A 69115-nucleotide genomic window follows, 5' to 3' on the forward strand; every position below is an offset into this window, starting at 1 on the left:
ACTTAAAAAATAAGAACTTTAGCAGAACGGAAATAAGTATTTGTTTTTTAAATAAGTATGTACTTATTTTTTGAATTAAAGGTGATGTATTATAAGAGAATGACTTCTTGTCTCATAAAGCAAAAAAAAGTACTTAAAAATAAGAACATTAGTGGAACGGGAAAAAAAATATGTCTCTCTTTATCATTGGATGGAGAGAAAATCATCTTTCGGTTGATGAATCTTGACTGAACTCGTAGTTGGGACTTGAAAAAGGAGTCATCATCTAATCAAAGCAAATAGACTACATAATTAAAAAACCTAATCATGCGGACTAGATCGTAATCACTTTCTTAATAATTGATTAGTGTTAAGCCAATAATATTATGCTTTTCCTTTTGGCTGAAACTGGCTTTTTTGGGATAGAGAAATCCCCCCTTGGATACATTGCATCACGCCCAAAAGGCCAAAACTAGTTGAGAAATTCTCAACCAGTATTAACTAAACAAGGAGTGGTTGTTATCAAAATCTTTCTTTTTTTTGGGCCAGCATGCAACTCCATATATGCTTCTAATTATCACAGTCACCATCTCTATCTTTTCCCATTGAAAACTCAATAGCTTAATCTGCGCACTTGTGTGGGTGTTCGAGCTAGTTGTCGCACACCCTATTATTCTAGAAATTCTAAGATTAACGACCAGACAAATTTTCAATAGATAAAAAGATTTGTTAACACACACAGAGAGAACTGAATGACGCAATATCATTTTTGTAATTTAGTTTCGTGACATCAATCCTTTGCTCGCTTACTCTGTACATCACTCCATATATTCAAATCACAAAACGTTAAGAGAGGAAGAGAGAGCGGCAAATAGAGGATACGTTATTTGCTGCCCTTCTAGCATTGCTCAACACCATTCACCGTATGTAATGTGTCATTCTTTACCCAAAATCACCAACACAAAGGAAATGAGTACCACAAAATTAAGCAACCGCGTAACATTCAGAGCACCACCACGTGGCACTACTTCTAGACCGCTAAATAATGTTCCCAAACAGTGGGTAGCTAGAATATTGGATGGTTGGACCTACCATAAACTCAAAGCAAAAGTAAAAGACATAGATATAGTGGGTGTTATGGTGTTGTTGCTGTTGTTGGATGAATTAGAAGTATGATCTTTGAAAAACGTGGAAAACAATTTCTAACACAATGGGCAGCAGCCCTCTAAACACTACACTGATCGGTAGTCGGTAAAGCCAGCCAGCCTCTAATTCGTCCAACCACTTTTGAGGGATGCCCGAAAAGGACATCTTACGGATAGAGGAAAGAAATGAAAGAGAGATTGGGACCTTTTTGATGTGGAGAGCACAATGCACAAGCACTAATAAGATACATGCACAAGGCTAAAGGGCTTGCCAATGGAGAAAGGCCTTGGTTGGTGTTATTTTAGTTGGTGCGAAGCAGTGCTGGCTCTTGCTGATCATGTGTTTCCACATCGATGCTGCTTGCATGCGATTGAAGTCGGTAAACGAGATGAACAAGCCGCTGTGAAGAGAAGAAGTGCGAGTAGCCAATGGCCAACGGGTCCTAATATCCACAATCTTTGAACAATTTTTTAGAGAAGTTTATATATGTTTTTATAATATTTATCCTTTAACTAAAAGTTAGTCTCTAAAATTCTAAATAAAGTAAATTTTGATCCTCAAAATAATTCAGTTAAATTCATTTAAAATTTCTCATAACACAATACCGATCGAACTGATCGATCATGCCAAGTGGAGAATGTTTTACTTTAACCAATCACGAGCCAAATTTAAGTTGCGCGAATTTCTAAGCCATTATAAACAAATGATCAAGCTGACTAATTGCTTATTCAAGTTTTGGTATAACTCTTACCTAGCTAGTTTTGAGCTGCCGATAAAAAAATAAAAAATAGCTAGTTTTGAGTTCATTACGTAACAAAGCGATCTTGAATCCATTTTTGAGTATACCAACTCTAGCTATCTCAAACTCAAATAATCAGTCAAATAGTAACTTGTTTCCTTTAATCAGTCATATGTGCATCTCCAAAACAAAACAAAACAAAAAAAATCATACGAGCGACTAGGATAACTGCACCATAAGGTGCACTTTAACAGGATTAGATTTGCACCTTTTGTTGGGGCTGGTACTAGTGCATGCGGCTTGACTGACTTTCCATAACCACATTGTCATTCCTCGTGAGCCGAACTTAAGGAGCATGACTTTCTTAGCCATTATAAGTTTATCGAGCTGCGTAGTTACTTATTCAAGTTTGGTATATATAAACTCTTAACTAGCTAGTTCTCAGTTTCTCACATAACAAATTGATCTTGAATCCGTTTTTTTTTTTTTTTTTAATTCAAACAGTACTGTCTCAAGCTCAAATAATTTGATTCGTTTAACAAGTCGCATGTTGCGGCATCTAGGATTAGTGCACTAAGATGCACTTTAGTAGGATTAGATTGGCAACTTTTGTTGGGGGACTAGTGCAGTGCGGCTTGACTGACTTCCATAATTCCATTACTATGCCTGTCCTCGTCGCGACAACAACGCATATCATTACACAAACGACTCTAATTAATGTCTAAACCCATATTCCACCAAACTCAAATAAAAGTTCCACGATTTGTTTCTCGGCTGGAGCACTCGTGGCAGCAGGTTGTTTGACACCATTGGAGCTGTTAGGGCTGCAAAAGAGTCGAGCCGAGTTTTGTAGTGTTCGAGCTCGAATCGTTTACTAAACGAGCCAAAAACTTGAGCTCGGTTCAGCTGTAAACGAGCCGAGCCCGATTCATTTACTAAACAAGCCTCTATGAAAGAGTCAAGCTTATTTTTTCTAACCGATCAAGCAATTTCGAATCGAACCGAGCTTTGGAGTATTAAGCCTGAGCCTACTTTTTCAAGCTGAGCTTTTGAGCATTAAGCTTGGCTTGTTTAGTAAAGTCCAAAGCTCGAGCGACTAAACAAGTCAAGTCTCGAGCTGCTTGCAAGTAGCTCAGTTCGTTTGCAGCCTTGTGCATAACACAAAAAGTGAACAAGCATATTTGATTCCTTAATTAGTCCCATCAATTCTTATTTTTGTTGCAATAAAATCTGACCAACTATTGGAAGTAGATGACTGCTTATTAATACGTATTTTGAGTAATACTAAAATACTATCGGAAGAAACACGAGTATTGGAAGTTGCCCATCTAGACTGCAGAGAGTTTGAAATTAGGAAAAATATCTAGACTGTCTTCAGTGTCATTTCTTCTACTCTTTTAACGAATTTGCTCGTCAAAAAAAATAATTATTACTTCTTACTATATTTTTGTTGAAGTAAACCATTTCGATATATATCGATGTCTGAAAAAGATAATTTTTGAGAACTTGTTGAGAAGAGCATTTATGATCAGACACTGATATATAGGTATCAAAACGCAAAAATTATTTTACAACTATAAACCATTTCGATATCTATCGATGTCTAATGAAGATAATTTTTTAAAGAAGCGCTCTTCTCTCAACAAGCCTTACGATAATTTTTTTAATCAGCGATCTTCTCAACAATCCTTACAATACATGTAGTTCAGATCAAGGAGACTTCAAATACATCATTGTATAACTTTTCTTCAAAATTTATTCATTACTTAGGATCTTAAATTATGAATTAAAAATTAAATGATTGGATCGATCAACCACATACAATTGTCTGATTGAGCTGATTTTTTACCAAACCACTCAAAAAATCATTTTTAAATTATCGAACGACTCTGATTATTTGTGTGAGACTCCAAAATAGGCCTCACACAATATCTATAATTAAAGAGAAAACGAGAGGATAAAACTGCAAATGGGACTGCCTTACTTGCCGACAAAACGTGGCCGTTTTCTGGCACTGCAAATTACAGCGATTTCGCTCGCTACAGGGACTCCAGGTCCATATACAGCGTGGATAGAGAGACTATTCAGTCCCGCAGCACTTTCCTCGTCTTCGTTACACGTTTGCTTTGGTCCACACACACTATACGGTAGTCTACAGTCCTTAAATAATGGTGTAGAGCATATAATTCCGACATGGGTTGCCGTTTTGCAGTATCCAACCAGACCCAGCTGACCATAGATCATCCCTCACATGTTCAAAATGAAAAGGACTCTTTACCTGACCTTTACTCGCCAAGTTTTCCTTAATAAGCGGGTGGGTGTTCGGGTCTGCTTTCATGTATTTTAAGTCTTTAACTAATTTTGGAGCTTCGAAGTTATCGAATGGACAAATCCTCCATTGGACTTAATGTTTGGTCTTTATGTAATTGGAACATGCAACCTAAAAGACAATTAAAACATTTTATGTTTTCCTGTCACTTGGTCAAACCCCTCGTAGTTTCTTTACTCGCTGACTTACATTTACGAATGAAGATTTAGTGCCTCAGCCAAATGAAACCATATTTATACAAAAAATTATGATATCGTACCGCCCGCTTGCCTCTTGCTCGCCATATCCGCAATGGAATAACAAGAACCACATGTCATACTAACACAGTAATGCTCGCTTCATTCTCCCTAACCAGTCTGCATTCTCACTCGATTGGCACGATTAGGTGTAACTTCTCCTTATCTCACAAATAGGATTCGAACCAATCAAGCTACTTACCCTTTAGTAGTTCGTGACTCTGATTTTGCACGCGCTGAGTTATTTAGGTGGTGTTCCGATTTCTTAAAAAAAGAACTTTTAGAAAAAGAAAGTAATTTCAAGCTCAAAAATTATATATTTACGTAAATAATTTTCCTACCAATATGGATCTTATTTGATAGATCTCATTGAGATCTTTTAAACGGTGTAAAAAAAATTAAAAAAATATTTTTTATTTTCATTATATTTGAGTTTGAAATTACCTCCGTTTGAAAAAAAAGTACTTTTTCTAAAAGCGGAACACCACCTTACTACCCCTGCAAGTATTGGATTTATTACGTCAAAAAATATGTGTTTCTAAATTATAATCATGCATAAAAAAAACCCATAGAGAAATATTCAATCTCTGCATTCGACAATGATTGATGGACTCTCTGACTTCTCCTGCAATGAAATTGTATAATAGTGGCCAATTTAGCTAACGTACCCCTCAGATCTTTGACTTTCCGTGGAGCTGAGGTGTTGCAAATTAGGAATGTTTTCTCTTTCTTAAAAGAAATGCAAATTAGGATAATGATTACTGTTTAGAATAAGTTTTGAGAGCACTTTTTCTACGATCAACTTTGTGAGGTGGTAAAATATTCCAATTTCCACCCAGTATGGTCCTTTTTTATACCCAATTTCACCCAAATGTTTTTTCGTAGCATTTTTGTTTTTTTATCAGATTGGCCATTTTTTAAAATACCTTGCATGGATAACAAAAATTACAAAAACATGAACAAAATATCAAAAAAAAATTATGGTAAATCATTTTAAGTTTAGAGAGGTTCCAACATCCACTGTATATGAAGGCTATACATTCGTTTAGCCTCTTTTCTATATCAAGCTTATTTACCCAAAAAAAACATCCACTATACATGCCTGATCTATCAAAGTCAAAAAAGACTCTATTTACCCAAGAGAAACACGAAAATTAGTTGGTAGCAATGCAATCAGGTGACATGGGCAACAGTTGTTTTCTCCTTTCTTATAATTCGATGTCCGGGTAAGCTTGCTTGAATCCTGGACTCATGTCGCGGCTCTGAGGTTTAGAAAGGTTGGCTTTCGTGGAATTGGAACATTCGAATTCAGAGGGGACAAGTACATATTGCTTTCTCATGCCTACTTAACCAAATATCTGGAGGCTGACATGCATCGACAAAAGCTTCGATGACTTTGTAACGCATTGTCGACATGTTGAGTAACACACCACCAACGTATTGAATTATCAAACCGGTGAATTGTCCGATTGGAAACTACTCCCTATAGAATAGGAGTACGAGAAAATCTGTCACCTAGGAATATAACAGATGAAAGAATTTTGGCACTCCAGAAAATTTACAGACAAACATATGTCCCTCTCAGTCAAGCATTAATTGTATTTGTATGTGGAGAGACAAACTAATTTTCTTTGATTAAGCTAACGTGTTTCGATTTAAATCTCCTCATTAATAGTTGGAGTGTTTGTCATCCTTTTGTGGCAAATCAGAGTCATATATTTCCTCGTTTGGATTGGACTTGTGTACACGTGAGTCGTGCATTTTTATAATTTGACTTTTTTGGAGTTAAATATATCACCTACCAAATAGCCATTTTTTTCTAAGCAAAAAAAAAAATTTTAATCTTTATAGAAGGGACTTCGGGTTGATGTTATGCAGCGTGCTGCCCACCTCTAAGCCGTCGAATCGTGCATCTGACGGCTCGGATCTCATCTCGGCAACCAACGATCGAGAGCTGTTTATTGCTGAAATGAGATCTGAGCCGTTGGATGTACGATCCGACGGCTTGAAAGTGCTCACCATGGTACTGCGCACACCACTGCACAACACTATCCCCCAATTCTTATAAAGGATTACAAAAATTAAAAAGATCAATGGTACACCAACAAAAAACCACCCGAGACTTAAAAGAAAGCAAGATACCAACTGAAACACCAAAAAAATCCATAGAAAGTCAACATAAAATAGCCAAACCCAAACTAACCTCACACCCAATCAGACAAAAAGCAAAGTCATCCAGACCACCGCAAAAGATTACACCTCTATTTCCTACCACATAGCCATTTTGCAACTGGAATCCAATCAAGACCCATGGGAGTCAAGAATTTGGGTGCAATTAATGGAGTTAGATTATGAAAGGCGAAAATATATGTAGACAAATACTTTACTCCATTAATTTGAGTGAGCTATGTGGTCAACTGATCTCATTGCAATTTTTTTTTTTCTAATGTAAGGTGTCCCTAGTCAGCTTGCGCGTACATTCGACCTCGGACTAATCCCTACAACTCCTCTCACAACCGTTTGTGAGGGTGAAATGGCCTTAAAAATTGTTGGTAAAGAAAATCGAGCCTGAGACCGAGGGTGCATGGGTGTTTTTAGTGATAGCTAGAGTGTCCCAAACATTATCCTGATTAATTCCCCGGATAAGTACAATTTTGGTTAGTGCTCCCACTTGAGATGACACCATGTTGCCCCTTTCGATTGTGACCCATGGATAATTTTAAACGGTTCATATTTTAAAGCTCTACAAGTATATTAGTTTCTAGAAAAAAAAATTGTGTTGATCGGGCACTAGTATATTTTTAATTGGACACCTCTGTTCGGTCTGAATTTTGAGAGATATTTTAAAATGTAATGAGTAAAGAAAATTAAAAAGAAAAAAACTACTATTAAAGAGCGTGCGCCGAGACCGAGAATTTTATTCTCTTAAAAGAACAAACCCTTTCGAAAAAACAAGAGAGAGTTATCTTGGATGTCCCATGGACTCGGACAGCCCCGGAAACTATTACTCCTGATTAAAATTGCATATTGCATTAAGCTGTTGGGAGTAGCAATAAAAAGAGTTATGAAAGGATCCGGGGATGATGGCGTTGTGTATCATCCGAGCCGTTCGTTCGGCAATTCAACGGTCCAAATGAAATCTAAAGCATCCGAATAGTTCAATTCCGAGATGAAATCCTGACCATCGGATTGCCGAACGAATGGCTCAGATGATGCATAGTGTTGTGCAACCCAACACCATCATCCCCCTATCCGTTACGAAGAGGGTACCCTCTTAGCTGTTGGATCAGAGTTCACTTTTTAACATGTTTGATCTAACGAATACAGTGTGATAGGTCCTGATTAAAATGCATGTGCTGCGCCCCATAGTATCAATTCCTACCAAAAAAAAAATTGAAGGGATGTGTGTGGGACGACAGAACAGACAAGATGATGGGGATAGGATCCTATCCTGCATGTGTTTATTGCAGTATCCCTGCAAATATGGATCCATCCAAATCCTCTCCCTGTTTTATCTCTCTAAACTACTCCAATAAATGGTCGTGGTAGCTAGTGTCATAAAGATGCAAATATTCTTTCTTTCTTTTTTGATAAATACACTACATTTTTCGTTTTTAGTGTAAAATTATACATAAAATTTTTATTAAAGGACAAAAAATAAATTGCGTTCATCGAAAAAAAGAATGTGAAAATTACTACATTTAAAATAATACTAACAAATTTGGTAATGATTTTGGCACTCTCCTTTTTATTTTTCGCACTTTTGTTTTTGCTTTTATTCACATGAGATTGTCATTTTACTCTTTCATGAATTTGTTTTCTCACATATAGAGAGGTAATATAATTAATTCACATGAATAAAAACAAAAAAAAAAATACATTGCAAATGGTAAAAACAGAGGATGCACAAATCATTTCCCAACAAATACCACATATCATTATAATGTAATATAGATGTCATGTGCATATGTTACAACCCAACCCGACCCACCCCCCCTCTACTTGTGCCTGCTAGTAGCCAGTACCAGTAGGGTATACAAGGAATGTCGAAAATACTTATAAATTCTCTCTCTCTCTCTCTCTCTCTCTCTCTCTCTCTCCAGTAGGGTATACAAGGAATGTCGAAAATACTTGCAGTATAAATTCTCTCTCTCTCTCTCTCTTGAATTTAATAATTTCTCCTTTAAGATTGCTTTATTTTTTTTATTTTTTATTTTTGGGTACGTAAGTGATTGCTTTATTTTTGTTTGTCTGAAAGATTGAAAATACTATTTGCTTTTGAGTCACGACATTTCTTCTCAATTCTATTCATTTTCATTGTCTTAGAATTTCTCCCATGGAGACATTACTAAACACTATTTTATTTTGAACCGAGAAAAAGGTAAGGAAAAGATAAAGGGGAAAGCTATGCTTGCTTTAGGAAAATGCTTCGAACGGAGATATTCGAATACTAATATGTACTACTCCGTTGTTATGTGCATGTGAATTTTACTTTATGAGCATTGTGCGATGTGCATAGAATAATTCCAATCATATTTATGAAACTCATGTATTATTACTAATATCCATGTTCGTAGAATTGTATTCTTTTAACATCCAAACATAGAGAATTCACGTGAGATTACGACTTATCAGAATTTATTTTATTTCGAATAGAAAAGGGTGATGGAAAAAATTGAAAAAGTTGTGCTTGTATAAAAAAAAATGTTTTGAACAGATATATTTAAACACACGTGTCTGCAATTTGTCTTGTGTGAGTGAATTTTACGAGCATCGTGTGGAGTTCATGTGCACATGGCGATTCTATAATTATTTATTTAGTATTGAGATTAAATTCTTTCCATCGACAACAGAAAATAGCGGATTTTCCACCACCGCTAGTTGTGGGCCCTACCATACGTATGATGTTACTAACCAAACTATTCATCTTATAAAACACACTTAGTAGTGTATTCACATAAAATATGAAAGTTTGATCGAATATTAATAGGACCCACAACGACAATGGTGGAAAACCCACTGTTTCGGTCGCGCCATAAAATATGAGAGTTTAATCTCATGAGCACTACTCATTTATATTGACATTTAGCTCAGCATATGCAGCATATCCAGTGTAGGTAGAATTGATTTATTTATTTATTTACTATAATAAACCTATAATCCACGTGAAAATAGGACTTCCAAGTTTACAAGCCACCCCCTCCCCCGCTCCCTCTCTCTCTCTCTCTCTCTGGACTCTGACTTTCTCTCTCTCTTAAACAAGACTCGATAAAAGAGGAAGGCATGTCTGGTGCTTGGTGCAGGGTGCTACAAATAAAAGTCTAACCAGAGAGAGGGAGAGAGAAAAGGTAGCACGGTTTGCTTCCTGAACAGAACAAAGGGCGCCTGGTTGCGTGTGTTAGGCTCTAATTTCGTTCCTTTTTTGGGGACACATCTCAGCAAAAGCGAATCTCCTCTGCTCCTCTTTTCTGCACCCTCTTTTTTCCCAATTCCATCTACTCCTATTAATAATCCTCCGTACTCCACCATTATTCATTCACTCACCCCCTCTCTGTTCCCATTCCAAAAGGTCCCATAGCCTGTAGCAGTACTAGTAGATAGGAAAGCAGGCGATCCCACACTCATCACTCTCAGTCGGCGTGCCAAACAAGAGAGAGAAAGAGAGAGAACTAAAAGAAGGGGAAAAGCGGCTAGATTGTAATCTCACACACAAATATATTTATTAGTCCATAGCTTTTGGGGGGTATTTCACTTGATGGGTTGAGCTCTGAAAGTGATTCCTAAAACTATTTTGCTATCAGGGTGGTTTGATCTTTTTTCCAAAATCAGCTGAGTTTTGATGATTTGTGGTGGTGGATGTTCACATATTGAAATCTCAGGTATGTGGTCTTCACCACCCTTGTGGTTCCTTTTTTTTATTTTCTTGTGTAGTATTTGGTTCTTTGTGGTGGAGCATAAATTAAAACTGATTTTTGTTTTCCTTTTATTTTCTTTGGTGAATATTGATTTCCCTTCTGGGTTTCTTCTGTTTTTTGGTAAAGAAATGGAGGGATGTTGCAAAAAGAGCGAGGACTGTCCACAGCTGCTGGATTTGATACCTAAAGACAGGGAATGGCTTCTGAAAAGGGATAAACAGAGGAGCCATGGATCATCATCAACGGAGGAGATCAAGAATCTTGAGCTAAAGCTTGGCCCACCAGGTGACGAAAACTCTAGAGAGAGAGACGACTCTACTCTCTCTCTTGGGTATTTCTCCAACATGACCCATTTTTCTTCTGGTGCAAAGAGAGGGTTTACAGGGGAGAAGGGTTGGGCTATGAACCTGAATGAAAACCAACAGCAGAGAAATGGTTCATATCTTCAGATGCAACCAAACCCACAAGTCTTGCCTGGCATGGGAAAGGAATCGTCACAGCCCTGTAGCACTAGAGTGGTGGAGTTATTACAGGGTGGTAGTGCAGAAAAGAAGAAGGGATTTTCAGCAGCTGCTGCAAATACAGCTGTGCCCAACTGCTCCCAGAAGAGGTACAGTTCTAACCCCCCAGCTTTTTCTTTTTTCCCTTTCTATTGTCTATCTTTTGGACAGAGGATATTCAATCTTCAGTCATATTTATTTCACTTGTAGATGTGGGGGTCCATGGTTTTTCTCATTTTGATGTTTACTTTCTGTTTTTGATATGTTTCTTTATTCCTGGATTTACATGCATCTTTGTGAAAGTAAGACCTCTTTTTAGAAAATTTGTTTGTGAAAATTTTGCATGACCTTATCCTCACTTCTTTTGAGTAACTCAATCTACTACTCCCTCCGTCCCAATTTAATTATCTCAGTTCTATTTTAACTGGATAAAAAAATTAGTTTTATCTTTAAATTGGTAATGAATTTTATATCTAATATGAATCTTATTTGATAGATCTCGATTTGTTCTATAATACAATATTTTTAAAATCACTTAAAACATTATAAATTTCAAGATATTGTCGTGGTATCCTTGGGGATTGTTTGGATCTTAGAGAAAAGGAAGGAAAATAAAATTCCCTCACCTTGTTCGCTTTGGAGAGAAAGTGAAAGGAAAATAAGAAAACATAAGTTTTGAGCACAGTGTATATTCCTCCACATTTTCCTCCCACTTTCTTTCTTAACCATTTTTCTTTGCTTTCCATAAGTTCCAAACGGAGCCTTAAGCTTTACTGTATTTGGTAAAGTTTGGAGCTCAGATACTTTATATTTGTTAATGTTTAGAGCTCAGATATTTTAGTGGTTAAATATTGTTGAAAAGCAGTTATTAGAGATATGGCTAATTTATTGGTTAGGCAACTGTAGTTTGGTGCGAAATTCCAATATTGAAATTTCATCACACACAAGTAGTGACAGCCCACGTGGTGGCGGCCGCTTAATCTCATGAATTAGGACACGGTTCGATTCCGAACTCCCCATCCCCATTCCCCTACAACATGAACTCCTAAGTCACTAATTGATTTCCAAGATTTTAAAAAAAAAAAAAAATTGGTAAGTTTACTACACAGATTTGTTACCTAGCTAAAGTTATAAATTGATTGCTACTGTATAACTAACTCATCAAAAGACTTGAGCTGTTTAGGCATATGGGTTTCTCCATCTTTCGGGAAGATCACATAAGAACAGAACCGTTGTTGAAAATTCCCCTACTGATTGATTTGGACTTTCTGTAGCAAACAAGTGGAAGTAGAGGCAAGAGACTAGAGCTGCCACCGAGCTGAGCCAAGTCGAGCTAGACTAGTGGGTCATTCGAACTTGGTTTGAAAACTCAACGAGTTTTAATCTTATTCAAGCTTGACTTACTTATTATTATACAAGTCAGTCTCAAAAGAGATTTAAGTGAGTCGATCCGGAGTTGAGCTCAAGTAGCTGTTTTGGTAACATGCTGAGTTTGAAAATGTGTTTTACCTTGGCTTGTTTGTCATTGGACTCTATTTCATACGAGGTTTTAACAATTGGAACACAAGTTGAGCTCGAGTAGCTAGGTAGTTGTACGAATTATGTGGTGTTGTTTTTTCCTTTTCATTTCAGTCAGTCCACTATTTGTTGCTTTCCAAATCCTTTGCTACCCACTTACTTCTTTCATGTTCTACCTTCGGATTTGTTTGCTCAAGTCAGAGAGTACTTAAACTTGATTTACGTCTTTAAATTAGTTCTTTAGCTTTTCAGCATAACTCTTGGTTAATTACCTCTTTGTGACTAGTTTGTGTTCCTTAACTCATTCTTCTTGATGGTTGCTTGAAAATTTTGTAAACAAAAGAACTGCTCCAGCTCCAGTGGTGGGATGGCCTCCTGTTCGTTCATTTAGAAAGAATCTCACCGGTAGCAGTTCATCCAAACAAACCACCGAGTCCCAAATTGCTGTACAAAGCGAAGTTCCAAGTGAGAAACCTCCGGTTGCAAGTTGCAGAAAAGGTTTCTTTGTGAAGATCAATATGGAAGGAGTTCCCATAGGAAGGAAAGTTGATCTCGAAGCCTACGACAGTTATGAAAAGCTTGCCTCTTCTGTTGATGAACTTTTTCGGGGCCTTCTTGCAGGTTATTTACGCAACTTCGCTTATAGTTTTTTACTGTTAGGTTGGTTTTTTCTGTCTACAGGAAAAATTACCTAAAAGTAGGTCTTGTTTGGATATTTTAGATTTTCTGTAGAATATCAATGTCAGTAAATTGATGACTTTATACTTGTTAATTACTACATACTTGTAAATTTGGTTGTCTCATAGCATTTGTTTTTGTTGATATTGTTTAGCTCAAAGAGATTCTTCTGCTGGTGGAATAGAGAACAATCAAGAGGGAGAGAAAGCAATTACAGGGTTATTAGATGGAAGTGGCGAGTATACCCTTGTTTATGAAGATAATGAAGGAGACAGGGTACTTGTTGGGGATGTGCCATGGCGGTAAGCTTCTTATAACTGTGGATCTGATGCATTGTTAATTTATCCTATGTAGTGTTGTGGAGCTGTCTTAGCATGTTCTCTTTCCTCTTGTTTATTCTGACACTGTCATGAACCCCTTTTTTTTTTTTTTTATGTACTTAAGATTCTAACCTCTCAGCAAGTATTCCTTTTCTTAGGCACACCTTGCCTCAAACCTGTTAATAAACCCAAGTATGACAATTCATAATCATTGGATTGCTTGATAGATATAGCTGGGCATATTACGTAACAGATTAAAGCTTTTGGGACAATTGATAACCTAACATGGTATGCGAGCTTGGGATCCGGGGAGGTCTAGGGTTCAATTCGCTTGATTTGCATTTGTTGCCTGTTTGCATTATGCTTCTCTCCTTGGCATTGTATTTGCTCTATGCATGGATGTTTGCATCTCCATGTGCAATTGATGGTATACATTGTTGAATCCATTTTCTAATAGCTTAAGTATTTGAGATAGTACATGTCATTTGGCCATAATATATGACTAATAATCAGCTAAAAGAACTGAATTCCAGAAGCTGAGATGAGCTGTAATGTTGTATCACAAACCGGGAATTCATGCTGCACGTGCAGCTGTATCTCTAAACTAGCAATTGAGCCACCTTTGGACCCAACGAATATTTTGCCGTTGTTTGTATCCTTGCTTGTGTCACTCCCTAATTTGGTTTTTAAAATGTCATTTGCAGCATGTTTGTATCTACTGTGAAAAGGCTGCGCGTGTTGAAAAGCTCTGAGCTCTCCACATTGTGTCGTGAGTTTCGTTTATTCTAATCTCATCATCATAAGTTACATTTCGTATTGAGAATTAAATAAATTTCAAGTTTTCCGAGCTTCTGACTATCAGCAATTGGGATTTTTGTGCTTTGCAGTCGGTAGTAAGCGAGAAAAGATCCCACTTTCTGATGCTTCAAGATGAAGAAAGCTCGCTCGATACTTCTCGAAAGAACTTTCACTGAAGTTTGGAGAGAGGGTTTGTGCCTTTTTGACAATTTGGGTTGTTTCCTAGGATTGCGAAACGGAAAGAAAGAAAGTAATCTGTAGTTAAAACTTAAGGTGATTGTTGTATTGGCAGGACAGAATTGGACTTGTTTTTCTTGAATTTTGCCTTGAATCCTAGTCATGGCTTGTCTAGAATGGGAAGGATACGTTGATGCATATGGTTTCCTTGTTTTTGGCCCCTGTTTGTTGTGATGTTAGTACGCAAGCGAAAGACGTCAATACTCTTGACATGTTTTTGGATTTCTTTGGTAATCATGTTTCTTTTCTTAGGAAAAGTCTAAATACTAGTATTTTGTTCACCCGTTGCGTAAGGGTTGCATCGAATTTTATTTCGACGATCTGATTTGCTCATTGGGTTGGGCTTGGATTTCTAGCCTTCCATACAAAAATCTACCAGACTTAGGCTCCGTTTCGGAAATTTTCTTAAAAAATAAGTACTTATTTTGTCACTTCTCATTCAAAAATAAAAATGGTTATTTCACAAAATTCAAATAAAAAGTTCTTTTCACATTTTCAAATTCAAAAATATTGTAAATGAAAAAAAAATTAATTTTTTTGCACCGTATTAAAGATCTCAATGAGATCTATCAAACAAGATCCATAGTGGTAGAAAAATTATTTGCGTAAACACATGATTTTTGAGCTTGAAGTTGCCTTATACAAAAATAAGACTGTTGCACCGGACGGCCGATCCGAGCCGTCCAAAAATTCTAAAAAAAAAAAACAAGGCAGCCTCAGCAGAAATCAACGGCATCCAATGTGTGTAGGGTGCTTGATCCAAGCACCCATTTTCCGTGTATATATGATCAAGCACCCTACACGGAAAAGGGGTGCTCGGATCAAGTACCCTACACACCTCGGATGTCGTTGATTCCCGCGTAGGCCACCTCGGTTTTTTTTTTTTAGAATTTTTGGACAGCTCGGATCGGCTGTCCAGTGGCCGGAGACGGCCCGGCGCGGCCATCGGTACGATTTCCCTCCCCGGCGCCCATTGGTACCTATGTAAATTCTGAAAAAATAAGTACCACCTTCTTATTTTTTTGGAACAACCCTTATTATTGGACAAAAAATAAGTTTTTATTTGTTTTCTAGAACGAGCTTGATACCGGTAAAAGTGGTTGATCGAAACATTTAATTCTTGGTTTGAATTCTTAACCAATAAGTGTTATTTGACCGGTAGAGTCACTTTTTAATAAGAAAATTGAGCTAATTTTTTTTCTTGCAAGATTGATTATGTAACTGCTCTCGCAAATTAAGATTGATATCTTAATGAAACATTTGGAAAAGCAAAACAAGAATGATTATGCATACACAAGAATCCAACAAAACGAAATACATGAAGTAAATTTTATCGAAAGCCATTTATGTCACAAACCAGAATAATCAGGAAACAAACAGCCCGCCTTCAAGCGATTCATCTGGACATTTCACGCTTCCGAATCAACACGAAACATCAAAACCCCAGCTTTCAAGCTTTTGCCCAGTGATCCGGTCCATTCGCTGCACCATCTCCTCTGCCAGATGATTCTTCCAATCTCCGACCCTCCCCTCTCCTAAAATACGTGTTGTTTTCAATTCCCACTGGCGTGTCCACCCAATGGCTCCCCTTCTTGTTCACCTTGAAATTGCTCAAATTCTCAAAACTACACAAGTCCATTACTCTCTCTCCACCACCCCTTCTATCTCCTCTGCCGTGGAGAAAGGGTGGCCGATGAACTCGGCCAGTCGCTTGACATAAACTGAGGTCTCTCTCTTCATATCTTCATATTTCAGGAACAAAACCTTTTTCGGGTTGTTCCAAGCTTGCTTTCCAGTACCCTAAAACATGATCCCAATAGGGTCCATAGAAAGAGACCCCTTGACAAAACAGCTCAAATATTACTTCCATAGGTAGGAATCCAATTTCAGGTCTTACCTTGCATATGAAATGCCAAAAGGAGACAAATACATCCTTTGGGTCCTGCATATATACACAACTCTACAACCCGAGTCTATTATAGACTTGGGCAATGAAGAGTATGGTATGTGTGTGTGGAGAGAAGGGGAAATTCCGGGTTTCGATTGGATGTGTTATTTACAATGTCTACCTCTAACATTGGAACACAATCATGAGGCACTTTGACAAGCAAAGGGTTTGCTGAGAAATCAAACTCGGTTCGGTTGACAATGGCAAAAGCCAGGGCTTTGAGCCATGTGGTACCGGATTTTGGAGCACTGCAGAGGATGATATCAGTAGATTGTGGTTCAAATTGTTCTTGAGCTAATTTGACACCTTTTAAGTAGAAACTGTGATGCCAAAAGCCTTCATATTGGAAAAGCCCAAAATCTTCAGGGCAGATTCAACCATTACCTCTGGGGATAATTGGGACGGTCCCTTTGCATGTTGGAGGATGGGCTTCCTCAAGGTCAACTTTCCCATTACAAGTTGTTTCAGAGATATCACAACTCTCAGTGTTGGAGGAGGATTCCATGTGTTGAAGGATTTTGTCCCCTCTCTCTCTCTCTCTCTCTCTGTGTGCACGCGCGCGCACAGTAGCAGCTTGTGATAGCCCTACGTTGGTTGCCCACTTGGAGGGCGAGTGTAACATTCTATGGACCCTGTCTCAAACGGAACAGACTTTAGGTTTTTGCCACATCGTTGACATTCAATGAGATATTGAGAAAGACCTGAGGTCTAGGGAGTGCTATTAATTCCATTGGAAAATTGAGAAAGTATTTAACGTGCAAATTTATTCATCAAAACAATGGAAAAGCAAAACAAGAATGATCGCATGAATACAATAAAATGAAATGCAAGAGCAGAATATGAACCAAAGCCATTTATTTGTCGAACCAGTGATCTGTAACTAAGCAAACCACCTTCAAGCGATTCATCTGGACATTTCACGGTTTCGAATCACCACCAAACATCAAACCACAGCTACCAAGCTTTTGCTCTGTGATCCGGTCCATACGCTGCACCATCTCAGCTGTCAGATGATTCTTCCAATCTCCGACCTTCCCTCTCCTAAAATACGTGTTGTTTTCAATTGCCACCAGAGTGTCCACGCGATGCCTCCCACTCTTGTTCACCTCCAAATTGCTCAAATTTTCAAAACTACACAAGTCCATCACTCTCTCCACCACTCCTTCTGTCTCCTCCGCCATGGAGAAAGGGTGGCCGATGAATTCTGCCAATCGCTTCACAAGAACCGAGGTCTCTCTCTTCATATCTTCATATTTCAGGAACAAAACCCGCTCGGGTTGTTCCAAGCTTGCTTTCCAGTACCCTAAAACATGGTCCCAATAGGGTCCATAGTAAGAGACCCCTTGACAAAACAGCTCAAATATTACTTCCATAGGTAGAAATCCAATTTCAGGTCTCGCCTTGCATATGAAATGCCAAAAGGAGACAAATACATCCTTTGGATCCCTGCAGATATACACAACTCTACAACCCGAATCTATAATAGAATTAGGCAATGAAGAATATGGCATGTGTGTGGAGAGAAGGGGAAATTCCAGGTTCCGATCGGACATGTTTTTTACAATGTCTACCTCCAACATTGGAACACAATCATGAGGCACTTTGACAAGCAAAGGGTTTGTGGAGAAGTCGAACTCAGTTCGGGTGACAATGGAAAAAGCTAGGGCTTTGAGCCACGTGGTACCGGATTTTGGAGCGCTGCAGAGGAAAATATCAGTAGATTGTGGTTTGAATTGCTCTTGAGCTAATTTGACACCTTCTAAGTAGAAACTATGATACCAAAAGCCTTCATATTGGAAAAGCCCAAAATCTTCGGGGCACAGTAAACCATTACCTCTGCTTATAATTGACACAGTCCCTTCCGATTTTGGAGGATACGCTTCCTCAAGGTCAACTTTCCCATTACAAGTTGTTTCAGAGGTATCACAACTCTCATTGTTGGAGGAAGATTCCATGCGTTGAAGGACTCTCTCTCTCTCTTGAAGGACTCTCTCTCTCTCTCTCAATTACAAGGATCCAGCATATTCTGTGGTGTTTGTGGTGTATCCAACAGCTTGTGTTATCTACTTATCAGAGTTCAAATTAGTTGGTACAAGCAAGGTTACCTAACCCTCTAATAGGACCCTCCGCTCCCGCTCTCGATCCTCACTTTATGCTTCCGCTTTCAATCCTTGCCCTCATGAATTTTGGTAATTTAGGATGTTTTCACACACTTTCACGTTCGCGTTAACTTTCACTCGTGGACGCGCATTATGTGACTTAGTTCAAGGCCCTTGTCCGTGCATCATAGGTTTATTTTTGGGTTTCGTGTGCACCATGTGATCGCTATCTTTTTCAGACTTAAATTTCTGAAAGAGAATATTATTAGAAATACTAAAGACTGATAGGACCTTAAGACCTAATTTCCCGTTTCTCGTTAGTTGTAAAACGTTCCCTGATAGTCATCTAAATACAGTAAATGCCACCTAACCCTTTTGTTTGTATGCTCTGATTTGATAGGTCGGGTCCTCAATGAAAGACACCTGTATGAATTTCATAGTAGAAAAATCCAGAAAACAATGGGGCCGCTGGACAGCTTATCATACCAGGGAGGAGGAGAAGGACAAGGAAAACAGAAAAAGAATGAAAGGGGAAAAAAAATCAATGAATTACTCAATACTCTTGTAATACAAGTGTGTATCTGTGTATAGAGATAGATTTTCCTATAGTACTTCCTTTGATGTACTGTTCCTCTACATATGCATCTAGAGACCATAGTTCTATAGGGAGCCGAGAAGGAGAATGAACATCAATTGATAGGGGTTATAGTAGTAGACAATCCAAGGTTTTCAAGTGTCATCTGTCAGTGATGGTAAGAGTTTCTTTGGAGTTTAGATCTCCCATTAGTTTTGCTCAGAACAAACACAAGGGAGGGAATAGTGCGAGTTGGAGGGCGCACAGCAAGAAACCAAGGAAGAAAGAAGAGGCATGGTTATTGGTATGTTAACTTACAGCTCCCGTTTGCACCAGAAAAACTTATGGCTCCTGTTTGCACCAAAAAACTTACGGCTCCTGTAGAGCACAGCCTAGCCATGACTTCCAGGTAAGGTATGGTTAGATGACATTCAAGGGCAGCCATGGAAGCACAAAGGTGCAGCCCGCACAAATTGGCAATAGGTTGACCAACTACAATTCAACTATGTGCTGTTCCCTTAAAAGATTGTATTTTCTTGAATGAATGAACAAATTGGAACAGAGGTAATTGCGTGTTCTGGTTTATTGAGTTGTGAACTCACGGTTTTTTTAGTTCTCATAACTACCGAAGCTAGTAGTAAACTGTAAAAAGTGGACCTACCAACATGAAATAAAAGCTTAAGCTTGAGTTACTTAATAGAAAGAACCGAAGAACATATTTCATTATAAATCACCTAGCTAACATTCCACCAATGGGGGATGTCTCAATCACTTAGTGGGCAATGTTCTTGTTGTGGGCCAACTATCTTCTTCTCATTGGTCAATGAGGAATGGTAGGTGATATGTGACCCAGAGTACACCATACAAGTTACTCCACCTGAGCTAAGTACGAACACATGATTTCAAGACGAAAAGAAACATTAAAACTTTGAGCTTGTGTTTGCATAATGGCAAAATGTTATGAACCAATCCTACTATAATAACATGGTTTTGAAACTTGGTGACGGTTTCCCTTGTCCAACCCCACTAGGTCCCTCCCTTATCCTAGGGCCTTTACTCCACTCCGGAGCCTCTACTCATCTGTCGCACTGCAACAGAGCCCTTTTTGCTGGATTGGTGGATTGTCATGGTTTGAGGTTTCCAACTGTGGAAGCCCTGAATCATAGTTGTCAGAATTGTACGATTCACGATTCGTATTGTACGATTCGACACAATTCGGTGGGTAAGCGATATGAATCAGCTGCCTGAATCGGGAATAGCTGCGAATCGTAAATGAATAGGTGAATCGGTGATCCGAATCGGTGAATCGAATCGGTGAATCGTTGATTCACTTAAAATTTTTGAATTTCATTTTCAACTCTTGTTTTGCTTCTTTTGTTATTTGAAAAGGGTTCAAACTATTTTTTAAGCTCTTTAATATTGTTATATGTCATCTTTTGTCTATGTTATATGGATAGTAATAAGAAAATGAGATTTATTACGGGAGTGAATCAAAAATGAGGAAGATAAAGGGAATATGACAACCCTATAGACCTTCTAAGGATTTGTTTTGTACTTATAACTCTTTTGTACAAAAAGAATCATAAGTAGGATTTTCGAATCACCATCTCTTGGTAGTTGCAATAGAAGTAGCTTATCTAATACTCCATGTTATTATCAAATCATCATTTAGTAGAAGGTTTGTATTGATTTAGGCCTAAATCTTTCATTTATAGTATATATTGTTGTTACCCTAATCAATAAACATAGGTTTCTACGCATTACAGAAGTCATGACTGAATCGGAGCGATTCACGATTCGATTCAATTCACGATTCGAAAAATGACCATTTCGATTCACGATTTGACAACTATGCCTGGAATTCCTCAAATCTCTGATTTAAGCCTCAAATAGAAAGCATGAATGAAAAACATGCAAGTTTTACAATTCTCGTGTTTCTTTTGGGGCATCTGCCTTTCGTTGGTATTGCTTTATTGACCCAGAACATAACTTAAAAAGGTTTCTTGTACTACGACAGAGGCAAAATAATGACCCCCACCGCCAACCAGATCCTAATCCTATTTGAAAAACTCTATGTCAGTCAAAGTAAACTAAATTTCATGTGCATACAAATAATAGTCATTGATTTTGTGTTCAAGGGAAAAAAATAGGCAAAGCAAACTGATGTGTTTTTCTTTCTCTACAGTGAAAACAAATTAAAAACTAGACGGCTAATCTTAGTTGGGAAATCGTAACTCTCGAATAAGAATATCAAAGGTAGTTCTTCATAGTCCCCCGTATGGCATACAGTTCTAGAGTTGGGATTTTATGCCACCCAACCAATTGAAGCCTCCGACCCCATTATCTGACCAAGCAAAATATGAGACGCAACTGGTTTGATACGTTTTACAGGTTAGATGGGATTGGTAGTGAGGACGGGAATGAGATCAAGATTGATAGTGATGAGGGATTACTAGTGAAGTTGGTAGTTTGGTTGGAAAGACAGATTTTAATAACCTTGTTTGTCTTGGTTGAGAAGTGAGGAGGGATTAATATGATAATGTATCACTTTGGCAACTAATAATCCACCCCATAAAGCACACTACCCATCTGCTCCAAAAAAAAAAAAAAAATTACAACCAAACATCAGATTAGCGGATCCCACAACATTGTTAGTCCAATCCCTCCCCCTACACCGAGCATTAAACCAATAATCCTACTATTACAAGTCAATGGTCTACTAATCCCATGTCAATCTATCCCTCCAAATTAGTCCCTCAATCAAACACGGCCAAAAGGTGCCAAGAGGCCTTTGGCCCAACGGGATCAATGGTGCTCTTAAGAGCTAGAAGAAAGGAGTTCGAGAGTTCAACTCATTCTTCAAGGTTAATCTAACTGCCGAGCAAAAAGAAAGGAGCAAATTTAACTATTCTAACAAGTAACAACATTGATTTTTGCCGATAAAAAAAAACATGGCCAAAAGGTGCAACAGATAATTTTCCTCCCTCTGCCCTCAAAAACTAAAATTGACTAAATGCATGACAAATTCTCCATATAGCAGATAAATAGTCTTATGACTGGAAACATATATTCCAAAAAATCGAAAATTCGATAAAAACCAAAATCAATCATGCCTTCCAAAATCCCCCTTATAGTAATTCATCAGCTAAATTACAGAAAATGGAATACTCTTAGCACTGCTCCACTGAAAATGTAGCGTTTCAGTAAATTCAATTAAAAACACAAAATTTAACAACTAACAAGCATCAAATTTTCTAGTACCAAGATATAAAATTCCAATTAGGTCACCATAGAGATCCAATCCGTCAAAGTTTGGAGAGAGGGAGAGAGAATATACAGACAGAAGATTTGCCTCAGGGCGAGAGCTCTTCGTCCGATCGATACGCACCATTGTTCATGCCTGGCTTGATCCTGTTTGCCGCATATGTACACCTGGTGTACACTAGTGCAGTCTGTGCAGAGACGACACCGTGCGAGCCTCCGAAGGCTCAGCAACTGTTAGTCTACTACTGTTACGCGAATTGTCCACCGAATCTGAGGGATTTTGAGAGAGATGATGAAACCCTCGTCGATCGCCATTGATGATTCGAACACTATTGTGAGGAGATGGCGATTTTTCGGCTCCTGTGGAGTATTTTTGGTTTGGTTTTCAGTTTTGGGTGCGTTTTCCCGCTCTTATTGGAGGGAAAAGCGGAAGGTTCGGCAGGGGCACTGAATTGAGTTGATAGGTGGGTTATTTACAGCAAAGCCCCTGATTAGGAGTCCGAATTTGTTCGCCCTCACTAAACGAGTATGTACAATATCCTCACTTTAATACTACTCCAGTTGAAAAAGTGTGCATTCCACAACAAACGAAAATGCTTCGTGCACGGATTTATGTGTATTGTTATCGTAATTGTTATGTACACAGATTTATCTATGCGTGTTTGAAATCGTCCAATGCACTATGTTTTAGGGTTCACATGTATTGGATGAATCTGAACACATTTGCATCCGAATATAATGGACATAGACTTTCTCATTGGAATACGAAATGTTTTAGGGAGGACAAACTCATTTGGACTATTTCCGAGTTATGAGGTTCAAGCAATTCAATTTGAAGATCTTGTTGAGGACACCAGCCATGCAAAAAACTATCGATCTCAGAGTAGGGCATACACTATTTTTATGAGGTACTGCTTAAATAATTATAGATACCAATCCATAAGTTAGCATAAACTACTAGTACTATTTTGATAGAAACCTGCTGAACTGATACAAGCTATGATTAAAATACTATATGCGTGGGCAATAGATGATCCTACTATTTTTTTGTGTGTGTGTGTAAACAGCAGACGATTTTTTTGAACCGATGGGGTATCGATTAGCATGGTTCTTCATATGATTATTGTTATAGAAGATCTAGAAAGTAGGCAATTTTGATCTTTGTGAGCTAGCCAAGCCAGATAGAAGTAGAAGTTTGTGGGCTCAGTCTTGGATCACGATAATGATGACAATGTAAATTGATGGCAAACGAGGGGCATATATATTTCAGTTTTATAGTACTTTTTTACAAATGTGCTCAAAATACTATGCTGTTTTTCCAACACTGGCAAGTGGGAATAACAGTGCTCAAGATTCAACCTGGAATTCATTTCGTTCTGGACCAGCTTACCAAAAGTAATGTTTTTTCAATACCCACATAAAAAGGCACAGCACCACTTGTTATACAAGTTGTGAGCTCTCCCTGCTTTGGTCAAAAGACAAATCAATGTAACAAATCTTGAATGGAATATTGGGGTACCTTCGTTTTCGTATTAGGGGAAGGAGATGTTACTGTTGGCAATGATTTTGCCGGAGAAAAGCCGGGACTGTGTCTCTTGTTTCAACTTCTATTCAAGCTTTTTCTCCACCTTCGAAGACAAACTATGCTTCCAAATTCTGAAAGATGCTTGGAGTTTTTATTTGCACATATAAAGGTCAGAAACTATGAAATTGGAGGAGGAGCTAATTGTTTAGTAAACCACCAGAACTACAAAGGAACAAGTAGTTCCATTTTCTTTTTCGCCTTCTCCTTTGCATTTTCCCACTAAAAAGAGGGATCTCTCAGAAAATTTTAAGCTAAGGCCCCGTTCTGCTAAAGTTCTTATTTTTTAAATACTTATTTCCCGCCTTACGAGACATGTCATTTTCTCGCAATAAATTATTTTTAATTTAAAAAATACTCCAGGTACTTATTTTAGTTAGCAGAAGCTGCAGAACACGCCTTCAAACAATCCACATCTAATTATCCCCTAGTTATTGGCAAACTTTCTAACTTAAGATACCATGGCCTAGTTTCAAAAATCTGGCCAGTCGGTCTAACAAGTTCTACATCTGCCTTTTGCCTCCAGCATGGTGAAGGGTTCAACGTCCAGCTAGTTTAACACCTCTCCTTAGCAGGCAAAAGCTTCGCGGGAGAATTTCCGCTTCACCGGAAAAAAAAAAAAGCGCTTCCCGGGCACATACATACACATACACGAGAGAGAGAGAGAGAGAGAGAGAGAGAGAGAGAGAGAGAGAGAGAGAGATTGATTTAAGATATGTCATTTCACGGTAGCTAGTGTACAAGAGCCGGATACACGAAAAATAGAAAAAAAAAGTCTCCCAACAACCTACTACCAACACCCTGCCTTCTAAGTTGGACTCCCCCAATTTGCCTAATAAACAAATGAGTTCATTTAAGGGAGACAACAAAAACCTAACCCTAATCTTCTTCCAAGAGGGCATCGGGAGCTCACCACTTGACCAGCACACAAGAAGTTAAGACAACTAAAAACTGTACATTAGTGAAATTAAACCCCGGAGAGCTCTTCACTGACGCTTGGTTTCCGGATTAGCTGATAGAACACACAGGAGCATGCCTGGAAAAAAGAAAGAAATGAAAGCCAGCAATGAACATTGTTACTTACCCGAACTGCTGGCTTTCTGCCTTTCCTCAAACAGACATGGTTTCTGGAGCAAAGAACTCGATTTCATGCTGAAGATGTCAGACTCATCCTGCTAAAAAGACGGGCAGATAAAACAAAAGCAAAGAAAGCAGTACAAAGATAAAAGAGATGCAAAAATAGTTTGAAGTGAACTAGTGTTCAGAAGTTTAGAGCACATGCCTTGTGATCGTCTCCGGCGCAGATGCTGAATCAATTCCGACCCTTGATTTTAGTAACATCCCAAGTGTCGCTTTTGGCTTCATGAAAAAAAAAGAGGGAACCAACAATTAGAAAACTGGAAGGTCAAAATTCATAAACATGCAGAGCTTAATAATTATGAACATTGTTGTTAGGATCATACAACTTCATTCAATTTAATATGCCAACAATTCGAACCTTATGTATGAATCAGAAGTAAAGAAGAATCAAAAGGTGAATCGCATGGAACAAAAAACAAATAATAAACTGCAGAAGGTAGAGGGAAAAAATAACTTAAATTCGAAACCTCAAACTCTTCCAGCAGTCCACCCTGAAATAAGCCGCTGCCATTGTTGTCACAACCATTCTCAAGGCGCACTTCCGAATCTGCTTCACACGATCCCTGGGAAGATCCAGAGCTATTACTCCCTGCAACACTTGTTGGGCTACCCTCACTACTACCATGAACTGATTGAAGCCCAAAATCCTTCTCACAAGAGCACATCTCACTAGCAAGGCTAGTGACAATGCTTGTACTGGAAGAGCATCCAGCCTTGAAAGCATTTACACCACACGATTTCTCTCGTTCTGATTTAACAAGGCCCTTGCTGGCCTCTTCACCACCTTCATTATCTATCTCCAATTTTGGTCCTACAATAGCCGATGCCAAAGAGTCCCTAGATGCACTGACAATTTCAGAAGAAACTGAATCCTGCCTCTCTGGGGAAATGAATTTCCGTTTCTCTGGACTTTCCCCCTTAACTGGTATGGCATCAGAATCTCTTTTCCTCTTGAGATGTCTTTCACTATTCTCAGGAGAGAGTTTTTCTTGATGTTGCTCACTAGTGAGCCTCTGTGGTCGAGTTCGCCTATAACCTTCCGGAAGCACATACAAAGGAATCTTTTTTCTAAGGAGATGGGAAACGTGGATTTCCATCCCAGGTTTCCAAAACATGTACATGTTCACTGAATTCTTGAATTCATCAACAGTACCACGAATATCAAATTGTTGACCTTCTTGGACTACCTCCCCTTGCTTCCTCTGCAAACCCATAAAAAAGGCACAATGCGAACCCTGTTTTGTATAGTCAACATACTCGTGTGGATATGGATGGCACTGCAACTTCCCGTAGGTGTCCCGCTCTATCTGCAAAATTTCCAAACCAAATTATGAACAGGATTCTTAAAACAATTCCTGGAAATCCTCCAGCTTAATAGAGCAACAGACCAATCGTGAAGGAAAGTTATAAATTTTTCAAAGTGCAATCAGTATACTCCGTTAAAATGTTGGATACCCAACACGGACAAACAAAAAGGGTTAGAGGGAGTATGATAAGCCACAAGAATAGAGAGGCAGAAGTTAAAAGACAACCGGATTCCCCTGTCCCCATTAACTGATTCACAGTTGGAAAGGGTTGATATTACCATCAGTGTCAGCTGCCGTAGACGGGATTCAACCCAACCTTTCCAAGCAAGCAAATCATCAGCATCGACAGCACCTATGTCCACTTGCAGATAGTTTTTATAGCTCTCGAAGAAAAAGTATGGTTCAAACAGAGCACTCCACTGGGCTTTATTCACTTCTATTTCCTGAATACAAGAAAGGAAATAAGGTCAAGGCATCAATTAGATAACACTCAAGTTAAATATGTACAACCAAGGCTCCTTTTGTCTCCACATAGAATACTTTCACATAAAAGGTTTTACATTCTGCAGTTTGGATCAACAAAAGTGTGCAACATATCTTCCAACTAAAACATTTACTCTTGTAGCCAAAATCAACTTTCATGTAATTCAATGGTGAGTTATTTTAGCTAGGGTTCTCAGTGCTTCACTAACCAACTGGCATCCCTAAACTAGGCATGACAAAGACAGAAATGAGAGAGAGAGAGAGAGAGAGAGAGAGAGAGAGAGAGAGAGAGAGAGAGAGAGAGAGAGAGAGAGAGAGAGATCCATGTTTCAATTTCAAGTAAATTATGTTGAGTTATTATCTGGAACCGATATAGAAAGAAGAAACAGTTATTTACTTGGCAACTTTTTATTTGTGCCAACAGTTAAGCCAACCAAACACCAGGAAATAGGAGGGGAATTTTGTTTCCCATAAAAAATCATCTTCAGCTCCCAATGTAGATGCTTTTCATCGAAACAAAAAGAGCCAAGTTAGAAGAAATTGTTTCTGTTCTCACCTCACAGATCTTCTTACCAAATTCGAATTGCTCCATCATGACCCGAAGAGTACTTACGGATACATTGTAACTAGAATTCATGCAAGGGTAGGCAGGTGTTATTATTGGCATATGATGAGTTCGGTCCTTAGGATTTTTACGAGGGTCCCATACAGAAAATCCAAGTTCATCTTCTATAGCACAAAGCATCACAGGATTCGGCCAACGCCACAGCGTATAAACCCTGAAAAATCGGGGAACCAGCATACTAGGAATTGCATTGGGATACAGCTGACACACCCTAGCTACAAGAAGAGCCCAGTTCACACCGCCAAGAAAACCAGTCACCTGTAAAAGCCAAAGGGTGACGAAGAAAAATAGAAACTAAATTTGGACCAAACAGTAGACGAGTAAATACTGAATGAAGAAGTCACTTACGTTGGAATAAACACCACGCCTTTTTGCCCAAAACTTCAAACACCGCAGCGTTGTGCGAAAATGCTAAGATTTGCAACACAGTTCATGCAATAACAAGGAATCAAGGGTTTTGTTGACAATCCATTCCCTCAAATACACAGTGTAGAAAAGAGAACTCGCAAGCATTCATGACAATTACCTCAACATTTGGTACAAGCTTAAGAATCTGGTCTGCAACCCTACAGCCATTGAGGCTCCGAACTGTTGGCTCGTCAACATTGTCCAATACAGACAAGTCTGAGATATCCAAATCCTGCTCATAGGCAGAAACCTTCTTATAAAATAGGAACCCAAACTTCAAAAGTAGAGAAGCTATGTCGCATTTGATGGTTGAATGAACACATTAATGACAGCAGTCATAGCACCACCAAAATAAAATAAAATGGGTGCTACAACAATTAGCAAGTCCAATAAGAATAGCACTCTGCAAGTGAGATTAACTCAATAATGAGCATTAACAACAAATGATTTGCTTCCTCTAGAGACCCGTGTACACCACCATGTAGCTCAAGGCCAAATATACTTGACCGAATACTCCAACTGTTCAACGAATGATCAAATTAAAGGTGTATAACAAAAACAAAAGATCAACATCTACAAAACAATGAAACTTCTGTTAAACAAAACTAAACTATAACTTAAAACGTCTCCTCCCCGATCCCGTAAACACACTCTCCAACACATACTCAAGAATGGTACCCATATAAAAGGAAGCAATTGCCAAGAGTCAAGGCCAGTAATCCAAAATGAACTTTAAACCAGCTCTCATTGCAGTGGATCCACAATAACACAAGAATTCCTCCATTAGATACCTTACAAAAGCCAACATAGCAAAAGTGGAGACAAAATCTACACCATAAAACAAATACACCCCTGTAAAGAGAGGTAACAACCATACATTCATGATCATCCTAATAACTAGTTTCAAGGAAATGACCCAACAAAAAAGCTCACAATAACCATTAGCATATTGATAATAAAGATTCTAGTACAACGTATTTTACATTAACATTTCATCTCCCTTTACCATGAGAAATAAAGACATATAATCATGCTCCCCATCTAAAATACCACCTCCTCACACCAGGAAAGCAAACAATACAAAGAAGTTACAAAAGACAAGGCCAACAAATAAAAACTAAACAAATTGAAAAACTTACTTCTGGGACAACCAACAGAGAAATACTTGCATAAAGAAGATCAATTGATACTCCATCAAACTTAAGTTTCATAACGGGCACATGAGCATCTGGGACTGGTTGCAGCTCTGTAACTTCTTCCATCTCAGCCAGAATGTTGTGCAGTCCAAAGAAGAAATCTTCCTGATAAAGTCAACCCCAGGATTATATTCAGAAAAAAGAAATACAACACAACTTCATAACGCCTCATCCCGAGAAATTAATAAAACTATACTTTACCTCGCGATTCACATAGGAAGGCCCAACACATAAGGTATCTATGTCAGCTCCGGGACCATGTACCTATAGAATAGCAGAGGTTGTGCTTGATCATAATATACAACAAAGGATGTTACATTCACAAGCCAACAACATAGGATCATGGAATTATGCCACGATATTGTAGATACATAAAGTTGCATAAAGAAAAACGGCATACTAATACAGTACTATGCATAAAGTATGTGCAAGTGCAACCCCAACCGCAATGGACAATAACAGAACTCTACAAAATAGAACTCGCAGAAAATCTTGCAGAAAGCATATATGTGTGTGTGTGCGCGCGCGCACATAATTGAACTCCATGCCATCTCGAGTATGGACACTATTTTGAGACAGGAATTGAACAACACAATCTCATTTAGCCCTTCACCTCAACAACTTTGAACCACTAAATAATCCCAACAACCTATATAACCACCTACACGTATGCGTGTGTACACACACACACACACACACACACATATATATATATATGAAAACATATACTCCATGCCATCTCCTGTGCCCAAAAACCGAGAGTATGGACAATATTTTCAGACATGAATCAAATGTGTAAAATTTCTAACCTTGGAGTGCACTCCATCCAGTTTCCTACCAACTACGAATTGCAGCATCAAATAAACAAAAAATTCATATACCGCACCAAAGGGACAAAAGCTAATATAAACATGATTACCCCGAGCCGATAAGAGCCAAAAGTGAATAAAACAGCATTTGCAGCCTCCACCATCTGATCGGTGTAGCCTCGCAACCGTGTAAGTTGCTTCACCCAATCTTTCACAACCTAAAAAACAAGAGGATGTCATCAAAATTACCATAAAATCCTAGTACGAGCACTTCTAAGTTTTGCGTTTGCAAAACCCATAGTTACTTCCACTCCTATTTTCAATCCAATTATCACAAACCTCAGGAAACCATTTAGCAAAACATTCATATGCAAAGACTACCTCCTTGATGCGACAAAGAACCTCCTCTCTCTTGGCAGCTTCCTCCTTGCTTTCATACAGCCCAGCATTAACCAAAAACTACACACAAAACATACAAAATTTCAGACCAAGAATACCTAATATCTATCTGCTCACCCAATCCCACAAAAAAATTATATGTGATACAAGAAATACACAAACAAACCCTCTCCAATTCCCTAGATCTCTGTAAATCCGTGACCGTAGGCCCTGCGGTAGACAACGGCTTTGTGACACCGTACTGCTTTGGCGAAGCAACGGTTAAACCCCCTGAACTCTTCATCATAGAAAATAGGCAATAAACCCTACAATTAAAAGCAAATTGGGGGGCGGGGGGAGGGGGGTGAGGGAGGGGAGGGGGGGGCCTATACAAAGAACAATGGGACGTGAAATTCAACTACGAGGACTTTCGTAATTAGAATTTCAGCCTCGGATAGAATCGGACAGTAGATCGTCCATATGGAATTGCACAACCCCATGAAACGCCAAAAAACCTAGATCATAAAAAACTATCAAAACCTAAGGATTAATGAGTGAACCCTATTGTCAGTGCCGAATCGAATCAAACGGCGGGGAAACCCTAAACGCTAGCTTTAATGGGAGATCAAGACCTTAAAATCTAAAGGCTTGAAAGGGGAGAATCTAAGGAGGGATTGTTGACTGAAACCCCAGATTATGCTATCAGGAAGAAGGACGATCAAAGGAATCGAGTGAATCGATAATCGAGTGAGTACTGAAACCCTAATTCAGCGCCGAATCAAAATCAAACCGAAACAGCACGGGAAATCTAAGATGGATTGATGATTGAACCCCTAGATTAGAACAGACAACAGAGGGTGGAGTTCACCGAGGAGATTATTACTCCTATGTTTTACAGGACGAAGATCAAGGGAATCGAGCAAATCCACAATCGAAAGAAAACGTGTGGACCCGCGACGAGACTTTATGGATTCTAAATTGGTGTGCGGCGATTTCAGACACAGAAAAGGAGAGTCTTTAGATCACCGCGTGAGAAAGAGAGAGAGAGAGAGAGAGAGAGGGAGAGAGAGAATCGGAATCGGAATCGGAATCGGAATCGTTGTTTGATGAGGAGAGAGAGAGAAGACTCGGAATAGAAAGTTCAAAGTACTAGCACTGTGTTTGGGTCCAACTCTAGATATTTTACTAATATATTTTGCGCCGACGGGGAAAGGGGGGTTATAGTGTCCAATCCGGTCCAATTTTCATTACCGTCCAGTCCGGTGCAGTGGGCCCCTCTCAGGCAGAGTTGCGAAATCCATTCCGTACGTACAGTACCGGTGCTTAAACGGAACACAAACACTAAAGATCTGTTCCGGTTGAAATACCGGCCTATTCCGGCCAATACCGAATGTACCAGACGATACCGGTCTGTTTCGGACATTTTCCGGTGTTCCGACCGGTACAAAATTACCTTCTCTCTTTTCTTTTTTTTTACATTTTGTTTATGTTTATACTTAAAATTATGCAAAATAGTAGATATATATTAAATATATATATATAAAATATTAATTGCGGTAAATCCGGAACGGTACCGGGATACAGCCCGATACCGGTACATATCATTCTAGTAGTGAAAACGGTACGCTGGCCGGTACGGTATTGACAACTTTGCTCTCAGGTCTACAATAACGATTGAAAACGTTCATTTAGTATAACTCGTTGAATAAGTCATCCACACAAAATATTCGTTTGAAAAAAACAAGATCAAAATATATTTGTATAAGAAAAAAAATGAGCAATTATCAGTTTTAATTTATTTTTTGTCACCGCATTTTTTTTTGTACAAGTCTATTTGGTTTATGTACCATATGATGTTTAAACAATCTAATTTTTTGACGCAAATTACATACTTAACGAGCTCTGCAAAATAAACGTTTCCGATCGTTGTTGTAGGCCAGTGAAACCAAACTGGACATAAAAAAAAACCGGACCGGAAACTAACCCATGGAAGGGATGTGCGAAGTTGGAAAAATTATACAAGCGCACTTGGGGCAAAAAAATCTTCAATGCAACAGTTATTTATAACGCTCTCTTATATGATATGGACTTCATACATTTATAGGTCTTACACCATGCGAAAGAGGCATTATAAATAACCGTTGCATTGAAAATTTTCTCCCTTAGGGCGCCACCATGTAATGCTCAAGACCTCCTTCTACCACACATTTTGATGTAAAACTCAAAATAAATGCATAAATCTCATTCAATACGTGGTTGAAAAGAGTCTGCGATGCCACCACGTGAGAGTGTCTAGCGACTAGCGGTATGGAATAATCCCTCGTGAAGTCGGCAGCAATTCCGTATGGTGGAGATTTTTTTATAGTATTTTTATAGTAGTGACGTCGACTACAAGGGAACCAGCTGGCAACCGACATTCGACACCTGCCACTTTGGGGACGGTTTCTTCTGGTGTCCCCCGCTCGAATTATGCACAATCTAAAGGGAGAAGTTTTTCGGATTAAAAAAAAGGGTGGCGCTAATGCCACGACTCCTTTTACTACTGCCACGACTGTTTTAGAGGTTTGACTGTTTTATCTTTGCAGAGAGCTCTGTTAGTCTCTGATCCACCTTCTTTTTCCTTTTCATTCTTGACCCATTTTTTCTCAATACTTGCTTAGCTGGATATTATCCCAATGCACATTTATCTCTCCAACCAACCTCCGTCGCCTCAATTTGTATCTGGTTTGCGTTTTCAACACAACAATAGAGGACACTGCAAGCAAAAACAACTCTAGATTATGCCTGCCTTTGGGATGTCCTCCTCCGCTGATCTACTGTATTTACATTACACGACCTCTTCAATCCCAATCACTGCAATGAAAATCCCAAGTAACCATGGTAAATCGGAGCAGCTCTTCGCCTCTAACGCCATTAATGACTTTGAAATCAATTAGAACGTTCCAATATTTTTGACGCTATAAGTGTTCCAGTTGCGATCCATTCCAATTTGATTTGCGTGGTTTGATGTCGATTTGGTCGATCAAGGTAGCCGCTGCAATTTTGGATTTGGAACATGGAGGAAATGAGAGGGGAGAAACGACAGTGGGTCTGAAGAAAGAAGAGAGAGAGAGAGGGAGAGAGAGGGAGCGGAGAGAAAATATGGGTCTGAGAAGAGAGAGAGAGCAAAAAAGTGAGAGGAGAGAGAAAAGGAAAGGAAGAGAGAGCCAAAAAGTTGTCTTTTGTTGTGCAGGACCCTCACGTGAGGGTAAAGTTGTCAAGTAGTTGAAAGAGTCGTGGCAGGATAGAAAAGAGTCGTGACATTATCATTTACCAAAAAAAAAATGAGAGAAGTTTTTCAGTATCGGGAGGGTGCTGGCCACGTGGTGCCAAGCACCATTTCGACCGTCCAAACGTGTAAGCAACAAATTATCATTCTAAACAAAACATCAAACTTTGCTTTCGAGGATCACGCTAACAAGCCTTGAAATATGCCTATAAAAAAATACATGACAATTGACTTGTCGTTGTAGCCCCAATTCTAAACAATACTACGTCGTGCCATTGTCCTAGCCCTCTCCTCCATCTCCGTTTCACCTTTACGCAAATCTCATATGCTTATTTTTGAGCTCCCCATAAATTTTAGTGAGAAATCAAGTAGAAATATCACGTGACGATATTCTTGGAGCAATGCATTATTTTTGCCCCCAACTCACAATCTAGAGCCATCGACTCATGGAAGTTTCTTCCCTCTTTTTTTTTTGGAAAAATAAAGGACACACGTTTTTTTTTTTACTGTATAAAAAACCAAAGGAGAAAGGTTGATGATAAGATGATGCCAATTGACCAATAGGCAATAATAGTGCTCGTCCTTTTTGGTTGAGTGAATCGGTTCGTTTTCTCTACTGGATTGACTATGATTTTGTTTGGATAAATGAGCAGAGTTTCTTGCTCCAATATTGCCAAGTTTTCTTTATATACTCCTTCCGTCCTAATTTTATTATCACCTTTCGGAATTTGTGCCACTTTCAATTGATTATATATTATAATTTATAATATTTTATGTGATTTTAAAAATATTATATTATAGAACAAATCAAGATCTATTAAACAAAATTCATATTGGATATAAAATTCATTATCAATTTAAAGATATAACTAGTCTTTTTATCCAATTAAAATAGAATTGAGACAAGTAAATTAGGACGGAGGCAGTAGTTTGATGAAAATAGAAAGAAAGTGGAAAGAGAATCACATTGAAATTAATTGAATAGTTTTTCATGTTTGGTTTTTAAGGAGAGGATGATGAAAAAGAAAAAGAGGAGAGAAGGGAAAAGAGGAAGGAAAATATAGGAAAATTGAATTTTTTTTTTTTAAAGATTTTTTCGTTTTCTCTGCCTACTGCGTAATAAAGAGGGAGAATAAAGTATATTTTCTCCTTCTCCTTTCTCCTTCCAAGGTTTAAAATCAAAACATTAGTTTTGAGCCTTGAAAAAACCAAACACACCCTAATAACTAACGTTAATGATAAAGCCCAAAAAGAAAAGAAAAGAAAGAGAGTACGTAGATTGTCCAAATATTTGTTTGTGGCCCCAGTACAAAATCAACTTTGATGACTCGTTTTAAATAATATCTTTAGATAGTAATAATTAAAATCTACGGCATCCGAGGTGTGTAAGGTGCTTGATCGGAGCACCATTTTTTCGTATATATATGTATATTGTATTTTTTTTTATAGAATTTTTGGACGGCTCGGATCGGCCGTTCGGTGGCCGGAGACGACCCGGCGCGGCCGTCCCTACGATTTCGGTACCGACCCCGTCGGTACCAATATCATTTCTGTAATTAAAATTGTAACAATCGTCAACATTCTTTGAATTCAAAATCAACTTTGATGACTCATTTTTAAATCAAATCTTTAGGTTGGGAGTAATTATTAAAATCGTAACGTCGTCAACATTCTTTAAATACAATTATAACGCGATTACGTGATAACGAATATTAGAACAATATTATTTGCTTTACTAATATTCTTTGCACACTAACTCAGAAAATGAACATAACACGTACTTCTAACGTGGACCACGTGCCTCTAACATGTACAGGTCCGTCTCTGAGGGAAGTCGAGGAAGGATTACAATGACAGTTTTCATTTTTATGTTTTCCATCTCATAGAAGAGTATATTTGTAATAATAGTAGTTTTTTTATTGTCTTTATTCAAGTTTAATCATCACACGAAAATAAGTAAAATTGGAATTTCTCAAGGACTCGGGTGGAGAGTAAGAGAACAGTGTAGTAGCCCAGCCCAGTCCGAATTGGGCCTCTTAGATTCAAACTTTGTATTTGGTCCATGAAAATCTCAGCCTAGGCCCATCATTTAGACCCATTATGTACTGGGCCAGATGCCCGATCTCCGTCATGTTCCAAATGCAACTCAGAATGGAGTACATTTTTTTTTTTGAACTTCATACCCAAAGCTATTTAACTTCAATTTACTTTATCCTTCAATTTTTTGGCTAAGTTCCGCTAAGCTTTTCGAGCGTTTTGGTCTTATTCAATTTTTTGAGAAAGCAAATTTATAGTGAGTGGCATAGAAATTGACCCGGACATTCGATTTTTAAAAAAATAGTATTTTTCACAAAAGTATGGAGAAATTTATTCCTATCTACATTTAGACTTTTTAATTTACATGTTCCTTTGTCATGATAATTGAAGTTTGGGAAACAAATAGCGATCTTTCGCAGTAAGGGTGTTTCTTTGAACAATTTTTTACAACAATAAGTCTAGGTACACTATACCATCCACTAAATGTTTTGTAGGGTTCATCTTGAATTTCAAAAAATTATAGAAAAATATTCATAAATTTTAAAATAATATATTATGCAGCCCTGTAAAAAATCAGCTCCAACAAATATCCGTAAGTATTATTTCTTGAATCGTAGTGTATGTAGCATCTCTCTTTTTACAACCACAAATACTTAGACAAATACATTCACATTCTATACACACTACACGCCAACTATGTATGGGACCCGCAAATGACTGTGAGTGTGAATTTGAAAGATTTGTGAGGCATGTGGGTCGCCAGGGTCAGGGTTCAATTTTCTCTGTCTAAAAATTCATGTGCCTTTGTATCGGAAGTTTTTCTGGCCGTTAAATTGTATTTTTTTCTTTATAAATTCAACTGCTACAAAATCCCTCTTCACAGATGCACAGAAATTTTCAGCGCGGAAGATCTTGCCTCACCTCGTGTTATTACAAGATACTGATCCAACTGGTGGCAACTGGCAAGTTACGCACATGAGCCCTTGTGAAGCTCGCAGCTCCAACGGTCAAAAAATCGAGGGTTTAAAAATTTCAAGCAGGTATATAACGCCATCGCCAACGGTCCTCTGGTTAGTGCCTTCCGCTCCCTGTTGCATTCTCTCTCCCTTCCAAACCAATCAAAGAGAGAGAAAGAAAAACTACAGTAATCTGAATCGCAAATTGCCATTCAAGAAGACGAGATTCCAAAGAAAATGGACGATTCTGATAAGGGTTTGTTCTCCTCCTCGACAGCGACTATCAAGCCCTCTGCGATTCCGAAATTCTTAGCAACTGGTAATATTCTTCATCCCTTTCCTAAAATGGTACGAGATCTGGGCTATATGTACGTGTGTTTCAACTGGGTATCTTGAATATTTCAGTTTTGAGACAAAATAGAAGAAGATTTGAAATCTTGCAGTTATTACAGTGTAGCCATAGTAGTTGCTTGGTCTAATTTTCAATTACCCTTGTTTGTTTAGATTGTATAAATCAACAGGTGTTCTCTTTTTCATAGTTTCACATCCAATTACTCTAGGTTTACATCGGCATTGAAATCTTGGTATGATGTACCGTAGCAATTGTAGTTGCATTCGTGAAGATTCAGCATTTTCTCTCCACTTTCCAATCTGTTTGTTTTCCAAGAAACCAGGGATGCCATATCATCGTTTTGTTTTTGAGTTTGTTTTAGATTTGTAAACCAAGAGTTTTAGATTCCCTCTTTCCCCTTCAATTTTTGTGCGTTCCCCAAATTTCTCATAGTTTCACACCCAATGTATTCTAGTTTTGTAGCATGTGTTAAGAGATCTTTCTGCTAATAGATGCAGGACGACCGGATGAGAATACCCAAAACTGTGATAAAATGGTTTCAAAGATGCACAGTTTGCTAAAGAAATCACCAATCAAACACTTCATGTCACCCACCGTATCTGCAGCCTCCAAGGCTTCTGCTCCAAGAAATAAAGTCTTGGTCGAGAGAAATGAAGCTCTGAATTCCACCCAAACCCATCACAATAACACCACAAATCTTTATTCAAAAATTTCTCCTTTGTGTAGTACTGATAGTTCTGTCTCGAACCGGGTAACCCCAGTACAACGTAGGGGTTCTGAGTCTGATGATGATGAACAGAACACTTGTGTATCCGATTCATCTTTGGCTTATGATCCCTTGACAAATTATCTCTCCCCAAGGCCTAAGTTCCTCAGGTACAAGCCAGACCGGCGTCGCGAGATCTTTCTTGGTGAAGAAAATGAGATTGGGAAAGAAAATGTTGCGTCTGGTGTCAAATCACATGTTCGTTTAGATTCCCAGAGGGGTTTTGTGAAACAAGAAGATGGAGAAAACATGACTGGGAATGAACAAGATGAAGGGTCTGGTGTCAAATCAAGTGCTTGTTTAGCTTCTCAGAGAAACATTTCTAAGGAAGAGAAGGTTCCATCTTCTGAAGAAGGTATTGTGGACCAAAAAGATGAAAAGATAAACGAACTGAATGGAGATCATCAGGAGGATGATTCTGATGAGGAAATTGAAGAGTTAGAAAAGGAGAATTATTCAGTTTTGAAAAATGTGATGGAATTTCTACTTGTAATTGGTATTCTTTTCTTATCTACCATTTATATTTGTTCCATGAACTCTCCTTCGCCTTCACTGACCTCACAAGCCTTGGGGCATCTCAAATATGGGTACCACAGAATTCAGAATTACACTTCAGAAGTCGATTTCCTTGAAGGTAGAAGTCTATCATTTGTTCAAACAGAAGGGATGCAATATAATAGTAGTGTTGGTTTTGAAGAGGAAGCGAAAACTGAAGGAAACATCAAGGGATTGGTGGAAAGTGCTGATAAGTTGGTTGAAGTGGTAGATGTGGAAATAACTGTTGGTTTTCCTCCGGAAGAAAATGCAGAAAGTGAAGAAGTTCTTGATCAATTGAAGGGGATTGAACTCTCAAAAACTACAGAGAAGTCTGAATATGTGCAAGTGGAAGTAGAGGACAAAGCTGAAACAATTAAAGTAGTTTTCGACGATGGAGTTGAAAAGGAAGTGGTTGAAATCAAAATGGAGGAGAGGGTCGAAGAAGGCCTTACCAAAAATGCAGATGGTATTTCTAAAGGAGAGGTTGATTTAGTCATGGAATTTTTATTGGTTCTTGTGATGGCAGCATTGTCTCTATTGGGATTTCATTTTTGGCGAAAGAAAACCTCTTTGTCCATAGAAAAACCTCTTTCTGAATCTATCTTAGCAGACAAAACCACCTCAGTAGGTCCAGTAGTAATTCCATATGTGGAAGAAGAACATGTTGAGAAAGTCGAGTCTTTTGTGAATCCTTCTTCATCTTTGCTTCGCTCAACGGAGGAAGAGTTTTACCAAATCCGAGCACCAACGGTGGAGTTGCTTGGAGAATTTGTGGTTGGAGAGGTTAGCAGTTCTATTAAGAGTTGTGGCATGAAAAGTAAGATGATGGAAGTTGAAGTGAGCACCAGTTCTATTTTCCAAGAGAAGGGGACAGGGAGCAAGGCCCATGTTTTTTCTAGTCCAGTGAAGCCATCTGCATCGGAGTTCTCTACTATGAATTCTCCTTCATATGGAAGCTTTACTGCTCAGAAGAAGATTTCAAAAAAGGAGGTACTCCCCTTGTCCCATTTTGTTTTTTTTTTTTGTTTTTTTGTTTTCTTCATTTTTTTGATTGTTTGATGTCTCAAGTTATTTGTTCATTTTGATTAATAAAAAAAAAAAAATACATGTTGAAATTGCGCCATATTCTTGAATTGAACTGAAGGGCATTTTTTAATAGTACCTGTTTGTAAAGTGCAACAATTGTGTTTCCTTATTAAGGTTGAATTCTCAAAATTGGCCAAGCAAAAGAGTAAAACACTGACTAGGCTTTCTTTGATTTCTGTAGACTTCAACTATGATTACTCGGTTTGAGTTTATCCTGAAGTTTGTTCATCTTGCCCCTGGCCCGAGACCACTGTAACTCAAAGTAGATACACCTTTTGGTAGACTATGGCTTAACTAGTGAATGTTTCTGATTATGTGCAGGATTGATTACCTCTATTCAATTTAAGAAAGTAGCTCAACTAGAAGAACTTTCAAGCATAGAATTTTCAGAACTTGAAGTCTGAAATTATTTGCTGTTTGTGTTTTGAAACAGGAGGGCACAGAAGGAGAGGTGAAGTCGGCGGCTGCAACTACAGTGAGGCGATCTAGCAGACTCCGTAGCCGTGCGGTAATGTCCCCATGAGTCTTCAAGACTAGCTAACCCCCTTGGATTATTTGGAAACTTTCCAAAATTTGAAGCATAATCATCCTGTGTTTGTACCTAATTTGTCCACCTACCTTCCACTCTGTGCTAATTAGGAAGACTGAAGGGGAGGGTTGTCTACAATCTTCTGTGATCTCATGTAGGAACTGAATTTGAATTTTTATGAAACGATGCAGAATTCCCATTGAGGAGCCTCTCACATTGAGGAGTTGCATTTTGTGCTCTGTGTTCATAAATCTTGTGGGAATTTATTGTGTTTCCATGTACAATTCTCCTCCTCATGAAATTAATGTTTTCTCGACAAGGATATGAATTTCCGTTCCACCAAATGGAGCTCAAGGGAACTATGTGAAATATCCAAATTGATCAAACTTGTGAATAGTGTTATTTTTGTGCTAGTTCATAAATCTCAAGGAACATTAATGTTTCTACACATCTCTTGCACCAAATAGGCCTTAGGGAATAGGTTTATTGCAGTGCTAGTAATTGAATAAATTTATGCCTCTCTTATTCCATTGATGATTGAACCGATAAGCTTTTATCTGAAAAAAAAAAAACTAAAGATTCAGCAAAAATAAAATGAACCAATTTCAAGTCACTTCCATATAACACAATGAACTGATCCCAATTTCAAGAACGAGGAACTACATAATAGTATCAAAGCATTTCGTATTTACATCTCTCTCTCTCTCTCTCTCTCTCTCATGTTGGAAGTAACCAGCCAAGCAGGTAATCTCATTCCAACTTATTTTGTGAGTGAACCCGAGGAGGCCTGCAACAACTTACAAAACTACCTCTTCTACTACTCGGAGAAGACAAGGATGACAATGAACCCCTTGAAGTTTTCTTTGATATAATGGGCTTTGGAATTAGAGTGTAAGATCTGCATCTGTCTAATCCGCCTGCATAGCTCTTTGATGCCTTGATCATTTGCCTTCTGGAAAGGGTACTTTCTTTCTTGGGAAGATCCTCTATGCTTGTCACCCTTGATAGAGTTGTAAAAGATTGAGACTTTCCCTGGTAGAACTTAGAAAGTCCCCTCCTGCATATGATCCAAAGTTCTACTTTAGTATCTAAACTTACAACTTTTTGTTTCCTAAATAAATGTATCTTGCGTTTTTTTTTTTTTTTTTTTTTTTTTGTGTTTTAGAGATTTATTGTATGCTTTATTTTTTTTTTTTTTTTCTGGGTTGGATTGAAACCATCTTTTAATTGCATAAAACTACCCAACAAAGACACCAGAATATCAAACGATGAGAGAAAGAATCCTATTCACCTGTAAGATGCCTATCAAAGATGCCCGAATATCGAACCATGAACGGAGAAAGGCATGAGAGAAAATTGTATCGGCTAATTGTGAATTTGGCCCATTTTTTGACTATGAGGACACCATGTACATTTCTGATGATCTGAATCCTAGAGCTAGAAAACACTTACTTGATGGGTAGTTGTGCCATGAGATCTGATAAATCATCCAAGGATGATGATGAAGAATTATTTGTTGATGAAGTCGCATCATCTACCATTTCTGATGAAGTCGCATCATCTACCATTTCTGATGAAAACAATGATGATCCATTTGAAACTGTTGAATCTCCAAGGGAGGAGGATGTAGATGACGATGGTGATGTAGCATTCATCTTGTAGGTATGATCATCATCTTCGCCATCTATGATAGTCCACTGATCATGATCATCATCTTTCCCATGGCCAACATATGGAGAGCATGGGCTTTGTGCCATCTGCCTTTTGCCTTCACCCATAGCTGAAATGGAAGAACAAATTAAGGTCTCAAATGGAAGAACAAGAAGAAGAAGAACAATAAGAAGAAGGAAGCGGAGGAGGAGGAGGAGGTGGAGAAAGTGAAGTTATGGCTTGTTTTTAGCAAGAGAGAGATACCCTTTATACCATCAATACCATTCATAAATGAGGTTGGGATCTATAAGAGGGAACACATATATAAACACGCAGGAATACATGTGGATTAGGTTCCAGTTGCATTTGGAACAGTGAATTCCTATTGACATGACAATTGGAGACATGGATTTTCCATGCTTTGTGGCTTTCATTGTGACACATGGATAATAGACTAGTTGACTAGTAATGAAATTAATTTGATTCTGCAAACACATAGGAGACATAGGAGAGGGCCTCTATTAGATGGGGGCTTATAGTGATCTGGTTATATAATTCATATGATCTGTAATTCTATCAAAATATTAGTGCTCAAATTTAATAATACCTCACCTTCACGACACCAGTTTTTGAGATTATTTATCCGAATACTTTATTTTGTCTATGAAAGAATTTAAACGAATATCCGATGTTTGGTTCTCTTGATTATACAGCTAAATCCGAGACTTATATCTGGTAAAAAAAGAGATCCTATAAATTTTCATGCGGGTCATTTATTTGTTGACTGAGACCGGAATCGAAAACCAAATTACAACTATGTGGTTTTTTTTTTTTTTTAAAGCAAAAAAAATTCATTAATTTTGAAACTTTTACAAGATTAATAGGAGCAAGCTAGGAAATAGGATCATGTTCATAGAACAATCTTCTGCCTAATCCAAGACCAAAAATCTACGATCGACAAGAAACTAATCAGATGACACTACTATGTGGTTCATGTAACCCTAGTTGCATGAGAAGGTGTATGAACTAGTTTGTTACTCTAGCAAAAAAGAGAGGCCATATTTGGTCTCATAATTTCATTGTACACGTTTTGCTTCAATTGCCTTATCCTTAGATTCGACATTATCCTTCTTTATTCTCCAAAGGTTTTTGAATACTTTGACTTTTTGCAATCTCACTATAGACCAGTTGTTGATGGGAAGAGGATAAGCTCTATGGCCTTCCAGGAAGGCCATCCATATCCTAGTCACCATCTTACCTCCGTACCAATATTGGTCCACCTAATTCATTAATTATACAAATTTCCTATTCCAAGATTATATATTGCTAAGAAAAGTTCTTCTAGATTAGTAGAACTTGGATAATCCTAAAAATTAAAAAAAAAAAAAAGAGAGTCTAGGAACACAACTTAGGCTCGGATTGTAAGAAATAGTCGCATCTTAGCCATCCAAGGCGACCACTAATGATTTAAATCTATTACAGATTTTGCGTCCTAGAAATTTATTTTTACCAAAGATTCTCTTAACAAATTTGTACCATTGAAAATGGACTCATCGAAATTGCACAAACAGCTCTTTGTGGTTCAAACCCAGAAGTCAGATACAACGAGGAATTAGGAATTGACTCAGACAAATGCCTTGTTCTATTTCAATCCTCACACTTATTCTCGGACCCCACGAGAGATTATTCAATGTCCTTGGGGTACTATGTGGCGGTGCCTTAAGTCTCTCCCTACCACACATTATTATGAGTTCTTCACACTTATTCTCAGACCTTACAGAAATGTATGATTGAGAAGAGGTTTGGGGCATAACTGTTAAGGAAATGAATCTCACATTGCTTGGAGTAGAATGGGTGATCACTTAATAATATTTGGGACATCTCCACTCATTGCCAATTGGTTTTGAGATGGACATAAAGTTTCCACATAGTATCAGAGCGGGGCCCATTCCACCCACATTTTTAAAAAATTTACAATTCACACCCTACGATGACAGACCAGCAAAAAGGTTGCACGATGATAAGATTAAAAAGTGGCCACACGTGACACACCTCAAACGCGGCTGCATGTGAGAGAGGATGTTAAGGAAATGAATCCCACATTGCTTGGTAGTGGAATGGGTGATCACTTAATAACACTTGGGACCTCTCCACTCATTGTCAATTGGTCATGAGATGGATATAAAGTTTTCACAATAACGTGGCGATGCCCGGGAGCATTGAATGATTTTTCCTTTTTATGTATTTATCTGCCCCCACCTACCTTTGCATGTCAGAGAAATAGTCCAAGAATGCAGAAATGTAAATGTGTATCATTTTCTGGGTCTCTGAAACAATTTTGCTTGATAATAGGATACATGATAAAATTATTGGCAAATTCAATGAATTTATCTATACAAGTCTATATCACGTTATATTTGTCTCAGTTGTCTATTTTCACTTCTTCTCCCTGACTCTATCTTAGTTAACCCTTATTGAATAAGCAATTGACTCAGACAATTTTCATCTGTTTACCCTTTTACTAATGTTTGATAAATGAGCCGGACAAACCGAGCAATGGATTAGGCTCACAAAAGCTTACAAGCTTTAAACGTACGCACTGGACTTGAATATTCAATTAAACAGCTTTAAACGTATATTATATTGAGACTTGACTCGAATATTCGGCGAGTCAATCTCAAACAAAATTTAACCAAGCCGATATCAAATAGCTTGAATTTCTTATAAATCAACGTTGAATGAGTTGACTAGTCGAGTAATAGCTTTTCAAGCTTGGTTTGAAAGTTTAACGTGTTCTAAAATGTTCAAACTTTATCATTATATTTGTAATCAACTGTTATCATGTGAGCTACTAACGAACATATCACAAAAAAAAAAAAAAATGAAGTGCTCAGCAGGAATTGTATTGCATATGAAACCAATTTCGTGATGACTATTTTGAACACCCAAATGGTAAAAATTTAGAGGTTAATTTTTTTTTTTTTGGTCAAAATGATATAATTTATTGATAATGGGGGAAATACATCGAAAGGGCAGCCATCTCACATGAGAGAATAAAGCAACCACAAAGGAGACCTAATCTCCAAAAGAAAAAATCAGAACCTAACACAACCAAGTGCACAAGCAGACAGAGAAAATCTCAATCAAATTAAGCAGCACCAAATAGGAACAACAAAAGCCGATGGAAAATCCCAAACTGTGGAAATGTTGTCCACGAACGTCAATTGCCTGCACGCCCCTATCTGAAGCAATTGGTAAAAATGGGTACGTTGAACAGACTAATTTTGTTGAATTTAGGAATGCCATGAGTCGATAGGATTTCCCATCCCTTTCTTGTAGAATGGGTAAAAGCTGTATTTCTAGAATACCTTACATGGGTTAATTCATCACAATTCAGAATAAATGACGAGATAAGAGCTACTGTAACGGGAGAGTCAAATCTTCCGTGACAATGTCCTCTCAGGAAATCATTAAATCAAGTCCAACTAACAGCTGGATCAAGCTACTAACAAACAACTAATAGCTGGATTAACTGTTGATGTGGTAATAGGGTGGCTAATGCTTTAGCCAAACATGTCCTATCTTTAGAGGCTCCATTAACTTGGCAACAGAACTTTCCGAGCTGGGTTCAGAGGAAAGCTTCCTTTGATATTTCTGTTATGCAGTAATTAATAATACCATTATCGATTGGAAAAACAAAAAAAACAAAAAACTGCTGATGTGAAAGTCGCTGAACTAGTATCCTTTACGGTCTTTAATTCCTTCCTCCGTGACATTACCGTCCTTGCCTTCTATGCAAAAAATTTGAAATTCGACTTTTTAAAACCAAGATTGATCATGAGAAATGATTTTGTCATTCCCTTTTTTGTTCACGCCGCTCTCCTGCAAGTGTATTTTTAGGAGAGTGGCGTTAACAAAAAAGGAAATAGCAAAATCAACAACCTTGATCATTTGTGTTCTGTTAACTAGTAATTGGAGAGGAAGGGTTTTGTGGATGTCAAAATTGGAGATGTCAATTTGATTTCGTTGATATCCACCAAGTTGAATCAGAGGTTGGAGATGCTCAAGGTGGGACTAATGCCAATTGATTTGTGTGCCAATCCTTATCCTACCTAAATACCTAATCCCAACCCGTTGTACTAGCCATGTCTCATTGGGGAGGGAGGGAGGGTGTCAGTTGTCCTGGAAATTGGCATTATTAGTCCAAGAACTAAGGGTGAGGTTTTTCTTGTTTAATTGAAAGTGGAATAGTGGGATAAAAGAGGTATTAAGGGTGAGGTATTACGTGGTTCCTCCATACGTGGCTTAGTCCCGGTTTTAATTGGACTTTCCGTTAAGAAGTGTTGAGATTTGGTTTTCAAGAATTAGTCGAGATGCGCCGGAATTACAGAAAATAGTGTTATACCCCTTAAACACACCAACATGGGCCACATGGTGGAAGGATAATATGAGAATTCACGCCCATAAAACTCTACGCAAGACTAGTTTGTAACAAAAGCAGTCAAAAGTGGAAAGGAAGGAAGAAAAAGAAAAGAACAGAAAGGAAATTGGTAAACCTCTTTCCCACCTCTTTATTTACGTTCTTTTTCCCCTTCTGCAAAACTCTTCACGAATTCAAGAGCTAAATACCACCTAATAGTAAAGGAGCTATTTTAGGTGTTTCCCAGTAATCCCACGAATATGGACAACAAAAGAAAATGATAGGCAAGGTGTGAGGGGCAGAGCAGCTTCTTCTTCTTCTTTTTTTTAAAAGTTAATTAAACATCATCCAAGAGTGCAAAGCTCTTTTGGCTTCTATGGGTGCACTTTGCAACACTCTCTAGGTAGGAAACAAGGTTGGGGACAGGCTTGCTAACATGGGAGTGGATCGGGAGACAAGATGATGTCGTATATTATCCCGTCGGAAGACATCATCCCGCTGCTTGAGGCGGATATGAGAAGAGTGGCGTTTGAGAGAGTTTTAGTTCTGTTGTTTATTTTCCAATGTACCAAAAAAAAAAAGTTCGATTAGCATGATAACAAATACTTAAAATTGTTGCTTCACAATAAAAATGTCGGATTGTTATACCTTCAAACAACTTCATTATGTACATGTAACGAGAGACGGTATTGCTCTATGGTTTTGAAGATTGAAGGGTATCGAAAGTTGATCTTTTCTATCTCTCGGATTAGTGATCATCTCTTTCATGTTGTGGCCTCTTTATTTTTTTTTTTGATAACTCAAGTGTCCGGCCGTATTACCTCTCGACTCATACTACTATAAAATCAGGTCTAGATTTTTGATAACAGAAGAAAGAAAGAAATGCAACATATGCGAGTGTAGGTCCTAATCAATTGGAACAAAAAAGTTGGTTGGCCCTTAGGTGTCTGTCATAAAAATATGGGACACTAGATAATGATGGCCATCCAACCTTATCCTCTCCACTGCTCCTTAAAGACTTTTAAAACCTCTTTTAATAATGACCACCACCATTTGGTCAAATCGCAGGTATCTTGACAATTACTCCTGCATTTGGGTTGTTTTTATTGGAATTTTCCTTATAGAGTATTTTGAATTGGGAGATGGTTCTGTGTAGTGGTGTGCGCAGCACTGTGTTGTGCACTTTCGAACCATCAGATCGTGCATCCGACGGTTTGAATCTCATCTCGGTAACGAACGGCTTTTAATCGTTGGTTGCCGAGATGAGATCCGAGATCCGACGGCTCGAAGGTTCGCAGCACGATATTTCACCGCACAGCACCAACCCGAAGTCCGAGTATTTTACTCCCATTTTCCAAGTTTTTTGTTGAATTTGAAAACACACGTGTTGTTGAATTTGAAAACACAAATTTGAAATGAAGTAGAAAATCGTTTTCCTTCTCACCATAAACCATTACCCACTTCTTTCCGTAATGAAATGTTATTTTTCAATGAAACATCTATTGGTTTTTTTTTTTTCTATTGATAATTACTCAGAATTGTTGCTCAATGCTTTTGTTTGTAAGACACTTTGAAGTTGAACGTCTTTTAACAGGTAAATATGTGAGCCACAAGATAACCCCCACAACGAACGAAGACCAATAAAGGTCTAGGGAACAAAATACAGAAAAAAAAAATTATATTTCTCTTGTTATTTGCTATGAATATATGATGTTCTTCAAAAAAAAAAAAAAAGTTTTCTTCTGCAGACGACTTAAGCCCCGTTCCAGAACACCTTCTTAAAAAATAAGTACTTATTTCACATTTTCAAACTCAAAAATAATGTAAATGAAAAATAATTTTTCAATTTTTTTTGCACCGTATTAAAGATCTCAATGAGATCTATTAAACAAGATCCATATTGATAGGAAAATAATTTGCGTAAACACATAATTTTTAAGCTTGAAATTGCATTTTTAAAAAATAAGAACTTATTTTCCTTTTCGGAACGGGGCCTAACTAATATTCCATCAATTCTCATTTATGTAGACCATTAACATCATCACGGCACTTTCTACTATATTTTAAAATTTTGCCATCTAAGAGCATCCGCAATGGAAATAATCAAAATCAATAACCAAAATGTGCCACGTCAGCATTTGATTATTCATTTAGTTCATAATTAAATCTAACAAACTTGATCTCCACATTGGTTATTTTTGTATCTCTATAAAAAAAACCCCCACAATATGCAATGCATCTATGTCCAATTGCAAACGAGTTCCAATCGCGCACCCGACCACACCAAAATTATTCGTCTCGATGAGACGATTCTAATGTAAGGTGTTTTTTAATTTTTTAGTTTTGAATTTGGTTATTGGGTTTGGTTATTGAGTTTTGGTTATTGGTAAAAGTTATTAAATTTTGTTATTCAAAGGTCAAAATTTGATGAGTTGCTAAGAGGTTGCTAAGTTTGATTATTACAATGTGAACACTTTTTTGAGCAAACATTGCTAACTTTAACAACTTTTTAGTTTTGATTATTACATTGTAAATGCTCTAAGTTCTTATCGCCATGAATTAATTTCAAAAGCCAACAATAAAAGAGTAAACTCATTAAATTTTGCCTTTATTACTTTTTATTTTATTATAAACGTCCTTTCCGGAACTACAAATCACACTAGTTAATTATTTTTTCTCTTTAGGCATTGTTTCTTTTTGATACGATTTCTCTGTAGCTGACCGCAGAGAAAGGTCATACAATCCAATCTCGACCTTTCATTTATTTATTTATTTATGTTTTTAGTTTTAGTTTTGTTTTTATTTTTGTTTTTTGTGGAGAATTACGAGAATATAACAATACATACGCCAAGCATAATTTGTCAACCCTTCTACATCCAGAATGGCATACATAGATAGGTACAAATATCACTACTTTGAAAACCTCAAAATTTCATCATTCAACACTCGAAAAGTAAAACAAAAGTAGGAACGACTAAATCCTTGAATGGGATTTTCAGTATTCTACGCTTTAAAGGTCAAACGAGATGAAAAATTTGGATAGATGAGCAAAGTAATTGTTGAAAAAAAATACGAATGTGGGGAAGATGATTGTTGAAGATTTCGACCAATTTTTCCGAAACACAACTGCCCATCTTCCCCATCTCTCAATTTTGCAGGGAACTCTTTCGATCTGTGTGCACTGTAATTTCTGCACGAGTCGATACACACAATCCCTGCCTTCCCAAAGACTAAACAAAACATACATACATACATACATACAATCAATTTCAGAGATAGATATAGAGAGAGAAGCAGCGTTGTTTCGAGAGAGTAAGAGAGAGAGATAGAGAGATGCAGCTGGGTGTTTATATAGGAGACTAGTCATGTGCGGATTAGGGTTTTGCAATTGCAAACCTTGGTATCATGATTACCGAAATACCCCTATACGGAAAGGAATTCGGATCCCAGTAGGTCATTGGGTCCGGGCAGAATATCCATTTATATGCCCACGAGCCAGGTGGATCAATGGGTAATTTCTTCAATGCTAGGCCTGCCCGGTGATGTTAGGACCAATCAGGGAGGGGTGATAATTGAACCGAACGAGTCAAACGGTTGATTGTTCAAGTTTGATTTGAAAAAATAATGAGTTTTAATAATATGTTCGACTTGTTTAGTAGGTGAGCCGAACACAAATGTGTTTTGATTGAATTGATCACGAACCGATCTCGAGTAGCTTGAAAGTTTTTAGCATCACAAGTTGAACAAATCGAGCAGTAGTCTATTTGAGCTTAATTTGAAAATGCAACAAGCTTCAAATAGATGTTTAAGCTTGGCTTTATGATGTAGCAAGCTGATTTTATAGGAGCTTTTAATGAACGTAACACGAGTTCAAATTCAAACGGTTTTAGTTTGTTTATGACCAATGATAAGGTGTTGGAAAAATTCTACATACGACAGACGACTAAATTAAAAAGAAAAAATTGTAAAGAATTGACACATCAACAAATAAGATCCACTTTTGCATATCAATAATTGACTTTTTCCCAATAGTAGGAGTAATTGATTGAACAAGTCATGACTTGTTGATGTGTCTATTCTTGGTCTCTCTCTTCCTTTTTTCCCCGATTTTAAGTCTTGGTTTGTAGACTCCTTCTGTTGGATTACTCAACATAAACATCTCATAACTTGATACTGTAAAATCTGATGTAGAACTCAATCTTAACACTACGGCGACTATCCCAACCTGAGTATGTAAGAAAAGTTTGTAACGTTTCCTGGTTTATATATCATCATTGTTTAAAAGGACGCGACTTGTTGACATATTGTGCTTGAACAATTGGACGCTACCGTGCAGTCTAAGTAATTTGAGCCAACTCTGGCCTTATCTTGGATGGTTCGAATCGGTAATTTTGTGTGGCAGACTGAGTAGTTGAATACAAAGTTATCTGCATTCTTGACATTGAACTAATGACCTGTTCCTGTTGATTGTTAGCAGTACAACAAAAAAGAAACCAAACCATATAGAGTCATAGACGATAAAGGACAACCAAAATCTCAAATGTTCATTCGTCAATCGGTTTGGAAACAATACCAGTTCAAAAAAATCGGTTTGAAAACAATAGGATCAATAAAAAATGTGCAAAAGACATGGAATCAATTGGGCAAAAATTGCCAAAACCAACTGTTTCCGCTGTCTCTGTTATTTTCCTGCAACAACTCCACTGCCTAGTTTACGGCCACAGCAGGGACAAAAAATGCAAGCCCAATACGAGAATCTTCAAAGAGATCACTAATTTGAGCAGAGGCCTACAGGCCCTGTTCAACAAGGTAATCTCCCAACCTCTCAACCACCATGTTACACTGTCCTGGAGTCACAGGTTCTTCATAGATGCCGAAGATCAGAGCTTGGCCAGTTTTCTTTATAGTTACGCCACCAGAGCCCTACAAATTAATAGTCCTAGTCATTTCTAACCCAAAAAATAGTTGTAACACAGAAGTAAATGTACAAGACATGCCCTTGTATTTGAAGACATACCTATACTAGTAATGAAACTTTCATATTCTAGGAAAAGAACCCATACCAAACAGAAAGAGATCACTTCAGAGATCATACCAATAATGTAGGAAATTTTCAAATTTCAACCTTTGCGGGTTTAAAATGCTTGTCTATTAACTAGTCGAGAAAGGGTGTCATTTGGAAAATATCTATGGGATTGCAAATTGGGCTGGATGAATAATTTCCTTTAGACATTGCTTGAGTTGTATCTTGAACTGGTAACTCCTGTAGAAGAGCACAAATGCAAAAAGCAGACAGGGTTTCCTTGGGTGTTCGTTTGTATTCGTAAAGTAAGTCGATAGACTGTGTTGAGCAAAAGAGACACCTTATCACTGGGGACACAAACAGTGTGTTTGAAAGCCACAAAACAAAGAGAAGAGTAGATAAAATTATTATGAGGGAAACAAAGAGAAAGTTGAATAGGTCTTGAACATAAAACCCTGTTTCTTTCTTTTTTCATCCTTTAGCTTTCAAACAGAAGAAAGAGGGAAAATGATTATTTTCTCTTCCTTTCCATGGGTTGACCTAATAGAACATAACGGAAAAGGAAAGCAGAAGAAAGCATTATTCTTCCCCTGCAAATGCCGGCTGGAGGTCTTCCATTCACCAAAAAGAGAGACAAATTGGCCTTGATTGGAAAAACAAAACAAATTCGAGGTATAGGTTCTCGTAATTGGAGTTTCTTGGTCAAAAGGTGAAGTGCTCAACGAAGTATACAACTGAGACTTGGCTTCTGTTGCACCATCGTTGAAACATCATTTGACATTTCAAAATGAAGGAGAGTTTAGTTGAAATGTTCTGTCAGGACAAGTCATCTGACATATCACGAAAATATTTTACTTCGAAAAATATGTTTTACTTACTTTTGGTCCAAACACGCAATGGAAAATTGGTATAATATTTTACAGGAAACCATTTTACATCAAAACTTACAGACCTTCAGTGCAAATCAAACTTATGAATGTAGATATTAATTGGGAAAACCAGGATGCGTGAAGAACTGCTGTTTAAATAGAGAAGGACCAATTTCAAACTTCTAAAGGCACCAAATAGAGAACGGAGTCAATTACCCATCATACAGGCATAAAGTACAAGGAAGATGCTTAGCAAAAAAAAAAAGTACAAGGAAGATCTAGATCTTGTAATTGAAAAATGACTAAAGGACAAGGGCAGAGACGTAATGCAGAAACTAGATTTCATGGGGATAATGCACAATTAACACTGGAAGTGACTTTCAAGAACTGGATGTGTAAATTTGTATGGAATCAAAATAAGTTAGCCAAACTGGCAAAAGGAAAAATCTGAATGACAAGAACAGCATGAAAATCGTGAAACGAGTTGATAAAAGAAGAAGGTATTAGCAGTTGATAAATGAAGAGATGAAATACCTTCTTCCCACGGATCACAGCACCGGCCTCGCCTTGGATAACCATGTACTTTGTGCCACCAAGGTGTAGTCCAGTGGGAGCAAGAAAGCCAGGTTCATCGAAATCTTTCATGATACCCGTGATCTCTTCAGTCTTAAACTACATATAAGCACACAAATGAACTCTGATTAAAGATCTAGACAAACAAATGGGAAATGGGGAAATACGTTCTAACAGAAACAAAAATGTGCACAAAAGCAAAACTATGTTATAAAGCGAAGCGCTAGAAACTCCATAGCCTGCTAAATTATTACTGAAGAGCAAAAAATAGTTCCATTCAGATTTTCTGGAGGAATTGTAAAAAGAAGCAAAATTATGGAAACCCAACGGTACTTAGGTTTATGATGAATAACAACTCTCCCTTTAAGATCAAGATTTTTGAATTGTTTTCTGCTTATCTCTAAGCCATGCAATGTCTATCCAATCACCCATTTTACGCTCTTATTAATGGGCACCTATATAACTTTTCTAGTAAGAAATAGGTGATCATTATAGATATGTAAATTCAACATCAAATTATGCAAAATATCAATATGCAGGACAAAAGTTGTCCAATACGACCCTAAAAACTTCAAATGCAGAAAAAAAAGGAGATCCATTCTGAGATCACTTCCCAGGTGACGATGGAACAAACTCATGATATTTTAGAACTATCACAACCCCCCAAAATGTGATATCTACTTTCATTTATAATTTGTTTCGAAATGAGCTATGAATGACAATGCAGGTGAAATCAAAGCCTCTCAACCTCTTCTAATTAACCCAAACCTATATCAATCAATCAAGCATGTTCAAGAGATTAAGGCAGTGTTGGGCTCACTTTAATGAAACTGGAATGAAATGGTCATTACTTGAAATTCTCATTTTGATTTTTTCCCCCCCTACAAATGATGACAGAATTTAGATAAAAAGACTGAAGTATCATTCGCCATTTTTTAATATCGATCCTGTTCCTTCTTAAAATCATCTCGGCAAAATAAGCACTACTCGAAGGGAATCCCTAAATCAATCAACAAAGAAGCTGAGCAATTGAGGAAATAATGTAGCATGATTCAATAGCTGAAGACACGGATCTAGTCAACACATCAACAATTCACACATTTATCAATCACCATTTCCACGAATAGATCTATAAGGCACCAGTTCTAAATCAACTCAAAATGAGAAAGAAACCACATAAGTTTCAAAAATAGATCTACGAAAAACAATGAGAACAGTAGCTTTAGTGTGTGTGTGTGAGAGAGAGAGAGAGAGAGAGAGAGAGAGAGGACCTGGGGGAAAGAAGAGCTTTGGGCCCAGACGCTGCCGTCGTGGCCGATGATGGCGGCGGAGGAGAGGTGGTTGCCCTCGATGTCGCACATGAGGTGATCGTCGACGTACGCTTGCCACGACATTTTCGAATATAAATTCTCTTTGAATCGATCGCCCTTTCGTTTGTTTGCTGCTTCTCACAACCTCGTGTTGTTGTGTTTCGACGAAGACGTAAAAATAGTTCTGAAATGGAGAGAGAGAGAGAGAGAGAGAGAAGAGAGAGAGAGAGAGGGAGAGAATTTTGGAGGGACCGGTTCCCTCCTTGATGAAAGTTGGTGATCTATTATCAGCCGTTGATTTCACGTGATTCAATGAGTGCCGTTCACGGCCCGGCTTAGCTGTTCGGAGTGCAGGCCGTACGCATTGGTATGATGAGCCTTTAGTTGGGAAAAAGTACTCTACTACGATAAATTTTTGGATGCCGGATGGGTACCACATGATGTTCGATCGGTGCATCCGAGCCATTCATTTTGATTTTGGACGGGTCGGATTTAGAGAGAGAAAAAAGAGAGAGAGAGTTTCAATCTTGGCCATCCAACACACTTTTGGATGACCTGAATGGGCTGCTCGGATACCACGTGTGCACGGCCACGTAGTACCCACCCGGCACTCAAAAATTTTCTTCTCTACTACTAGTTTTGGATCCACATAAACATGCTGTGGGTATGTAGTGGATAATAATATTGAAACACCACGTGTTGATGTCCCGAAAACATTCAAGATTTTTTCCACAGTGGATTGTTTCATAACCTACATGGACTGGATCAATATTTGTTTGCGGGCATTTTTTTGGAATCCATTTCATTGACCACAATCATTTGCTTTTAGAACTCGTCGAGATTGTCAATTATGCTATTAAAAATCATGTTAATCGAATATCGTTTAATATGGTGTCGAGGAGAGGTAATTCAAAGTTCATGTGGCTTCGCTACCTCTCCCTCGCCACACGTTCATGTGGGCCCAGGGTTCACAGGCGCACCAAATAATTTTCAGGTTTCGAGACACATTGTATTTGGGTAAATGAATTCAATGGAAATTGATCCGGTATTTGCAATTTTCTTTTCACATTTGATAAAACGGGTTAAAACCTTTGATATGTTCTGCATAATAATCTAATCTATGAGGTTAGGATAAAATTCATTTTTGTTGCGGGCCTAGAAAATTAAATTGAAATACATGATCCAGGATTTGATGGGTCCATTGGATTGCCTTTGTTTATTTGAGTATAAATAAGAGAAAAAAAAGCACTGGGTCTATGTAAAGATTCAGTTTTATTGGGCCATTGTTAGCCCGCCGGTAACTGGGTGTATTGGGCCGAATAAGCTGGTAGAAGTTTCCAGTCTCGTTATTTGAAGGGCAAATGGGTCCAGTGACCGAAATTAAAGAAGCCAAACTGAAAATGACACCAAAAAAGAAAATCCAAAGTTAGCTAAGGCACAAGAATATGAGAAAGAAACTATGGAAGTATGATCAACAAACAGTCGGTACGTGTAAGATGTACTGGACATCCGGTTATCAAGAAAAGAAACTATCCTCATTAATAGCCGCGGCAGCAACATTTGATATTAAATTGCTGCTACAAGTAGTTCTAGATTACGTATTTGTTCAAGAAAGATAAACGAATTCCAATGTACGCTCTCAAAAGTGTTCCGAAGATGACCCCAGAATACAAAGTACTTAGTGTGTAGATTCAACATTGGCACGGCGTGAGTCACACTAAAAAAATGAATCTGACCCATCCATTTATTAATTTTTAAAATCCAAAAGTAGTTAATTTTTCTCCCCACGTAGAATGTTTGATGATCACAACGCCGGCATTTTCAAGAGATGTAGTACATTGGATTGGGAAGCTTGAAAGTGCGATCGCCGACTTGGGAGCCCAATATATCACTCCACTGATCTCCCATGTTTCCGATGATTCTGTATCCTGCTTCAACAAGCTCCGTCCTCTTGTTCGATTTGTAAACAACTGATGTTGTGCCATGTTCCGAAGTTTGTCTGCACCAAAGTTTGTATTAAATCCTTTCATTCGGATTCCCTGTACTCTCTGTAAGATTCAGATGTTCCTGAAATGAAGACTATCTTATACCCTAGAGGCAGTAAATTGTTGTATAGCTCAAGAACAGCTGCCAATGGTGGTGATTTTGCTTCCTTAAGATACTCATTCTTCTTCGTCTCGTTAAATTTCTTTGCCCTGAAAATACACAACATTAATATCCATAAAAATGGTGATAGCTATGAGTTTAAGAAGTCTTTTTTGGTCCCATTTTGTTATCAAAGCTGCTTCCCTATACGTTGATGGGCACTTAGAGCAGGCCTTGAGCTAAAATTTGAGGTGAGACCGCTTTAAAGCTCACGGAAATTTACTAATTCTAGCGGTCCGTCCTGTTTTGATATCCCATATAATATTCCAATAAAAAATGGTCACCTTTAATCTTCGCTTCATACCACTAAAAAGTCTGGGCCGATGCTGGGGCCGCGCTCCTTCCATTTTAGTTCATATGTGGATGGTAGTATGCAGCTTTGGGTACAAGACATACACTAATATACAAATTCGGCGTACACACTCGAATGATTTCTATGGAAAATACTATGAAAATAAACTGTGCGATGAAGATTTAGCTTCATTATTATATATATATATATATATATATATATATATATATATATATATATATATATATATATATATATATATATATATATATATATATATAGTCTGCTTATTCCAATTTCTAAATTCATTTTCAATGCATTTTTTCTGAGAAAGTAATGAAACAGGGGAAGAGTACGTTATTGATCGGGAAGTGAACTTAACCAATGAAGCTTGAATCTCGAACATGCATGTCAGGTCATGGCGGCGTGTAGTTAGGAGTTGGTTAGGGGGATATATGTAAGTGTAACTTCTAGTGGTGCGAGTTATGAGCGTTATCTATGAAGCACCGACACTTCTAGAGGTTCGCGTGTCCCCATGTCTTATATGGAAACCTACTGAGGACACTACAAAAATTGTTTGGAACACGAGAGGGACACATATATAGTGACACAGCAGGGGTTAAATACGCAATTTGTTAAAATTTTAGAAGGTAGACGTGTATTACTTCAAATATTTTGAATTAAAAGCGTGATATGTTGTATATGCGATGTATATAGGTGCTTGTTCATATAGTTTTTTTTTTTACTAGTATGAAATAAGTACTGTTTATTTATTTTGATGTGTCCTCATTTCTTAGAAATTTCGTGTTCGTATCTGTATCTGTGAGAAACAAAATATTATTATCGTGAGTTAGCAGTTTTTTCGTTCAATAGTACTCTTCTACTATAGAAACAACCAATAAAGGTCATGGGCCTTGATTTTTAAACTTACCCAAATGAAACATCAGGTTGAGAATAGTAGTCAATTTCAGAGGGTGCAGTCTCATCTATGTCAAAGACCCAAATGTCTTTGCCATCTGCACCAAGTGTGTGGTTCTTGGCATATTCCAAAGCAATGGAAGTCACTGCAAAGCAATCTTCTTGGTAACGAGAGCCTAGCATATAATTGGCAACATAGTCCTCGCATGCTTCGGGGACTAGTGTCCACTTAATGATGTTGTTCGTTTCGACGGCAAGACGCCAACTGGGGCAGGAAATTTTGTGGCGGTGGTGGTTGGTGGCCGAGGTGGCAGCACCATCGGAGTGCGTGAGGATACGGTGGTTTTGGAAGGGAAATGAGGGAGAAGCACGGGAAGTTGATAGTACTAGGATAGTGGCAAAGAAGAAAGATAAGGTGGCCTCCATATTTTTGGTAACGAGGAGAGAATTAATGGTGAGAGGGTAGCACATTTTGGTTCTTTAAATAAGCTGTGCCCTCTATAAATAACCTCACCTGGCAATTAAATTACTGTAATGTCCACTAAAATTTTGTATCACATTACGGAAAAAACCATAAACACTCAAGTTTTTGTGTCTTTTTCGTCGTCTTATATGGACTTTTTTAAACTTTGGTCTATATTTTTAAAGTTTTCCAATTACTCCTATCGAGACGAAAAATATGATGTAAAAATTTGAACCAAATTTCCGAAAGATTAAAAAAAAATAACCAAAAAGACTGTGCGAAAAGTAGTCGAGACCCACCCTTAAAACTGTGCCCTGAACTCCAAAAATAGAAAATAAAAAATTCCGGAATTAAGAGCAAAGAAAACGCCACAGAATTGAGTGTGTGGACCAGGTTCACTCAAGTTTCTAATTTCTTGATACCATCCATTTGAGTGTGTGAATCGATCCTAAAATCTTTGTGGAATCCTAGGACTGCTGATACAAACTTGATTGGCAGGTGGCTTCGTTGCCCGGTAGAGCATCCCCCCACTACATAAAAGAGGTCAACTTGATTTTACTCTTGCACAGCATCATCCCCGGCTCACGGACAGCGACTTGAACGGAAAGTTGGAAACGTCACCACATTAAAGAAAGAGGCTATTCATAGTTGTCTAAACGGGCAAAAAATCACAAAAATACGGATCTCAAGACAATTCATTCTTTTCATATACATTAGCTAAAACTCTAAATAACGAAAACAATTTGTCCAAAGTCCACAAGCTATAGACAAATTTTTTAAGAGAAATGCACCCAGAGGCAACCTAAAAACAAGCCAGTTCGTCCCATTGATGTGTACGTGCCTGGCATCGGATATATGCTTCAGAATCTGGTGAAATTTGAGATGAATAAAATTTTACTGCCACCCTTCCAAACATAATCGATCTGTCAAACAGGACAAACTATTGAATATATATATATATATATATATATATCTACAATTACCGATAAAAAAGGGTCTTCTTTTCCATTTGTTCTGAGGATATGGGAAGTAAAAAATTTAAGGAAGTGTGGGGTGTGATCTGGTTCTGCTTGGGAATCCCTATCGGGCAGAATTTTGATCTAAACTCAAGCCTGCAAAACCGAACACCAGTGTGTCCGGCACTCCAATGCCTGAGTAAAGTCTCAGCTTGGAGGAGAAATAGCACTTTGTAACAGATAGTAAGGGAACTCGTTCTATATCTTCATGTAGAGAGACTAAACTTAGGCTCCGATTAGGCTCGTGCCCGCCTTGTGCTCCCTATATCATCACCAATAGCCATTTCTTGGGAATAACGTACGTCGTAGATGATCACAATTTTAAAATGACACATTCACAGACACCACGTGGCCGGCATCCCACTCGACACTAGCGTGACCCCACCCTGTTGCATACGTCATCCAAACAGGCAAACGCCCAACACCTTGACCAGCCAACCACTCCACAGGCCGGTTGGACGTGGTTAACGGTCTTGCCGTTGGACTTTTTGGGCCTTGCTCATTGGGCTCAACTATCTAGTCTGAGTTGAGTGACATCCAATGCTATAGCTAGCTCACTAGAAAAGCTCCCGTTGGAGAATATACACGAATCCATGACTACAAATTAGAATATTTTTTTGTTGACATAATAAATAGAATAGTTAGTATTTGCATTGCTTATTTAAAATGAAGCAAAATGACTTCCCATATGATATCTATAGGCCCAAAAATTACTTAATATGGGTTAAAAATAACCATCTAATCCCTTGTGGTGAAAAATAAAATGCGAACCCAACCCAAGGGCCAAGGCACGTTCCCATGCATGTTTTACGAAATAAAGAGAGATGGTGACTTGTTTTGGGGACCAAACTGCATGTCTTAATTAGTAGTAATACAACGACCTTGTTTTGTTCTTTTCATTTTTTGTATTTATTATATTCTGGCAATTCATTTTCTGTGTATGTGAGAACAAGATAATACGCGTGGGGCCGGCCGGAGCATTGTCTTTTCTCTTTAACATTTTTATTTGGAAAACGATTTTTCCACTCTTATTTTTTTGCGCTTATGTAATTTATTTTTATTTTATGTTATTCACCTTAAACAATTAAAATGGCCACCACATGTGAAAGTTGGACTAAAGCAACATCTCCGGTTGCTAACGCCGTTAGCCTGGTGATCAAGGCTTGAAATTTAAAGATTTGCTCTCTCTAAGTTCTCAAATTTAAAACTTTTCAGGTGTTATCAAATTTTTTGAGGTCAATTCAAATGGAGTAACTATTTCGATTTTAATTGGACTTCTCGCAAATAGACGGTGGATTAAACCCTCAGAATTAATCGAAAAGAGAAGAAAAGTGATTCGTAAGCCACAATACCATCCAAACACGAGAATAGATCTGGACTTGGATTGGGTTGGAAAATGCTAGTCAAAACTCTAAAGGAAGAGGAGAGGACAACATTTTAGTGATTCGATGCAAAGAGTTTAAATTCTCTTTATGTTGTGGGTGGAAACCACGGCTTTTCCGCCACCGTCATTGTGGACCTTAGTGTGCATTTTTTTTAATAGTCTAAACTTAGCTTTCATTTGTAGAACTCACAGAGTAGTATATCAACATAAAAAATCAGCTTGATCGATTGAAAATCCATAGATACATGTGCAGTGCATGTAAGTCCTGCGCTCAGGATAAATGCATGGTACTGTAACAGTAGCACTCAAGAAAATTGTTTGTTTTCAAACATGTAATGGACACTTCATTTAGTGAGGGTTCAAATCGCACTCCACACACCAATTAGCTCTTAGCTCAGTTGGTACGCTTCCATCAGAGGAGGCATGGTTCGAGCCCCACGAGGGGTGGTTTGAGATTCAGGGTTATGGATAGCCTCTAAACCGTTTGTGGACTAACATATTAACACTCCTTTAACTCCCATTGATGTATATAACATTGGCAAAAAAAAAAAAAAATTACACTCCACACTCCTCTTTCCACTAATTTACAATATATTAGGGTTTTTTCAGTTTTTTTTAAAAAAAACCTTGAGTTAGTGAGTACATCGCCAACGTGAAAAAAATGTCACAGGATAACATCATGAGGGAACTAAAGAAAGACACAGGTCACCAAACATTGACATTGATGTGTCTAAGCTTTGTGGTACAAATAATAAAAAAGGACACCGCACGTTCGCCATGTTTACCAAATCGAAAAAGCTATTTGCACCGACGGTTTCGGAAAATCGTACCGACGGCCACCGGACCGTTCCGTCCAAAATTTTTTTTTAAAAAAACCGAAGGGGCCTACCCGGGAATCAATGGCATCCGATGTGTGTAAGGTGCATACATATATACACAAAAAAAGAGTGTTCAGATCAAGTACCCTACACACATCGGATGCCATTGATTCCCGCGTAGGCCCCCTCGATTTTGTTTTTAAAATTTTTGGACGGCTCGGATCGGCCGTCCGGTGGCCGGAGACTGCCAAGCGTGGCAGTCGGTACGGTTTCCCTACGGAAACCGTCGGTGCAAATAGTAGTACTCTTACCAAATAGAGAGATGGACTGGATGGTGACTTTTATTTTGGGGACCAAATGATCTTGATACTTCCCATCTAAAGAAATTTCCATAATTCGAAAGTTTAAAACATTTTGGTGCATGTCACAAAGTTTCTCACTAGTTTTAATGGAACATTTTGGAAATTGCCAAATCAGCTTAAGACATGAGAGATGAAGAAAAAATATGAGGATTCATCGGGTGCTCGATCGGAGAATTGCCGCGTACGTACATTGCTGTAAGACTTTTTTATCTTACAGCAATTTCTTGCCACTTTTTCGCAAAATTGTACGCCCGTTATTAATTAAGATTTGAAACTTAAGAATTTATGTGAGAGCTATCATCATCGAATGGTCCAATGTCTAGAAAGAAAGGAGCAAATTAAATTCATTGTTTATCTTCTGAGAGAAACCATGAATTCTTTGAGAGAAACTATGAATTCTTTCAGTTTTAATATTTTGTGCCCATAATTGAAGGCAATCAAGATATCTTTCCTGACGTAATTAATAAGCTAGTAAGCTAACCCCTAGATTATAGTAGCAAAGAAATTTATTATTTGTTCCGTCTGATAGTAATTTCCTCTCTCTCTTCCTCTCTCTCAACCCTAGCCACCACATCTTCTCGATCTTCTCCCTTCCCCTCCCCCCGTGGGTTCCATACCCGTGTGCGGCGGCGGGAGGGGGAGGCCATGGTACTACCGACTCCACTTCTTTGTGTTTGTTTTTGTTTTTTTTCATTCTGTCTCTCCAGATCTACGACTTGTCGTCTGATCTGTGAGAGTTTTGTCTCTCGTTCTACGAGAGTTTTGTCTCTCGTTCAACGAGAGTTATTAGTTTCGTCTTCGGACGAATTTTGTCTACAAATCAGATTCTCTCAATCGAGGTTGTTTCACAACGATATCTATATTTCAGCGTTCTATCCCTATATGATGTCTTTGGCGAGGCAACCCGTGGCGGCTTGGCAGATTTGTAGTTCTTGAGAGTTCATTGGTGCGTTCATACTTGGCTGGAGTGCACCTGATCATCTGGATATTTGGTGTCTTTTGTCCTTAACTTTGCACTTTTTCTCGTTTGAGACTCCTAATTGGTTGTTAGGCAATTTAAAAGTGTCGCTATTGTGTCAGGCCATGTCTGGGTTAGAATGAAAAGACATTGATTGCCTTGTGATTTACTTGTTTTCTATTTGTTGGACGATTAGTTTGGCTTTGTCCAAGTTCTTTGTAATGATCTCCGTTTTGTAAGTGCCGCTAGGCGTTTATCAATACAATGTTTTCACTTTTGTCAAAAAAAAAATAGTAGCAAAGAAGCAAATTAATACAACGCTTCAACGAGTACATGCATTTGGGTGGGAATTAAACAACAATGCTATATATATTAGTCCACAGACTTTATTTTTTGGGCATTTCTCAAGTTATATTTTCTCCTGAAACATACACAAGGGATAGCTAGCTAGCTAGCCCCAAAGCTACCTGATTATTAATTGACGTAATACATTGGATTGGGCAGCTTGAAAGTGCGGTTGCCGGGGTTGGAGCTCGATATATCACTCCATTGATCTCCCATGTTTCCCATGATTCTGTATCCCGCTTCAACAAGCTCCGTCCTTTTCTTAGATTTGTACATTAACGATGATGTACCATGTTCTGATGTTTGTCTGCACGCACCCAACATCATCATTAGAAAAAATGACTCAGGAATGCAAAATCCATTATCATTGAAATTGAAATCTCTATATATAGTAAGACTGCCCGGCCGGCCCCAAAAGAAATTCGAAAGTACTTATTAGTACTTGAGTATGAGCTTCTCCCAGGTATGGTAACCGACTCTTTTCAAGTTGGAAACCCTAGATTCTCTGTTGGATTCTGATGATGCTGATAGGAAGACAATCTTAAACCCCAGAGGCACCAATTCTTTGTAGAGTTCAAGAACAGCCGGCAATGCCGGTGTTGTTCCTTTCTTCTGATACTCCTTCTTCTTTGTCGAGTTATATTCCTTTGCCCTGAATTTCACAACATTATAATTAGACCCCTAAAAATGGAGACAATGAGAATGCTTTTGGAATGCCTATATAATCAACAAGGATATCATGAGTAGTACTTAATTACCCAAATGCAACATCAGGGAGAGAATAATAGTCTAATTCAGAGAGAGCAGTTTCATCAAGGTCAAACACCCAAATGTCTTTGCCATCTCCTGCTAGTGTGAGGTTCTTGGCGTATGCCAAAGCAGTAGAAATCACTGCAAAGCAATCTTCTGGGTATTGAGGGCCAAGCATGTAGTTAGCAACATATTCTGCGCATTCTCCCGGGACGATGTCCCACCCAACAGTGTTGTTGGTTTCGACAGCGAGACGCCAGCTCGAGCAGGAAATTTTGTTGTGGTGGAGACGGTGGGCGGCAGAAGTGGCGGCACCACCACCGGAGTGTGGGAGGAGGTGGCTTTGGTAAGCTTGGGAAGTTGTTGCTAGGGTAGTGGCAAGTAAGAAACATAAGGCGGCCTCCATTTTTTTTTTTGGTGTTACTACTTACTAGAGGAGGTTGTTGACAGATTAGGAACGTTTGGGTTCTTTAAATAAGCTATGCTCCTATGCCCTCATGGATTTTCTTTCAAAAATAAAATAAAATTGGTCATGGATTGTAACCCTCGTGGCTGGTGCCCTCATGGATTTAAACATAGATGATTCTAATTGGGTGCTAATCATAGTCCACTGGACGGTGAATAATACATATATAACGTCAAAAAAGTTCTAATTTGAATATACATTATACGGATATCAATACACGGTTTACACATTATCCACCGCCCTAAGAGCTGTGGTTCGCCATTCAAAATATTTTTTGTAGGAACTAGACTTAGTGGTGATAAACAAGTCGAACTTAAGAGATGAACTTTAATTGAGTTGAACATATTTGATCTCGAGTAGCTAGTTTGAATTTTTACACATCGATCACAAACGTACTGAACAAGCCAGGTACGTAGTGGCTTAAACTTGCTCCAACGAACTTAAGAAAAATATTAATTAAAATTTGGTTTGTAACGTTTGTTTATAATCCTAAGTGAAAACGAAATAGAAAACACAAAAAAACTGGTCAAAGGGCGAAAAAGGACCCATTATATTCTTTTAATGTTATTTTCCTTATTACTACTAAAATTGTGACGGTGCGATTGGTTTCAAAATTAGTTGAAGTATACGTAAACTAACTTGAATACTTGAGAAATTATTGGTTGCAAATCAGGTACCATGTGGTACCCGACGTTCACATCCAAGCCGTCCAAAAATGCAACCAATAGTCCAGATTGAAAGTACCGAACAGATTTAAAAAAAGAAAAGAAAATTTTGTTTCAATCCAGACCGTTAGTTGCATTTTTGGTCGGTCCGAATGTGCGTGTTGGATACCACGTCAGTCGTCAGCCGTACCCTATTTGCACTCAAGAATTTCTCGAGTTATAAGAAAAAAAAAAGTTGTAAAATTGCACGAAAAGTAATTTCGTCTCAGTTTGATTCTCATGGATTACTCATTGAGATTAAGTTCAAACGTGCATCTACAGACGGATGTCGAAAGAATTGATCTGATTTTTACATACATAAAAAAAATATAAGAACTGATACAAAAAAGCTTTGCACTGCAGTTCTTGATTGCCGATATTACCAACACTCACAAGACATGATTCACGAGATTAGTTTTAAATTATTATTTTTCCAATATTGTATACATAAGTGGGGTTAGTGGAGTGTTAGTAAATTAGTCCACAAGGAATTTAGGCTAAATCCTAAACGCCCATGATGGGGCTCATTGTCAATGCCCCAACTTTTTTGTATCGAACTTAATTTTTAAAATAATCTTTTAAAAAAGAAGAGAAAAAGAAGCTTGGCTTTTCTGGAGTGGACTACTTTTAAATTTGGCAGACAAATTAGAAAAATAATTTTTTTTAGGGAATTGATTTCTACACTCCCTTTTTTGAAAACCACACTTTCTTTTTTGAATTTTAGTGTTGAAAGTGTATGTATTTTTTTGCTAAAAGACGAAAAAGTGAGTGTGGATATCAAAAAAATGAGTGTAGAAATTAATTCCCCCCCTTTTTTTTTACCCAAAAAAATTGAAAATAAGACGAAAGGAAATAAGCTGAGGCTTAAAGGAAATAAGTGTAACTAACAGATGCAAAGGAAACGGTAAAAAGAGAAATAGATGCAAAGGAATTAACCGAGGCAAAGAGCTGGACTGCACATTTTGTTGTCATTTCTAAGTATTTGTTAGATTCGCGTCAATTTATTTAATCACTAGTCGATGTCCGTACCTAAAGGCATGCTATAATGTATCATAGTCTCAACTTAAATAAATTGTCCATACTACCCAATTGCTTTACGAGATAGTTGTAAATTTCACAAAGCGTTAGTTACCATTTTGAGATATTTTCTATTTTATCATACTATAAAACAACATAATTTTACATAGAAATACATTGCCTAAAAGTGAGGATAGAGAATGATAGATTTATTATGAAAATATTCTTTGCATCTTTTAAAATAATGGCTATAAATTTAAAATAAAAGTGATCTAACGATAGTAGAGGTTGCTTTCATTTATATGCCTAGAAATTTTCAAAAAAAAATCTGCTCTGTTTTATAATATGAATTTTTGTGAGTTCTGTGATTACTTGATCTTTCTTTTTGCCGGCCTCTGATACTCTCAGTAAGAAGGGAAATAAAACAAGTAGTTATATAGATAATTGGAGTCTTGAGTACACAACATTAGTGTACGTAATAGTAGAGTACAGACGTTGTGAATGTGAAAAAACTGTAACTTCGTGCTTTCATCCGATGAGGTCGATTCCTTGGACGATCAAGGCATCGGCAAGAACCTGGTTAGCAGCTTCGGAAGGGTGAACGGCGTCCCAAAACACGTATTGAGTAGCATTTCTACATGTTCCTATCGACTTGGGATTGCACAACAACGATGTCGTCTCCACCGTCCCTGTACCGCAACAGCCTCTCCTTGCTTCCGCAAACCCTAAAGTAATTCGGCAAAATGCATATACACAATGACATCGCAGACCTTTTGTTGGTAGGGACGAATACGAAATTTATTTATTGAAAATCACTATCGCGTGGTGGAGCGAATAATTTGAATTCATTGTGTTTATTATGCTCAGCAGTTGCTTTTTTTGTTCATTACACATCACTGACCGTCACCTTGTTGGGGGTTTGAATCCCTCCTCCCTATGGGCTGGATTTTGAAAGACATGAAAGATCTCCCTCCCGTGCCATCCTCTATTCAAGCTGACTTAACTAGGGTCATCATTTTATCCGTGAGTCGACTCGCCACCGGGCTAGCCCGAAAAGAACATGGGCTGGATTGGGGCGCCTAGGTTTCGAAGCCCGGCCCAACTAATTAGCTTGCAAATTGACATATACATATGCAAAGGGAAAAGGGGAAATGACGGCCAAGGACGGGTTTAAATGCTGAAAATATCCTTGATGAATATTAATTATCAAAACATGTTTTTGGCCGTCATTTTCCCAAGAGAAAATAGCTCAATAGTCAGCCTGTTAGCCCGCAGCCTGCGCACTGGACCGGGACCATTGGGCAGGGTTTGGGCCGCAACATTTTGGCCCATATCTAAAACGCCTAGAGCCAGCAAGAGGACATGGGGACTAATTTTGCAAGGCTTACCATTGGGTTTGGGTGAGCCAGGAAGTCTCAAGTTCGAATCGTGCTAACACGCCCTCTCGAATTTTGTTCTTCTGGATAGCCCGGCTTTGGCCGGCTAGGTTTTGGTGGGGCAGTAGTTGTTATGGCTCTTTGGTCCCTACCGGGATCTGTCGCGGGTCTAGAGTCTCTATGATCACTTTCAGGGGAAGGTTGTTACGCCTGGTCGCACTCTCCTCCACCCTTTTTAGCTTAGCAAAGAAAATAGAAATACGTTCATACCGTGATTTGAAGGAGCCTGAACGAGGTCGTAGAGGGATTTGAAAATGTCGAAGACCACAATTTTCAGCCCGGGCAGTTGCTTTGGGAGATTGGTTGCGGCAGAGGTGATCTTCTTGTTGAACCCTTGAGCATCAGTGTTGATTCTTGAGACACACCCACTTTCATGGAATCCAAACAGAGTTATGGTTGCTGGTAGGCAACCCAGTGGTGGGAGTGAAGTAACTCCAATTCTTCTGGCTCCCAATTTGTACAAATCCTGTTTGTCAACAACCAAAGCAAAACTTGTCATGTCTTTCAATCAATTCCAAACTTTCCAAAGTATTGAGTAAAGATCATTTTTTTTTCTTTGTAAATTAATACTCCCTCTATCCCAATTTGTTTGTCCACCCTCAAAATTTTAATTCTCTTAGGGAACACAATAATTACACCTAAAAAGATACAACTTTTCATATTTGCCCTTAACTTTATCTAAAAAGTTACTTTATTCCACTACAGAAAAGGCAAAAAGGGAAAAATGATTCAATTAAAAGTCAAATGAACAAACATTTTGGGACACTTAAAAATAAAAAAATGGACAAACACCGATGGAGTACAATTTGTACAAGAGATTGTCTTATTCACGGAGGCGCGCAATCTGGGCCATCTGTTTCGTGTTTGGATGGTCTCAACTCTTCTCTGTAAAAATTTCAATTAAATCCGGATCGTCCAAAGCCGGAACGGACACACAAGATTCACCTCGGTAAATCCCCATTCACGGAAGCTCCATTAAAAAAGATATTTCCTTCGTACAAATTTATGAAGAGAAGTTTATAACGAAACCAACATGGTTTAGGCCTTAGGGTACCTTGACAAAGCTTGAAAAAATGGCAACCAGGTAGGAGGAATACTGATCGGGAGTGTAGAGCTTGTTGAGAAAAGGGTTGACATAGTAATTCTGCACAAAATCACTGCTGCCAAAGCTCACTAAGTATAATCCATCCTTTATGATTGATGCCGCCTTTTGATTCCCTGCCACCTTCGCTAGCTTCGCTTGGTACTCCTTGTAAAATTGCAACTGTTGTGTCAAGGGAATTGCATGCTGCATGCACAAAAATAAAACACAATTAAGTACTGGATTACACATATCTAGTCGTTTTGTGTTAGATGTCTGAGTTCCAAGTGGGTAATTTATTTAGTGATCTTGGGGCATCGGCACGTACGTGCTATCCCAACCCCTTTTACCATCACACATTTCTGTGGAGCCCAGTGAACGGTGTCCCAATACCACCCAATAAGTTTTCTATTCCAAGCATTATTGAGACATAAAATGCTCCATAGCCTAGCTATTGTACAATCTTGATTTTTTTGGAGGTGTGTCAGTTCTGTATATATGACTATCAAATCACGAAAAAAAAATTTGCAATCTGGCCCAATTGGTTGGGTATTTGTTTCCAGTTTACCAAGGTCTCGAGTTCAAGATTGACGTTTACTAACTTACTAACCTTCTAGCCTACATTGTATGAGTTTCTTGCCATTTCTCAAAAAAATAAATATCATACGCTCATGATGGCTGTTTTGTCATCATAGCCAGATGCAGCAGAAGCAAAATTGGCTCCAATAAGCAGGTTTTTCCCTGAGGCCTGTGGGCTAAGATACGCTGGTGGGTATGTTGTAAAGCCCAATGTATCAGCTGCAGAGAAAAAAAATGCCCAATTATTTCAATTTTGATCTTGGTACTTACAAAATTAAACAGGGAGATCAAATTGAATGAATCTCAGCGGTTGATTAATTCTTGAAATAATTAATTACCAGTGATATCAGTGGCAAGTTTCCCATTACAGAACCTTCCAGTTGGTTTGTGGTTGATGAAGTCTCTTCCATAAGGTGGGTAATTAGCCTTGAAAATGGTGTGGATATAGTCATTGTTCCCCACATCTACTGCTGAGTCTCCAAATGTGAAAATTGCTGGCACCAGACCTTGAGCCTCCCCACTTGAGGAGAAAATTGCTATTTCCACAAGAAAAACCAATATCCATCTGAAATGGATGCCCATTCTGTATAGAAGTGAAGTCTTTGGCTTTGATTTGATTTGATTTCGTAGGACCCTATATATAAGAGAGAGAACAAAGAGGAACCCAATTGAAGAAGGAAGATGAAAGTTGAGTAGAAGTTGTTATGCAGCATTAAAAGCATGACATTAATATCCGAAGGGGTAGTCGAGTAGGAGCATGACAACATGAGACTTTCCCAAGCTCGTGGGTTCGACTC

At 38.1% G+C, this 69115-nt stretch overlaps 9 protein-coding genes, 1 non-coding gene and 1 pseudogene across 13 annotated transcripts; 2 read left to right on the forward strand and 9 right to left on the reverse strand.

Moving 5' to 3' along the window:
* Nucleotides 1-9530: 9530 nt before the first annotated feature.
* Nucleotides 9531-14533, forward strand: LOC131309879 (auxin-responsive protein IAA26-like). The gene is made up of 6 exons (XM_058336568.1): nt 9531-10308; nt 10471-10954; nt 12706-12983; nt 13195-13342; nt 14065-14129; nt 14248-14533. The coding sequence occupies exons 1-6, from the start codon at nt 10269-10271 to the stop codon at nt 14292-14294; spliced, it is 1062 nt and encodes a 353-aa protein (XP_058192551.1). The 5' UTR covers nt 9531-10268; the 3' UTR covers nt 14295-14533.
* A 1107-nt stretch (nt 14534-15640) lies between these two features.
* LOC131309692 (flavonol 3-sulfotransferase-like) lies at nt 15641-16713 on the reverse strand (annotated as a pseudogene).
* Nucleotides 16714-17090: 377 nt separating this feature from the next.
* LOC131309881 (flavonol 3-sulfotransferase-like) lies at nt 17091-18426 on the reverse strand. The gene has a single exon (XM_058336569.1). The coding sequence runs from the start codon at nt 18296-18298 to the stop codon at nt 17261-17263; it is 1038 nt and encodes a 345-aa protein (XP_058192552.1). The 5' UTR covers nt 18299-18426; the 3' UTR covers nt 17091-17260.
* A 6139-nt stretch (nt 18427-24565) lies between these two features.
* Nucleotides 24566-31279, reverse strand: LOC131309882 (nuclear poly(A) polymerase 4-like). 3 transcript variants are annotated; one of them, XM_058336572.1, is made up of 12 exons: nt 30396-31279; nt 30212-30289; nt 29941-30048; nt 29223-29285; nt 28965-29126; nt 27944-28057; nt 27766-27828; nt 27349-27675; nt 26588-26752; nt 25470-26309; nt 25145-25221; nt 24566-25034 (listed from the first exon to the last, which is right to left on the reverse strand). In XM_058336572.1, the coding sequence occupies exons 1-12, from the start codon at nt 30513-30515 to the stop codon at nt 25010-25012; spliced, it is 2142 nt and encodes a 713-aa protein (XP_058192555.1). In that variant the 5' UTR covers nt 30516-31279; the 3' UTR covers nt 24566-25009. The 3 variants fall into 3 exon arrangements, with proteins under 3 accessions (XP_058192555.1, XP_058192554.1, XP_058192553.1); XM_058336571.1 differs by having other exon boundaries at nt 24566-25037; XM_058336570.1 differs by having other exon boundaries at nt 24566-26309.
* Nucleotides 31280-36443: 5164 nt separating this feature from the next.
* LOC131309883 (uncharacterized) lies at nt 36444-39971 on the forward strand. Of its 2 annotated transcripts, none has more exons than XM_058336573.1 (3): nt 36444-36788; nt 37313-39114; nt 39644-39971. In XM_058336573.1, the coding sequence occupies exons 1-3, from the start codon at nt 36707-36709 to the stop codon at nt 39731-39733; spliced, it is 1974 nt and encodes a 657-aa protein (XP_058192556.1). In that variant the 5' UTR covers nt 36444-36706; the 3' UTR covers nt 39734-39971. The 2 variants fall into 2 exon arrangements, with proteins under 2 accessions (XP_058192556.1, XP_058192557.1); XM_058336574.1 differs by having other exon boundaries at nt 37319-39114.
* Nucleotides 39972-40334: 363 nt separating this feature from the next.
* LOC131309884 (protein OXIDATIVE STRESS 3-like) lies at nt 40335-41684 on the reverse strand. The gene is made up of 2 exons (XM_058336575.1): nt 41192-41684; nt 40335-40796 (listed from the first exon to the last, which is right to left on the reverse strand). The coding sequence occupies exons 1-2, from the start codon at nt 41515-41517 to the stop codon at nt 40490-40492; spliced, it is 633 nt and encodes a 210-aa protein (XP_058192558.1). The 5' UTR covers nt 41518-41684; the 3' UTR covers nt 40335-40489.
* A 7198-nt stretch (nt 41685-48882) lies between these two features.
* LOC131312205 (small nucleolar RNA snoR135) lies at nt 48883-49031 on the reverse strand. The gene has a single exon (XR_009195776.1). It is a non-coding gene; the product is annotated as a small nucleolar RNA snoR135 (small nucleolar RNA).
* Nucleotides 49032-50332: 1301 nt separating this feature from the next.
* On the reverse strand, nt 50333-53862 carry LOC131309897 (profilin-like). The gene is made up of 3 exons (XM_058336597.1): nt 53546-53862; nt 52236-52373; nt 50333-50732 (listed from the first exon to the last, which is right to left on the reverse strand). Exons 1-3 carry the CDS (start codon nt 53666-53668, stop codon nt 50598-50600), a joined length of 396 nt encoding a protein of 131 aa, XP_058192580.1. The 5' UTR covers nt 53669-53862; the 3' UTR covers nt 50333-50597.
* Nucleotides 53863-55335: 1473 nt separating this feature from the next.
* On the reverse strand, nt 55336-57418 carry LOC131309893 (acid phosphatase 1-like). The gene is made up of 2 exons (XM_058336591.1): nt 56953-57418; nt 55336-55779 (listed from the first exon to the last, which is right to left on the reverse strand). The coding sequence occupies exons 1-2, from the start codon at nt 57408-57410 to the stop codon at nt 55611-55613; spliced, it is 627 nt and encodes a 208-aa protein (XP_058192574.1). The 5' UTR covers nt 57411-57418; the 3' UTR covers nt 55336-55610.
* A 4831-nt stretch (nt 57419-62249) lies between these two features.
* LOC131309892 (acid phosphatase 1-like) lies at nt 62250-63513 on the reverse strand. Its single transcript, XM_058336590.1, has 3 exons — nt 63044-63513; nt 62728-62937; nt 62250-62592 (listed from the first exon to the last, which is right to left on the reverse strand). The coding sequence occupies exons 1-3, from the start codon at nt 63439-63441 to the stop codon at nt 62415-62417; spliced, it is 786 nt and encodes a 261-aa protein (XP_058192573.1). The 5' UTR covers nt 63442-63513; the 3' UTR covers nt 62250-62414.
* A 2129-nt stretch (nt 63514-65642) lies between these two features.
* LOC131309889 (GDSL esterase/lipase APG-like) lies at nt 65643-68976 on the reverse strand. Its single transcript, XM_058336584.1, has 5 exons — nt 68657-68976; nt 68407-68537; nt 67713-67946; nt 66869-67124; nt 65643-65947 (listed from the first exon to the last, which is right to left on the reverse strand). The coding sequence occupies exons 1-5, from the start codon at nt 68898-68900 to the stop codon at nt 65751-65753; spliced, it is 1062 nt and encodes a 353-aa protein (XP_058192567.1). The 5' UTR covers nt 68901-68976; the 3' UTR covers nt 65643-65750.
* Between the last annotated feature and the right edge of the window lie 139 nt (nt 68977-69115).

The sequence above is a fragment of the Rhododendron vialii genome, chromosome 12a (assembly GCF_030253575.1).
Source record: "Rhododendron vialii isolate Sample 1 chromosome 12a, ASM3025357v1".
Taxonomy (NCBI): domain Eukaryota; kingdom Viridiplantae; phylum Streptophyta; class Magnoliopsida; order Ericales; family Ericaceae; genus Rhododendron; species Rhododendron vialii.

Excerpts from the sequence above, each read along its gene's own strand:
- LOC131309893 (XM_058336591.1), bottom strand. The coding sequence starts at position 57,410 with ATGTGCTACCCTCTCACCATTAATTCTCTCCTCGTTACCAAAAATATG. Across the intron at positions 55,780-56,952 it reads CAACCTGATGTTTCATTTGG|GGCAAAGAAATTTAACGAGA; the intron begins GTAAGTTTAAAA and ends GTGTATTTTCAG.
- LOC131309884 (XM_058336575.1), bottom strand. The coding sequence starts at position 41,517 with ATGGGTGAAGGCAAAAGGCAGATGGCACAAAGCCCATGCTCTCCATAT. Across the intron at positions 40,797-41,191 it reads ATGGCACAACTACCCATCAA|GAGGGGACTTTCTAAGTTCT; the intron begins GTAAGTGTTTTC and ends GATCATATGCAG.
- LOC131309897 (XM_058336597.1), bottom strand. The coding sequence starts at position 53,668 with ATGTCGTGGCAAGCGTACGTCGACGATCACCTCATGTGCGACATCGAG. Across the intron at positions 52,374-53,545 it reads AAAGCTCTTCTTTCCCCCAG|TTTAAGACTGAAGAGATCAC; the intron begins GTCCTCTCTCTC and ends GCTTATATGTAG. Across the intron at positions 50,733-52,235 it reads CTGTGATCCGTGGGAAGAAG|GGCTCTGGTGGCGTAACTAT; the intron begins GTATTTCATCTC and ends ATTAATTTGTAG.
- LOC131309892 (XM_058336590.1), bottom strand. The coding sequence starts at position 63,441 with ATGGAGGCCGCCTTATGTTTCTTACTTGCCACTACCCTAGCAACAACT. Across the intron at positions 62,938-63,043 it reads CTCCCTGATGTTGCATTTGG|GGCAAAGGAATATAACTCGA; the intron begins GTAATTAAGTAC and ends TGTGAAATTCAG. Across the intron at positions 62,593-62,727 it reads TGGGAGAAGCTCATACTCAA|ACAAACATCAGAACATGGTA; the intron begins GTACTAATAAGT and ends GGGTGCGTGCAG.
- LOC131309889 (XM_058336584.1), bottom strand. The coding sequence starts at position 68,900 with ATGGGCATCCATTTCAGATGGATATTGGTTTTTCTTGTGGAAATAGCA. Across the intron at positions 67,947-68,406 it reads ACAAAACAGCCATCATGAGC|CATGCAATTCCCTTGACACA; the intron begins GTATGATATTTA and ends TTGTGCATGCAG. Across the intron at positions 67,125-67,712 it reads TTTTTTCAAGCTTTGTCAAG|GATTTGTACAAATTGGGAGC; the intron begins GTACCCTAAGGC and ends GTTGACAAACAG.
- LOC131309882 (XM_058336570.1), bottom strand. The coding sequence starts at position 30,515 with ATGATGAAGAGTTCAGGGGGTTTAACCGTTGCTTCGCCAAAGCAGTAC. Across the intron at positions 30,049-30,211 it reads TTCTTTGTCGCATCAAGGAG|GTTGTGAAAGATTGGGTGAA; the intron begins GTAGTCTTTGCA and ends CTTGTTTTTTAG. Across the intron at positions 27,676-27,765 it reads GGCGTGGTGTTTATTCCAAC|GTGACTGGTTTTCTTGGCGG; the intron begins GTAAGTGACTTC and ends TGGCTTTTACAG.
- LOC131309879 (XM_058336568.1), top strand. The coding sequence starts at position 10,269 with ATGATTTGTGGTGGTGGATGTTCACATATTGAAATCTCAG. Across the intron at positions 12,984-13,194 it reads TTTTCGGGGCCTTCTTGCAG|CTCAAAGAGATTCTTCTGCT; the intron begins GTTATTTACGCA and ends GATATTGTTTAG. Across the intron at positions 14,130-14,247 it reads TGAGCTCTCCACATTGTGTC|TCGGTAGTAAGCGAGAAAAG; the intron begins GTGAGTTTCGTT and ends TGTGCTTTGCAG.
- LOC131309881 (XM_058336569.1), bottom strand. The coding sequence starts at position 18,298 with ATGGAATCTTCCTCCAACAATGAGAGTTGTGATACCTCTGAAACAACT.
- LOC131309883 (XM_058336573.1), top strand. The coding sequence starts at position 36,707 with ATGGACGATTCTGATAAGGGTTTGTTCTCCTCCTCGACAGCGACTATC. Across the intron at positions 36,789-37,312 it reads TCCGAAATTCTTAGCAACTG|ATGCAGGACGACCGGATGAG; the intron begins GTAATATTCTTC and ends TTCTGCTAATAG. Across the intron at positions 39,115-39,643 it reads AGAAGATTTCAAAAAAGGAG|GAGGGCACAGAAGGAGAGGT; the intron begins GTACTCCCCTTG and ends GTTTTGAAACAG.